General features: G+C 40.4%; 4 protein-coding genes across 7 annotated transcripts; 1 reads left to right on the top strand and 3 right to left on the bottom strand.

Annotated features, from left to right (window-relative positions):
* Nucleotides 1–10,828: 10,828 nt before the first annotated feature.
* On the bottom strand, nucleotides 10,829–24,443 carry apbb1 (amyloid beta (A4) precursor protein-binding, family B, member 1 (Fe65)). 3 transcript variants are annotated; one of them, XM_085379820.1, is made up of 15 exons: nucleotides 24,286–24,443; nucleotides 23,048–23,695; nucleotides 22,293–22,498; nucleotides 22,148–22,207; nucleotides 21,179–21,258; nucleotides 21,037–21,103; nucleotides 20,636–20,782; nucleotides 20,213–20,340; nucleotides 17,861–17,975; nucleotides 17,655–17,739; nucleotides 17,490–17,570; nucleotides 17,260–17,375; nucleotides 16,344–16,520; nucleotides 16,043–16,176; nucleotides 10,829–10,883 (listed from the first exon to the last, which is right to left on the bottom strand). In XM_085379820.1, the coding sequence occupies exons 2-15, from the start codon at nucleotides 23,676–23,678 to the stop codon at nucleotides 10,874–10,876; spliced, it is 2,037 nt and encodes a 678-aa protein (XP_085235946.1). In that variant the 5' UTR covers nucleotides 23,679–23,695; nucleotides 24,286–24,443; the 3' UTR covers nucleotides 10,829–10,873. The 3 variants fall into 3 exon arrangements, with proteins under 3 accessions (XP_085235946.1, XP_085235947.1, XP_085235945.1); XM_085379821.1 differs by lacking the exon at nucleotides 10,829–10,883 and adding an exon at nucleotides 13,927–15,409; XM_085379819.1 differs by lacking the exon at nucleotides 10,829–10,883 and having other exon boundaries at nucleotides 13,927–16,176; nucleotides 24,286–24,442.
* Nucleotides 24,444–26,315: 1,872 nt separating this feature from the next.
* Nucleotides 26,316–41,680, bottom strand: LOC146654422 (scaffold protein ILK). Its single transcript, XM_085429440.1, has 13 exons — nucleotides 41,569–41,680; nucleotides 40,354–40,610; nucleotides 34,286–34,451; nucleotides 31,097–31,192; nucleotides 30,912–31,008; nucleotides 30,717–30,800; nucleotides 30,405–30,490; nucleotides 30,203–30,312; nucleotides 29,860–29,987; nucleotides 29,533–29,654; nucleotides 29,349–29,448; nucleotides 27,862–27,992; nucleotides 26,316–27,742 (listed from the first exon to the last, which is right to left on the bottom strand). Exons 2-13 carry the CDS (start codon nucleotides 40,440–40,442, stop codon nucleotides 27,593–27,595), a joined length of 1,359 nt encoding a protein of 452 aa, XP_085285566.1. The 5' UTR covers nucleotides 40,443–40,610; nucleotides 41,569–41,680; the 3' UTR covers nucleotides 26,316–27,592.
* A 1,805-nt stretch (nucleotides 41,681–43,485) lies between these two features.
* On the top strand, nucleotides 43,486–49,536 carry rrp8 (ribosomal RNA processing 8). Of its 2 annotated transcripts, XM_085429439.1 has the most exons (8): nucleotides 43,486–43,671; nucleotides 43,790–43,907; nucleotides 44,034–44,289; nucleotides 45,746–46,550; nucleotides 48,153–48,282; nucleotides 48,368–48,474; nucleotides 48,557–48,653; nucleotides 48,988–49,536. In XM_085429439.1, the coding sequence occupies exons 2-8, from the start codon at nucleotides 43,803–43,805 to the stop codon at nucleotides 49,099–49,101; spliced, it is 1,614 nt and encodes a 537-aa protein (XP_085285565.1). In that variant the 5' UTR covers nucleotides 43,486–43,671; nucleotides 43,790–43,802; the 3' UTR covers nucleotides 49,102–49,536. The 2 variants fall into 2 exon arrangements, with proteins under 2 accessions (XP_085285565.1, XP_085285564.1); XM_085429438.1 differs by having other exon boundaries at nucleotides 43,486–43,907.
* A 125-nt stretch (nucleotides 49,537–49,661) lies between these two features.
* On the bottom strand, nucleotides 49,662–63,296 carry LOC146654420 (uncharacterized). The gene is made up of 14 exons (XM_085429437.1): nucleotides 63,230–63,296; nucleotides 60,621–60,935; nucleotides 60,107–60,415; nucleotides 56,541–56,825; nucleotides 56,319–56,454; nucleotides 55,359–55,522; nucleotides 54,992–55,273; nucleotides 54,561–54,860; nucleotides 54,179–54,463; nucleotides 53,936–54,098; nucleotides 52,871–53,031; nucleotides 52,637–52,712; nucleotides 51,031–51,058; nucleotides 49,662–50,924 (listed from the first exon to the last, which is right to left on the bottom strand). The coding sequence occupies exons 1-14, from the start codon at nucleotides 63,294–63,296 to the stop codon at nucleotides 50,778–50,780; spliced, it is 2,718 nt and encodes a 905-aa protein (XP_085285563.1). The 3' UTR covers nucleotides 49,662–50,777.
* Nucleotides 63,297–70,771: the final 7,475 nt, after the last annotated feature.

The raw sequence follows: 70,771 nt of genomic DNA, 5'->3' as shown, positions 1-70,771 counted from the left end.
AGGAAAGGCATCGGAAAAGTTGTAGATTGCCATGAAAACCCGATCTAATTTCAGATAAACTAATTAATGTCCAATTTTTTTTAAAAATGTCAATTAAATTAAGGACATCCACTCAAAGATATAAATTAAAGATTTATATACATTACATCTAACTTGATGTACTGCATTGCATTGTGAGATATTTATGAAGCTATAGTGTTGAGTCCTTACATAATCTTGTATTTTCTCAGACATTTTTAACACTTTTCTTTTGTGGTTTTAAAAAAAATACACTGAATGATGCCTTGCAGTGCTGGAAGGCAGATTTTATTCCTGTTTACCAGTGTCAGACTGCTTATGCTGTTTAACAGCTACTAAAAGAGTTTAGCAGCATTGTCACTTCACTGATTCATTTATTTATCTGGAACATTTAACTCAGTGGGTGTTTTTTATTATGTGATTTCTGCATTCATATGAGTCCATTTTATTTTCCTTCCTAATAGCGACCCAGATAAACACCACTAATAATAATAAAAATATGTCAACAAATATATTTCATTGTGAATAAATCAGAAGTGAAACATTATTTCTAGCTGTAAGTGAAAAGATACGATTTTATTTGGAATGGGTGAAGTGACCCTTTAAACCAATTAAAGAGAAAACATAAAGAGGTTAAATATAAGCCTAGTTGGGTCTGACGCTCCCTCCTCCATGGCATCATTTAGTGTCTTAAAACAGTATGTGTTTGTGTTTTATGTGACCTCCATTTTCTCATCCTGACCTCGCTAAGCTTGCAAGCGAGTGAGGTCAGGGTGCCCCTCCACTTGGTTAAACGTTTTAATGTTGTACCTGACATCTTTGTGTTTACAAACTAGAGTCATCCCTCTCACGGGGAAGACAGTGATGGAGGACCTAGGGTTAGGGAAAAAAATCCTAAAAATGAAGCCGAGACAGTGGCTTTACCCAGAACAAAGAGAGGGGGAGAAAGGAGGAGGCAGACTAGATCCCTCTGGTTAATGGGAGCGCATGATTTACAGCAGATGTTGGCCAACTCCTGTTCAATCTAGAAACAATACGTGTGACATGGGGTTCATTTCTAGATGGGAAACGAATCGATGACACAGAATGGCGTGGACTTTATGACAACCTGGGTTGGCCAGGCTGTGGGGGTGTGACAGATGCAAGTCATCCAAAACGATTCACAGCACGCATGTGACACCTGGAAGAAAAGTGAAGCAGAAGGCTGCGTTCGATACAGCCACAATCTGTCTCTCATGGATTACCATTAGACTGAAGTATAGGAATTCACAACCTGGAATTCCCGTTTTTTGTTTGTTTTTTCTTCTTTAACCACACTAAAAAATGGAAAGATTTCCTGGAAAAATTAAATATAATCCACTGAGTGTTTAAAAAAATGCATAGGGTCATTTAGAATAGGAGTGTCCAGTTAACACGAAAACATAACCAGACAGCAATGCCAAAAATCAAACATCATATTTTGCGTTTGCTAACATAATTTGAGATACACAGAAGAATAAAAGAAATCAGGAGGGGAAACAGCACTTTATATCAACACATGTATACAGCTTTGGTTTACGTTGCACAAGCTCAAATACGATATACCATTCATAGCCAATGACTGTAGGTGTGGTGAATGGCCATGGATAATTAATGGATCTTGATCATCCTGCACCACTTTTTGGATAAGTTCTTTAACAAATTGTTTAGTTTTGCTTCCATAAGCACAGACATAGAGAGTCTTTTCCACTTCATATCATAATTGCTGCATTAATTTTAGATTCCTCATTGATTTATTGAATTACTTGTTCATGTTTATGACTGCTGTAACACAGGGATTTCCCAGCAGTCGGAATCATCCAAATCAGAATACTTTAATAATCCCTGAGGAAATTATGTATGTATGAATACTTCTGCTGCTGCTGATTTCTTGCTGTTTTTTATGCTTCCAGCTGATGACAGGCATGACTAGAGGTATTGTGTGTTCAGGACATAACTTGGCACAAATGTTCACTTTGGCCCAAGAATGAGCTGAATGAATGAAATAAATATGACAAAAGATTAGATTTTAGGAATAAAGGTGCAAATTAGAAAAGGTTCACATTATTATTATTATTTTTTTGATACAACAGAATAACTATATAGCTTTGACATTAAACCATCAGATCCTCTGTGACTTGAATGTGAAGTAAAACTGAAGGCGAGTTAATCTCTTTAAATGGGGTTGTGTGTTTTTGTGCAGCAGTGTCTTCTGGGGAGTTTTATTCTGTGTTTCAAAGCTGCTTATCAGTTGCAACAGCTGACGAAAGATTGCATTAGTCCTAATTCTCAGCCTTTTCTTAGGTGGAATCAATTTCAATTCGAAGGCTCCCCAGTAAATGCTGCTTTAAAACCTTCTTCTTCTTTTTAAAGTCTATTCACCGGTTGCTATAGGGAACCCAATGAAGGTCAAAAATCTGATTTTGTAGGGATCACAAAAGTCTAAACCATCACTGGAATAAATTCATAATTGTAGAGACCCTTCTTTTACTTATGCAAGCTTTTAAATCACAAAGAGAGTGGTTGACCTGAAAGTTAGAAAAGGGAAAAGAAAAAGGAGTCCTGTGGTTTGATGAATTCAGCCTCTTATATTGAACAAAGTTTATTTTAATGTATTAAATCATCGGTATGCCTCATATAATGAAAGACGATGAATTCACATCTTAGAAATCAAATGCACTGCTGTGATTTTATACTATATTAAAAAAAACAAAAAACAAAGATGTGCAACACAATAGCAGAAGGAGGAAATAATCAAGGCTCATTAGAGCCTGCGATGTTTTAAGAGAGGAGGAAACTGAAGGCTTAAATCAAAAGATGAAATTAAAAACAGTGGGGCGTTCTGTTGACGGTGAACCTGCCCAATTGCTTGAGAAGTTTTGTGGCATGTACCCTGCAGGGCAGCGACATCTTGGCAACAAAAGTTTGATTTTAGAGGAGCACAGGTCTCGGGGAATCACCAGCCAGCAGACAAAGAAAGAAATCAGGAGCGCCATGTTGTCGTCTATTGTTCAAGTGACAACAGGAGCCCAGGCCAAAAGGAGACTGGCTATGCAGCGGGGTATCTTGACCGGTCTGACAGTATGAGCGTTATTCCTCTGCTATCTCTTAATGCCTTATTGAGAGAACCAGCAAGGTGTTTGCATGCATTTCATTTGTTGCGAGTCGCTTGAGAGTCTCCAGTCTGACCTGCGAGCAGGTTTCTCTGCAGCCAGCTTTGCGATGTTGTCGCCTGCCTGCGACAGTGCAGAGCCAAACGTTGGCTGTGTCACGCTCCGATAGCTCAATTTAAATGGAAATTGGATGAACTGCTTGGAAGTGATCCAGCCATCCAGAACAATTAACCCATATTACCGGCAGGCCTTGAAGGAGTAATTTGAATTTGAATGAGAATGGTGAGGATGGCCTGTGGTTTTTAACACAACTGCAAACAAAATAGCCCACAGAAAAGATGACGTTGTCAGATTTTGGTAACGAAACCAGTGTTTATGTCAAACATAAATCCTAGGTATTTAAAGTGACGCCGCAATACATTGTTCAAGCTTCATTTTCACTCCTCACTCCTGAGAGTTCACATCCTTAGCTGCTGAAGCCACTAAGACTGTGTTGTATTAAAGCTGCAATTAAATATTATTCAGCACTAGAAGCTCACCAGCTAACAGAGCTCTCAATGACTAGAATAGAATAGAATAGAATAGAATAGAATAGAATAGAGTCAAATGGTGGACACCAGAGGTGAAGGGAGCCACCAGGCTGAAGAAGGAGTCCTATCGGGCTTGGTTAGCCTGTGGGACTCCGGAGGCAGCCGACAGGTATCGACAGGCCAAGCGGAATGCGGCTCGGGCAGTGGCTGAAGCAAAAACTCGGGTGTGGGAGGAGTTCGGAGAGGCCATGGAAAAAGACTTTCGGACTGTCTCGAAGAGATTCTGGCAAACCGTCAGACGTCTCAGGAGGGGAAAGCGGTGCTCTACCTGCACTGTGTATAGTGCTGGCGGAGCGCTGCTGACGTCGACTGAGAAAATTGTCAGGCGGTGGAAGGAATACTTCGAGGACCTCCTTAATCCCACTGACACGTCTTCCGAGGAGGAAGCAGAGTCTGGGGATGAGGGGAATGGCCCGCCAATTTCCGGGGGCGAGGTCACTGAGGCAGTTAAACAACTCCTTGGTGGCAGAGCCCCTGGTGTTGATGAGGTCCGCCCCGAGTTCCTGAAGGCTCTGGACGTTGTAGGGCTGTCCTGGTTGACACGCCTCTGCAATGTTGCGTGGAGATCAGGGGCAGTACCTGTGGACTGGCAGACCGGGGTGGTGGTCCCCATCTTTAAGAAAGGGGACCGGAGGGTGTGTTCCAACTACAGGGGGATCACACTCCTCAGCCTCCCTGGGAAAGTCTATGCCAGGGTGCTGGAAAGGAGAGTTCGTCCGTTAGTCGAACCTCGGATACAGGAGGAACAATGCGGTTTTCGTCCTGGTCGCGGAACACTGGACCAGCTCTTTATCCTCTCCAGGATACTTGAGGGTGCATGGGAGTTTGCCCAACCAGTCTACATGTGTTTTGTGGACTTGGAGAAGGCATTCGACCGTGTCCCTCGGGGTGTCCTGTGGGAGGTGTTGCGGGAATATGGGGTGTCTGGCCCATTGCTACGGGCCATTCGATCCCTATACAACCGTTGCAAGAGCTTGGTTCGCATTGCCGGCAATAAGTCGGACTCGTTCCTGGTGGGTGATGGGCTCCGCCAGGGCTGCCCTTTGTCTCCGGTTCTGTTCATAATTTTTATGGACAGGATTTCTAGGCGCAGCCAAGTGGCGGAGGGCTTTCGCTTTGGTGGCCTCAGAATCTCATCTCTGATTTTTGCAGATGATGTGGTTCTGTTGGCTTCATCGGGTGAGGGCCTCCAGCTCGCACTGGAACGGTTCGCAGCCGAGTGTGAAGCAGCGGGAATGAGGATCAGCACCTCCAAATCTGAGGCCATGGTTCTCAGCCGGAAAAGGGTGGAGTGCCCACTCCGGGTCGGGGATGAGTTCCTGCCCCAAGTGGAGGAGTTCAAGTATCTCGGGGTCTTGTTCGCGAGTGATGGGAGAAGGGAGCCGGAGATTGACAGACGGATTGGGGCTGCAGCTGCAGTAATGCGGACGCTGCACCGGTCCGTCGTGGTGAAGAGGGAGCTGAGTGTAAAAGCGAAGCTCTCAATTTACCGGTCGATCTACGTCCCTACCCTCACCTATGGCCACGAGCTGTGGGTAGTGACCGAAAGAACGAGATCGCGGATACAAGCGGCAGAAATGAGCTTCCTCCGAAGGGTGGCTGGCCTCTCCCTTAGAGATAGGGTGAGAAGTTCGGCCATCCGGGAGGGGCTCAGAGTAGAGCAGCTGCTGCTCCACATCGAAAGGAGCCAGCTGAGGTGGTTCGGGCATCTGACAAGGATGCCCCCTGGGCGCCTCCTGGGTGAGGTGTTCCAGGCATGTCCCACCGGGAGGAGGCCCCGGGGCAGACCCAGGACACGCTGGAGAGATTATATCTCTCGGCTGGCCTGGGAACGCCTTGGTATTCCCCCGGATAAGCTGGAGGAGGTGGCTGGGGAGAGGGAGGTCTGGGCCTCTTTGCTTAGGCTGCTGCCCCCGCGACCCGGCCCCGGACAAAGTGGATGAAGATGGATAGAATAGAATAGAATAGAATAGAATAGAATAGAATTCAACTTTATTGCCATTGCACATACACAGGTACAGGGCAACGAAATCCAGTTTGCATCTATCCAGAAGTGCTTTAGTGATATAGATATATTACAATATATATTAACAATAATATAGATATGTAAGTATATTACAGAAATGGGTCTATTATGGTATGTTATAATGTACACGGTATGAAGTATGTTGTGAATATTCTATAACTATAAGTATGTACAGGCTGTAGTGAGTACAGACCTTCTCTATACTAGATGTATTAGTTGATCTCCTCTATATACTAAAAAATGTAAGTAGCTGGACACTATAGCCTTTAGAAAAAGATGGATGCTTTTAATTGAGAGTATTTTGTTCTATGATGAAATAAAAATTGAGTGTTATTAAATTATTGTTGGCCCTTTCAAAGAATCAACTAAGATTTATATAGCTTGCTACAGTATGTGTAAGAATTACATGCGCATCTACCTTTAAAAAGTCAAGCAATCAGAAAATCAGTAAATATATTTAAAGAAGGAACATCCAATCAGTACTTTTAGATGCATAGATTAAGAGAGAAGGTTAATACATGGAGGCTAGAGACCGTAATACTACCTCGTCTAGGTGAGAGACTTTAGCAATTGCAGAAGTGTCACCCTTACTTTATTGGGGTGGCAACAGATAACTAAGAGGTTGCCATCTTACAACCCGGCCAAATAAAACTCAAACTGTCTGTGAGACGAGATACCACTAGGAGCGAGCAAGAAAAGATGATTTTTATGGTCTGAGTGGACCTGACCTTTCAACTCTACTAGGAGGAGAAAATAGAGTTGCTCTTAGAAGAAGAAAAAATCTTTCTGCACAAATAATGCTGTACATAAAAACTAAAGCACATCTCCTGCTTTATCCCTTTTATATCCTCATCTTGCCACACGTGGAAAGAAAACATTCATTTTCAATCTGCTAAATTTGGGTCTGCATGACCTTTTCCTTTTTCATTACATTGCATATTTATAAAGCGTGGTCAGGTTGCTTCCAGATTACAAAAAAAAACAAAACAAAAAAAACATTGAAATGTGAGCACGACCATCTGCAGACTGGAAACTAATGTAACATTAGCAACATGTCATTTGTGTAGTCTGACTTTCAGACCATTTGGCATTGAATGGATAATAGCTGTCACGCTAACGCTGTAATTAAAACCAGTGTGGTGAAATTCTCTGATTTAAGAGTAAACGCACAGCCACAGTAAACAGAAGACTTGGCTGGGGGAATAATTATCACACAAAGCACATCTCTGTTTTATAGACAAGTATTTAAAAGTAGAGAGTTACTATGCCCCCCAGTGGTGCTCACTAAAAGAAGTTGGGGCGGGAAGCAAAGGGAGGAGAAAGAATGGTTAAAGCAGCTGAAATCATGGTACTTTGTATGCAGGGGACTGAAGCGTGCTGGACTTTTGAGTCAGTCAGGTAATGGGTGAAATTGTGTCTGCTGCACAGCTTATAAATCGCAGTGCTGGCAGTATTTATCTATGTCTCAGACAATCCTGCTGGGAGATGGGAACGGTGAAATGAGAATCAACAGCCTACTTCTCCTCCCCTCAGCTCCCATCAGGTCATTTCACCCCCACAACCCTCTTCTTGAAAGCAACGTGTGAAGAGAAACTGATAAATATAAAGCAAGCTGGGAGCCGCCTGCATCTGCCCTCTGCCTTTTCGCCACAATTCTTCAGGTCATTTTAATGTATTTTGTCCACTTCTGCAGGGAACCTGACAAAACCGCCTCGCTTACCTAAAATTCCTTGTAAAGTATTAGCTATGATGAAGTATTTATCCCTGTCTACCACTGCCATCATGTCTGGCCTAATGTTGCATTTTCCCTCAAACTTTGCATATTTCATCTCCCAAATCAGAGGGTTTTGCACTTAGACGATACCCACTCTGCTTTGTAATAAAACACGCATCTGGGCTATTTCTAGCTTCCCATCCAAAACAATTGCCCTTTGGCTTTGTCTCTAATAGTCACACACAGTTAGAGAAAGATGCAATGAAAGGGACAGACGTGGGCATGAGAAAAAGGGTGGAGGCAGAGGACAGGACAGGAACACGGGGAGGCAACAATAACACGCAATTTCAGGCCTTGTTGTAATTCCTCTCTCATCTCGGTCCCAAGTGACGAGCAGTGAAGCCGCCCAGGATTCCAATCATTCCTGTTGTCAGATTGGTACCCCAAGTGAGACTGAGTTGATTGCTTGAACAAATTTGCAAACTAACAATGCAATTTGATGTCTTTGGAGGGTTTTAGGCATCAGATTTGTGGCATCAGTGGAGAGAGTCGCGGGAGACCACGCTGGAAAGTTGTTGCCTTCTCAGAGAAAATTGTCGGCAACTAAATTTATCTCACTGTTCATGATTACACCCATAAGGCACCGAGCTGTTTGATATCTGTGTTTGTGTGGTCTGTGTGGGTTTTTCTGGTGCTAAAGGAAGTTTTTTGAGAAATATCCACGTTTGCTTTATTAAGACAGGAAGACCGGATGAATACGATGCTTTAACTCTCTTCTTTTGTACAGTGAACACAAAGCTGAGCGGAGTCAGCAGCAGCAGCAGCAAGCTTGGCTGTATCAAAGGGGAGCAAAACTCACCTGCCTGCACCTTTAATGTTTCATTTATACTTGTGTGTTAAAACTTGACTGTGGCAGTTATGTGTTCAGCTTCTGTGCACCTCCTCACAAATGTAATACTTGTGTGAAGGCTGAAAAATGTTTCTTATCTTCTCTTTAATACAAAACTTGAAAAGCCATTTGCACTGCAAACTTTCTGCAGAGTGCAACCCCTGCAGTGAATGGAAGAACGGAAATGTGCCAGCTGCAAGTTTTGTATTCGGTAAAGCGATAAGGGAGGCCATCCAATTGGATCTTTATAGTACGCATGAGATCGGTTCAAAAACTAAAGAGATGACATTTCAACATAATGTTTGCTTTTGTAATTTAGTGTTTTATGTATCAAAGCACGTATTATTTGGTGAGATTTATGGGGTGGAAGCTTTGGTTTGTGAGTCGTTTTGGCCTCTTTTAGCCCTCTCAGTTCTTGGAAACCAGATGTCAAGAGCAAAGGCTAGTATGTCATGCTTTATCATCTATTTAACTCTAAATGAAGCCATCATTTAGCAAATTAATATCATGCTGTTAACTAAGACTCGGGACTAGCTATTGAGACCACAAACACATAAGGAAATTAGTTATTGAGGGCATAAATCAAGTGAACAGCAGAGTAATTTTTTCATAGACATCTGGACTCTGGACCTCTTTTATTCCAGAGAAGTTGCCCCCTGCTGGTCAGTAGAGAAAATGCAGGTTTAACACACTTCCACAATGGCTGTGTGATCATAGGCATTTTTCAAAAATTAAAAAAAGGACCACACTAGTTCCTCCCGCTCATTTCGGGTCCTTATCCTAAGCTCAACCAATCAGCTTCTCACTGTAGCTTCAAACAGTATTTATGAGAAATCTGATATAAGATCAATATTGATTTTCTCATTTAATTCTTATTAAGGAAGCAAATAATCGGGAAATGAGGAAGCATTCAAACCATTGTGTCCTCTAACACATCAGGGATGTTTCATCCTTATGTATAATGAGACATGTCATTTTCCACTATCTTCGATCAATGGACGTCACAGCCTGAGGAACCCCAATCATAGACAATATGAATATGAATTGGTTGCTGTTACAGATCATTACAGATTCCACCGACATGTTAGTGCACCAAATATAAAGACCGTTCATTTCCAGTGTGACACTCTTCATGGCAATTACTCTTTTATGAAGTTTGACATATTTTAATAGATATGACAGATCGGTGGACCAAGGTGTGCCAGAAAAGTATATTTGTCTTGGAATGAAATGATTTGTCAGTGAGATCTTGGTGAAAGATTTAAAGGCAATTTCATGTATGTAGTCCTATGCAAATGAAGAAACCGATGGAAAGATCAGCCAAATATTTGCTTATGAAAAATCGCATGACAGATATAAAACTAAATAAAGATCTGTATGTCAAAAAGAAATGGGGTTGCTAAACTATATAACTTCAACTGTTTAGATCTCAAGAGTGTAATAAACTCACATTCCAGTATTTCCAGCATCAAAAAGTTCATCTTAAGTCTCAAATCAAGAGTTACATTTCCCATTTAAAAATCACATTAATCTGATAGTCGGGGCTTTTACACAGACATGTTTCCTGCTGGGTTTTTAACTAGCAACCAGCATTACGTTAGATATTTTAGTGTCTGTGTACAATTTATAAACTGCAGCAGAATCTTACTGAAATATATAATGAAGTAATTTTTTTATTTAAATACCTAGTTGTCTGTTAAGTGACAACCACTTAACCAGACTCAGATTAATACATCAATATCAGTCATTTGTTAGCTCTCAGACTTTTTGTTTATGATCGTCCATAATTTTGACCTTATTGCTTAAACTGTTTATTCTGACTCTGTCTCGTGTACAGGAGCAAAAACGTCTACTTTTACTCATGTAGGCTTTGATGGTGACATTTGTCAATCTCAGAAACTAGGTACATTTTGAGCCCTACTCGTTGGCTTAGTCCAGGTTAACATTGTCATGCAACATGTGCTGCACAGCCAGTAAAGGCAGTGGTTCCTGTTAGATTGCTGTGTAGTGAACTGTTACTGAGCGACCACTGAGCTGCTGGAATCGCTGGAGGACCACTGGAAAAACGATTATCCAGACACCAATGGGCGCCTGGCTGCTCCCACTGGCAAAGCAATCACTGTGTTATTTGGTAGAGAATGAATTACTGAACATTTTGAGATTTGATGCTTAATCCCCAAATGAATGGCTCAGAGTATTAACGTGCTGCACTACTGTTTGTGTGTTGCACCTTTTTTGTCTGTCATTTATTCTCCCCAACCTCCCATTCTGTGTTTTTTTAATCTTATATTATATGGATTTTATAGGTACAAGCAGGAACTGTTTGTTATAACAGTCCCTACAGTGGTGGCATCAAAGGATTGTCGTCTCCTTGGCTTTGTTCTTTGTAGTTGATCCAACTCTATGCTTTTACTCATCTCCTGTGGCCATGTTTGATTTGCTGTAGCCTTGACCAAGGCTCGGTACTCAGCATTGTCACCCCAGATTACCAAGAAGCACAGATCTCTACAGAGCCCTGCAGAGGGCAAAAAAAAAAAAAAAAAAAAAAAAAAGCATCAGAGATTGCAATGGGTAATCACGTTTTTTTTTTTAAAAAAAGGGCTGCAAAGGATATGAGAATCTTTGTACAAAGAGGTGTACTCTAGCAATATGAATGAGTTGGAAAGGCTGTGCCCTGCAGGGATTTCTATCATCTCTCTCAGAACTTGATACCAGGTTGAAGACTAAGCTTGCACCAGCTCCTTTTATCTAGCCTGAGATTGGTGATTAGATTGAGGAGCCCGGCAGAGGAGACGCAAGTCCTCTCCTCCACACCAAGAGGAAAAGCAATGTTCCACAAGACTACACATTCATTACTCAAAATAAATCTCCATTAAACAAATGCCACAAGCATAATTAGGCTATAGGAATAATTATAATTGTGATTAGTTTCTCCATGGGCCGACCTATGTAAATTGTGATTGACACTCTGCAAATAGGGAATGCATAAATCTGGCATTGGAGATACACAGACACATATGGCAGCAGAATACTGAGGAGACAAAGGGATTGAGGGCATGGGTGGCTGTAAACATGCCTCCGCTGCAGATTCACAATCCAAGCTTTACAAGGCTACACAACCAGCATGTGTTTTGTATAAGAAATAAATCCTCAAAGAAAGGATTACATGCACTCGGCTGCAAAGGCATCGTACCACAGCAGTCCAGCAACAAATCCAGCCATTATGAGGGTGATAATCTTTACATTTTATTTAGCTGTAGGCCTCTATTGAAATAAACACTCCATTTGAAATGATACAAAACAACAGCACCACAATGTACAGTCCCATATAGCAGTGGCATAATATTCAGATTGTATGCCTGCGTGTGTGTGTGTGTCTGTATTTTTGTTTTTGTCCTCCTTTTTTTTTTTTAGATAAAACAGGAAAAATTATTAGTTTAGTGCAAGTAAATTTGACATATGATGCCGAATAAGTTATTTTGGGTCTATTAGAAAAACAACGTAAGATTAAATTATGAGCTAATTATGGCATACAGTATGTAAGGCATAACCGTGTCCTGTCATTTAATAACAAAGGGACGACTTAATTAAAATGGCGAGATTCAAAACAGACTTGAACTGTGTCTCAGTTCCATAGTGAGACATCATAGGAAGGACTTTGTTTATAACACAAGAAATCAAAAAAATTAAAGGAGAAGTCTGTCACTAAAATAAAAGACATGGATTTGTTTGGGAACAGCACTATCCTATGGCAGTAGTCTCTCCCAGCAGGACAAGATGCCCCAAAAAATGCTCAGAAACTCAAAGTATGAACCCCAAAGTCTGGCCTTCAAGTTTACCAAACCCAGTCAGATCCAGTGTCCACCGAGGGTGACCACGTCGCAAGAAACTAAATGAGAGGCTAAGAGTAAGTTTGTCAACTAGTAAACTCAGTGCATTTTACAAAAATAATAATAATAATAATAATACACATATGCAAAACTACACTGTTCAAAGATTTAGCATTGATCACACAAAGAACCTTAATTGACTAATTAAACTTAACTAATTCAATTAAATACATTACTTGAGCACCATTTCCTGACCAGCTTAAACAGAAGCTTAAATTTATTTATTTTTTATGGTCTGAAGCAAAAGTCTATGTAGACTTGAGTATTTCTATTTCTAGCACAATGTAATATAAACTGTAATTCCACTGCTGCTGTCTGGTAACTGTCTTTGTTTCCCCCCTTGGGATGCGACCATACATTTGCACATTTTGTTTCAAGTTGACCTTTGTAAACTGGAGCCAATCAAAATTTAAGACTTCATCAAAACCCAAACCAAAAGATCTGTTACCAACATTCTGGTGCTAGACAACATTACCCCCAGAGGTCGCACCATTACAAAGTGTTCCCAAGAACTAGGCAGATGGTTCTACTGTCCAGGCTACCTGTGGTTAAATTTTATTTAACAAATTCAGTATAAAACTATTACCTTTATAAAGCCAGACGAGTTTAGAAAGATGGTTCTAGTCCGCATGCACACTGACCATAAAAGCAGCCATCGTTTGTGTTTTTACAGACACGTTTAACACCTGATGCAATAGGACAGAGGATGCCTGTAAACTTTGATATGCTTAATCTCCACAAACAGCAGTCAATCAGTCACATAGCACAGAGTCCCCGTCTAGCTCTTCAAAAGGAAATGATTACAGCCTGGGCCTTGATCCATCCAAACTGCTGCAGGATCCCGCTGGCGGAGCAGTCCAGATATTTGTGTGGAGATAGCAGAGCCTATTATTACCAGGCTGCGGTTGCTGCTGAGGTTCCACTTTATGCGCACCTTTGATCTCCAAAGATATCTTTTAGAGAAACAATACCCAGCCCAACCCATCCTTTTGAACTCACCAGGTGGGGGCAGCAGTGCTGATATCAACTGAACAGGTGACTGGTGGAGGGAGGTGGTGTCTAGTGTTTTGTATCTTATCTGCTAATACACTGTGTGACTGCTTTGTCAATACATATGGTAACACTAGTGTCAGCAGCTTTGCAATATATTCAAAAAAGGGCCACCCAGCTTGCACTTGGCTCTTTCCATTTTAATGGACCAGCTAACAATAGCAGATAAAGGCATTGATAGAGAAAGAAAACCATCCAACGCTTCTACAACCACAAGGAGACATTTTCAGGCTATAGGATCTAATCCTGCCCTTTGGAAACCAATTTCCCCAGAGACACTTGGATTCACACAACCAGAAAAATGACATTAAAAGACCACAAGATAATCAGTTATGATATGTTCACATTTATTGTGCAGTGACTTTTATATACATACATTTTATACACCTAATTTACATGAACAGAAATAAATTAATCTGCTAATGTTCTTTAACTCATCTGGCTTTAGTGTTGCCATTGACTGGACACAGCAATCGTTGAAGGAGAAAAAGCACAATAATTCCAAGTGACACATGAGTGACAAGGCAGTAATATGAGTCAATGTAGTCTAAGTTTCAGTAGTGTTATATTTTTTACGCACATAAAAGAAGCAGTTGGTAAGAGTTTTAGTGTTGTGAGTTTGAACGAATGGAGAGGCCAGCGTGGAGCTTTGCTTCCACAACTGGATGGAGACAAATGAACAGATGTTAAAAAACTTGTTTAAAACGACACTGTCACACTTGTCTGAAGCACCAACATTTGGTTTTATCTTTTAAATATAGATTAAACACTTTCCATAGTGCTGGTCCTCTGATTTTAGCTTTTAACTATATCAAAGTGTTATTTAAGAGACTAAGTCAGAAAACTAATTACGTCAGTCGTTAGCTTAAATCATTTTTTAAAAATGGCTTTATCTTAGAGAAAAGATGTGCATTATTTTGCACCAATGCATTTAAGGGGGTTTAATGTTCCATAAAATATATTTATCTTTTATATATTAATGAATTAAAGATGTTTCAGACACAATTTTAACTCTGGATTCCTTTTACATTATTATGTGTTGTCATTTACTTGTGGCGATGCATTTGATGTGAAACTATTTTTTATACAACATGGTCAAACAGACGCCCCCTAGTGTCCAAAACATCTCACAAACTGCATCTTTAACATTAGATGACTTACTATTGTGCTACATACAGTATTGTTCACTGACAGACACAAAGATAAAATACAACTCGGCTTAGTAGTGTGTTCTTTATAAAAACTAAATCTAAACGAGCTAATGTGAAAATCGTCTTAAATGTGTACACTGTAGTGTGTGAAAACGATAAAAAAATACATTAACTGGAGCGGCCAGGTACCCACACACATTAAAGTCTGGCATAGGAAAAGAATAAAAATGTAAACCACTTAGAGATCATCTCTAGGTTTCCCTGTGACAAACTAAATACAGACATCAATTTGCTCTCAACTTTTCAGTGTTGAAGAACCTGACAGGAAGTCTAACTTTCTACTGCTAGCTTATGATAAACACTGACACTACCTAGAGTGACATGCCTATGTAACACGAAACAACACATCAGCTCCAGCCTCCTCTTTTACCATACAGAAACACAGAAAGAATTTGCAGGATACACTGATGGCTCTTAAGCACTACAATGCTGCAAGCAGCAAAAACTCTAAGCTATCAAAACATGCAGCCTGTGGTGAGTTTCTACAGTACTATTCAGAAGTTGTTGGTGGTAAATGTCTTTGAGTAAACCCAGAGTTTGTAGATTGTTTTTATTACTATTATATCTATCATAATATAATGATTTTAAACATGGCTCTGTTGTTCCATTAGCCTCACTCAAAATCTTTTCAGACTCTCTCAAATAAAGTGAACAAATAATCGCATGGCAACCGCACTGGAACATCTGATTATTGCACACTAGCACTGAACTTGCAAATGTTCATGCAGAATGAATGAGAAACACACTCCACTCAAATCAGTGTTTGCTCACTATGTGACAGATGACCGTAGAGTTCTTTGGAAGACTGAAAATACATTGTTTGAGTCGGGGAGCGGGGTACATGACTACGTGGCACATCACCAAGACATCTAAAACTCTTTTGTTACAACCTAAGGTGAGAGAGAGAGAGAGAGAGAGAGAGAGAGAGAGAGAGAGAGAGAGAGAGAGAGAGATGCTGTGATGTTTTAGAAAATCAGTTTGGGGATCTGACACCAACCGACCACAAGTGGTTTACAGTACGGTCTTTAAAACAGTAGAAAAGGAGGCGTGCCGGAGATGATAATTGCACTGAGGGGTACGAGGGGACGAGAGCATATGTGTGAGGGAATTTATCAACCTCTTTTTCAAGCAAAATCTAGCATTGCATTTAAAATATAATACATCCATATTCAACATTCATGGCATTGTTTCTGTTAAAACACAAAAATATTAAAGACTCACAGGAGGAGTCCCGGCAAAGACAACATTTGATGCCAGGGGCTCATCTGTTTGGAGATGAGAGTTTAAAATTCTTGTATAAAGTAAAAGCCGAAAAAAATATATAAATAAATGCAATCTTTTCAGACACACATTTTCCCCACAAACTACTCTGCACACTGTAAACTAAGTGACGAGACAAGTCGTAAGGCAGAAGGATGAAGAGAAGGACAAGTGAGAGTGAAACGGGGGCTGTTGTGATGGGTCCTGTGTTTAAAGGACAGTGTATCATCTGCACTCGAGCTCACGGGGACTGAGATCCTGACCTGTAGCTCTTGAAGCTGCCGAGCAGACTCTGCATGCCTTTCTTGACGCGGCGAGCCACAGAGTCGGCGGGAGGCGTGGGCAGGCAGGAGGCGAGGCTGGGCGGACGTGCATCCAAACATTTCTGGTAGCGAAGCTTGAAAGAGAACAAAACCACAAACATGGATGTCTAAGGTGACAAAGACAAGACTCAACACTGGATTCCACAACTGTGGCAAATTATCTTCCCACTTAAGGACAAACAGGAACTCTTATTTAGTTTAGTCTCATGCTGACTCATGGTGAGTGTTTCATGTGACTCACCATGCAGGCAGCCTGCACGGCCTCACTCAGACTGGCCGCATTGGGTTCACACCAAAACATGTGACAGGTGAAATCGTGGGGACCTTCCGCCATGATGAACGCAAAGGTGTGGACGTCCTTCCCCACACCCATGAAAGACAGGAAACGCACCCTGCACTCTGACAGCACCTCCTCATCCTAGAGTTTTAAAAAAATAAAAAATACAAAGGTTGTCCAGTCAAAAAAATTTGTTAAAATGTGGAAATCTTCTGCAGTCCACCCTAACCCTCAGACACAACTCTAGATCATCACACGAGGAAAACCAAGTACCTTATAAGTTCTTTTCAACTACCAGCAATATACAAGATGAGTTCAGGAAAACAAATAGGTCAGAAAACAAAGTACCACTTGGTAACACTTGGTATGTGGCTTTGCTTCATCTGTTCAGTTTCTCCTTACAATCTAAATATTTCATGGTAATTTTAGAGTAAATCGCAAAATCCTAGTCATAGAAAAATCATTTGATTTTCAAAGCAATTCCAAAAGAAAAACATTTAAGTTTATCCTCTAGGATGGTTACTGCAAGTGATAAATATCAGAGTCCAGACTATGAGAATCACTGCTATTTCTCACAAAACTTTAAAAAGAAAAAAAGAAAAGCGGACAAAAGCAAAAAGGACTGTTCTTAGAAATGTCTCTTGTGTGTGTAGCTTAATGCCCCCAAATTAATTAAATTACTTTTAATTAAAGTAAAACGTAAATAAAATGACTTATTCCCACAGAATAGAGTTAGGTTTAGGGTTATCACTGATGATGACTTCATCGCACATTTTAAACATACTGATGACAACTCAGAAAAGGACCAGTGAAGATGACAATCAGTCACTGACTTTAATTCCCCATACTGTTCTGTCATGTTCAGACTGTTTTCCAATACCTGTCGTGAAAGTATTGTGAGGGTGGCTGGTGCAACATTCACAAAGACAGGAGTCCAGTCATTTTTATCTCTGCCATTCATTGCTGTCTCTAGTGTTTCATTGACTATGTCCATACCTGAAAAGAACACACACAGAATATATGATCAGCACATCACAAACACGGTCAGCATGACAAAGTACAATAGAAGTATTTAGCACAGCAGTTACACACTTTAAGGCGTTTTCTTACCAACGGGTTTAGCCACAGGCTGATTGCCCAGGTAATAAACACGGAAGCGCTGGAAGAGTTCATTTTTTGGAGCTGGAAACTCTGTTAAGAAGTGAGGAAACATTATGCAACTTGTTCCTATGCTTTCAGAAATTAGGACATTCAAAGTGTCTAACTTTGCTTTACCTTCAACAGGGATGACCACAGGTTTGCCTGGGTCAGAGTTGAGCCTGCTCACCCCTGGCTTGGAGGCCTTTCTCTCCATCATTATCTGAAGTTAAATAAGGGAAAAACTGTGAATTTTAATTAAATTTAAAAAAAAAAAAAAAAAAAAACCTCAAAATCAGCGGAGACTCTTTGAATTCATAATGACAAATCTAATAAGGGCTAACCTTTGAACACATCTCATGTAAGCTGGTGGCAATGTTCTTGGCGGGCGAGTCGCAGCGGAAAACGTGACACTTCAGAACTTGGGTCAGGTTGTCTCGTGCGACATAAGCAAAATCCCTGCAGGAGAAAGATTATATACACATACAGAGTGGCTTATTAAATCTGCAGTTTTTAAAAATACGGTTTTAAAAATACAAGCTTACGAGAACATAAAACACAGACAGACATAGGGCTGGGCCATATCATGCCGGCCACGGTAATACCGGTATAATGTTGGGCAAGGATAAGAAAATGAAATATCGTGATAGAATATGGGTAAAACGTGCATGCGCAGTGCCTTTGTTTTCATACACACATGGCAGAAAAAGCATGCCGGCGGCAGAGAATGAGAAGGGCGAAAGAGGGAACGCTGAATGAAACAGATAAACCAGAATTGGTTTGTAAAGCACAAAGCACTATTTTTGGTAGAGCATGCTACCGTGTTTTTTGGAAAATACGGCACACTTAAAATCAATCCTTTGATTTTTCTGAAAATCTACAGTGCCCCTTATAATCCCGTGTGCCTTATGTATGAATTCTGGTTGTGTTTACTGAGCTCGAAACGATTTTATGCGGCACACGGCGCAAATCTGTCAAATGTTTTAGTACGACTTTGCTAAGCTATGAACCCGCACCGCTTGATGGATTGTCAAAGCATTACGGCTATTGTAGGTAGGAGCCTCACGGAGTGATACGTACTGTGCTTCAACATAATATTACCGTATTGTGTGTTTATAACCTCTTTTTAGGTTTTGTGGATATTATACATGGTTATGCTGAGGATATTTCAGCCAAATGCAAATTCCTTGCTGGAAGGAATTTGCATTAGCACTGTTACATTTTTATATAACTTTAATGCACATAAAAAACAGCTGCTGTTTAAGTGAAAATACATTGATTGTATTTTGTCTAGTGTCAATTATATCACCAGTTATATGGTAAATGGCCTGTATTTGTATAGTGTTTTACTAGTCCCTAAGGACCCCAAAGCGCTTTACACATCCAGTCATCCACCCATTCACACACTGGTGATGGCAAGCTACATTGTAGCCACAGCCACCCTGGGGCGCACTGACAGAGGCGAGGCTGCCGGACACTGGCGCCACCGGGCCCTCTGACCACCACCAGTAGGCAACGGGTGAAGTGTCTTGCCCAAGGACACAACGACCGAGACTGTCCAAGCCGGGGCTCGAACGGGCAACCTTCCGATTACAAGGTGAACTCCCAACTCTTGAGCCACGATCGCCCCTATATCGTTATTGCAAATTTTCAAATGTATAGCGTGATAAATATTTTGGGTCACATCGCCCTGCTCTAGACAGACACACACGAAAATAACAACAAAATGGCACACAACAAGAATTATATACAGTTTTTAGAATAGTAATCATTAATGGATACCTTTCCCTGCTCATGATTGAAAATGCAGCATGAAAGAAAAGAAAGAAATACACAATTATTAAGAAATCAGCAACAGGAGGCAATGTTATTAAAAATCCAGCAGAGGGCAGCAGCATGCTGCAAAATAAAGACTAACACAGCCACCATGCCAGATCTCAGAACTGCAGCACATCATTTTAAGTCACTGAGTAAGGACCCAATACAAAAACAGCAAAAAAAAAAAAAACCATTCAAATATGGAAAATAAAGCAGCTTATTCAGTCAGAAGTTATGAAGAATATTCAGGAACTCAACTAAACTAAATTTCACTCAATGCAAAAATTCATCACAGCAAACTTCAGTTAACCTTAAACCGAGTAGGATTTCCGCTCCATTTAAACATTTTGGCATCCATCAGGATAGTTATCAAGATTGTGATATGCAAGATATGATCTGCCCCCCTCCATTTATAAAGTGGAGTTAAATTTACTTAAGCTTAAAATACATTGTGCTTGTCACTATTCAAAGTAACTCAAAAATTGGGAAATGCAAAAAAATTTTTAAAAAAATATTTAAAAAAAAATCCAATCAGGTTTACATGCCCTCCAAAGGTAGATTTTAACCTAGGAAAAAGCCTGGAGATATATTTAATTTGAGATTTAAATAGCCTCATTAGAAACATGCTGTCACTGAGCACCTCAAACAAATTACAAATGCGAGCTACATTTTAATAGAAAGAAGAAAAAAATGCATGTCCAATTAAAAAAAAAAAAAAATTATATGAGCTTAAAGTTAAAAATTATATTTTTTAAGTATCATAAAAAACAGCAGAGCCAATGACATTACATTTGTTTTCAAAACTGACTGAAGAAGGCAGTTAAATACATTTTATAGTTCTGCCATTTTCAATTTGCCCTTGTGCTGTGGATACTGACCTGCCGTTGTCTCTGCCGACACCCCAGACCCGGATGCTGCCAATCGGCTGAGCATGAAGCAAAGTCTGGCCCAGCGGGTCGATCAACTTCATGGTGTCATTCTCCAGGACCATTAGCATGTCTTTACCCTGTCACAACACACGTTTCAGTTTGAGAAGTCAGACTAAGCACACATTTCTACAAAATGTTGTTACCCACGGTACTTTAAGTATTTCTCTTGAATTCAAAACACTATTTTAGAAATGGAAATGGAGCATTATCAATCATTTTCAATCAAATCATCAAAGACGAATTGTGGTTGGAACCAACCACTAAATGAAACATGTTTCTGCCCTGCACATTCAAAGAAATTCTTATTAAAAAGAACATTACATAAAATGTCATGAACATATCTGTGTGCGTGTGTCATTACAATCATCTTACCTCTCCCCAGATCCCAGCGGTGTCATGAAGGTTGTGTTTGTGATAAGAGAGCTGCCTGATGCAGTTGTTGACAGCGACACTACTCTTGCCAGGTGCCATGTCGTCCTCAGACATCTCAACCCAGCCCAGAGAGCGCACTGCGAAACACTGACAGTACAAAAGTGCTGCATATTAGTATAAACTAGGACACAAAAAACTCTTTCATGTGCAGAAAACTATTAATCTTTGGTAGGTAGGTAAATAAATAGATAAATAATCAACGCCCCTACACATTTCATATGTCCTACATCTCTGAGACCCATTCCAATGCCAGTTTTCTGTGACAGCATTTCTAAAATGAAAACTGAGACCCAACTACTCTGAACATATTGAAAAAATCTAAAATTAAGCAGATGATTTACCTTAGTTTCTAAGTCTGTGCAGAGTGGAGCAAGCTTCTCTTCATCCTCAGATTGGGAGCAATTATAACTACAATGACAGAAAATAAAGTTAAACATCTCCAAAATTAACACTGACTAATTAGAAAGTTTTAACACCACATACTTCAGGTTGATAGATGCATAGCGTAAAGTTGCTCCTTCAAACTCCTTCAGACTTTGATCAGATGCAACTTCTCCCTCCTCCTAAAGACAAACATTTATGTGCAGATGGAGCCATTTGATCACAGAGCACATATGCATGAAAGGTATGTAAATTCTGTCATATTGTCCAAAATACTATAAGGCTTAGGGTTGTTCCTGGTGACTAACTTACTAGTCTTAAATGGGAGAATGCAAAAACTTTAGTGAGCTAGTCTTAAAGTTCAGGAAAAAAAATCAAGTTCTAATTCATTCTAATGAATTAGGGTAAATAGTCTCCATCAAAAAAAACTGTCTGTTTGTATTTAGGGTGTTTTTAATCCATGAATCATATTCTTTAATAGTCAGATCTTATTTTAAATGTCTGAAATGTGTGGCATAACACTGCACACCCTCTCTGTGAGAGGCCTGCTGCTACCTAATGTGATTGTTTACACCTGAGTTTACCAAGTGTCTTGGCAACCTGCTGCTTGATTGTTAGATACTGTGTTGTTATTTTTTTTATTGATTATTGCACTGTAGAGGCTGGTGAGAAACAACATTTCAGCCTGTGTATTTCTGCAAATACCATCCAAAATTACAATAAACTATCTTGAATCTAGGAACTACCTAGGTTTGTTAGCAGATTCTGAATAACATTAAATGTGCTAACCAACAGCTTTCATTCTTCAGGGATGTAAGCATCCCACCTAGCGAATGCAGTTAAGCATTGATTTATTTGAGTATTACATACAACTATCCTTGTTCTAGATCAAAGTACTGTAGAACATCTGTCTTACCTTCCACCTTATAGATTGATAAACTGAAAAATTTTTCTAACTAAGCAATGACAGCAACATTTAATCTTCTAGGACTCGTTACGCACAACCCTACTAAATATACTCAAAAGACATTTCAAAGAGGTGAGTTGAATAAAACTCTAGCCATGATTTACCTTCCACAGTTCCCCTTCACCAGCACCTTCATCAGTGCTGGACAGTTGGGCCCAAGATTCCTGGAAAAATGTGACAAGACTTACCGTTAACAACAGTTTTACTTGTCAGTGCCTCTGTCAAATTAGGATGCTGGTTAGACCTCACCTCAGGTTCCTCGCAGGGCGTAGTCTCCAGGGACATCGTGGAGGACATCATGGAGTCCCCAACTTTACCCAGGGGTGAAGGAGGCTCCCACTGAGTGGTGCCTGTGGGAATGTGCCAGTAGTACGTGCCCGATGTATCTCGCACCCTCATCCATCCCGAGGGCAGGTCTGTGTCCGTCTCAAAAGCGCTGGAATCCCAGAAAGACTCTGAAGGGCGGGAAGTAGGAGACCAAGGTTACTATAGGTAACTTCATCTCAACTAAATGCATGGAAATGCATATTAATTATCTAATTAACAAAGTAAAAAAACATTTTACTTTTTTTGATTTGGTCAACACAACCAGCCTTTGGAAGCGTTGGTGAAGATGTAATAGCTGTTCTGCTTTCTAAATTTTGCCCCTGAGAAAAAACACCCCCCTAATATTGCAGTATTTAAAAGGGGGGAAAAAAAGGAAAGGTTTAAACTAATAATAACTAAAAATAATGAGTTATTTAAGTAATAAAGTATAGCATCTGGCAATCAAACTGTAATTTAAATAAAGAGATGATAATTCACTATTTCCAGGAGTCTCTTTTTTACTGATATGTTTAGCAGCCAAATCATCCTGTGTTGCTTCTATTTTGACCGTTTTGGCTTTTCTTGTTAGCTGCAGTATGATGCTAATAAACAGAGTGTATTCTTCAGATTTTTTAATATCTGCACAAGCTACAACATAAAGTTGTCTAAACACCTTGTATGTTTTGTTTAGTTTTTACCTCTGTTGCCATTTGGAGAGCTGTCAGCTGTGTTGTCCTGAGACAGAGCAGGCCAGCTGGACTCTTCATCACTTGGTGTCCCGTTCATGTTGGAAAAAAGCAGGCAAGCGTTCCTCCCCACTCTCTGAGACTCCACATTACTCTCTTCTTCTGCCAGTTTCTCTCCTCTGGTGTCACCTGATGTTTCTTCATCGTCTTCCAATTTACTTTCCTTCTCTTTATCATCCTCTTCTCTCTCTTTATCTTTCTCTTCTGTGGATTCCAGGGTGTCAATGAGAAGCGGCTCATTAAGGATGTTCTTTGACTCCTCCTGACTGAGACCAGGGGTCATTGCGATTTTGGGAGACTTGGTCTGCTCCTCGTTACCCTGTTGATCTTCCTGAGTGGTGTTCTGGTGAGGGAAGTCTTCCCTGTTCCCATTCTGATTGATATTGCAGTTGTGGTCTTGGTCCTGCTGGTTCTCCGCTACTTTCCGCAGCTGGTTTTGGCCTTCCTTGACCCACTTGGCATTGTTGCCGGTGGACTCCTGGTCGCACCAGTGGCTGCCGTCATTCAGTTTGTTCTTTAGCTCTTCGTCTTGCTTCTGTTTATTCACAACATATGTCATATCTTCATCATCATGACCACCCATGGTAACTGTCCATGTAGCTGCTCCGACAGAGAGAGGAAAAAATACATTAGCATTGCCTTTAGCATACTAGTTAGCAGTGATTTTAGCAAAGATTCTCATCAAGGTTTCTCAAATATAGAACGACCACTTGATACAAATACATTCAAATATTTCACAGTGGCCGTTAAATGTTGAATCAGCGAAGTAATAATGTTTAAAAATATGAAGGATGAAGTCCGTTTCTTGTTCGTGTATTCCGGGTTGGTCATTTTACTGGCAACTTTCACTGTTTGGTTTCAGGCGAATACAAAACGCACTTCAGCAGCTTCACCTTCCATTTGCCAACACGACCTTTTTCATTTTTAGATAAACGGGCGCTGTAAAGAGCCTGTATAAACCTGGGTCATTATTTAGGTTCACTCACATGATTGTTTAATAAAACCTAGGTAAATACCGTGGTTTTACTTGTTAGATAACATCGCCGCAATTGGAAATAACGGGCACCGTCCGCCATCACCGACATCTTTGCTAGGCTAATGTTAGCTTCTCGGTTGGCTAGCTAACATTTCCAAACTGCAGAAGCAAAGTGACTGCAGCAGCACTGTTTTTATTAAAAATTTTGACTCACCAGCTCACCAAACTCCTTTGTCGTCGAAATGCGCTAAAATGTGTAGCGTAACTACATATTTCCAAAGATCGTGAGGGCTCTCGCTCGGTTTCTAGGTGGTGTTTTCTGTCTGTGGGCTCGGCTAGTGATGGAGGGCGAACCTGCGTCACGGATTAACGTCACGGCCAGAGCCCACTGCTGCCACTCAGGCACAGAGCAGGAGGCAGACCCAATGAAGGAAAACCGGTCCTTCACACTTCACACACAAATATTGATTAGACGCTGAGCGGGAGGGGGCATACAGGTCGCAGGGTAAGCAGCTCCCGGTCTAACCAAGAAAGAAACCATAACGAGTAAAATAACAAAAGAAGGCATGCAAAATAATCACAGGGAGATGAAGATGACATCAAAAAGAAGCAAAAGTTGGCCAAAAACAGGCTCAAATTGAATTTAACAACCACAGAGAGATGCAAAAGTGACCACAAAACACCTGAAATTAATAAAAATGACCAATGTTAGACGCAATAAAAGAATCAATAAAGAGCTGCAAAATCGCACCACAAGGAGACGGAAGGGTTCCAAAAAGGTGGAAAAATACAAAAAAAAGAAGAGGTTTTTTTTTTTTTTTGGGGGGGGGGGGTTGCATCTGTGTGTGTTGATTCTTGGGGCCTTTTACATTTTTGTTGTCTCTGCATTATATGGGTTGATCCCAAATGCGTTAAATGTTCATATTCATATTAGCAGACCACTTTTTAATAAGCCCAGCTTTTATCTATACTAACGTCTTTGGCCAAAAAAGTGCTAATGCAACACTATAAAATACTTTGCTGAGTAGTAGCAGTAGTAAAAGCTTGAAACATATATTTAAAAAAAAAAAAAGTCAATTGTATTTCGGTGCCTCAACTCCACTTATATCATTGAAACTAATAATGTACTGCTACATGTCACTGGACACGTTTGGAAGAAAAACTGCCCTTAAATGAAGAAAGTACTGAAAACATTTCTCAGTGATTTTGGTCCATACTGACATCACACTGACATCACACACTTGTTGCAGGTTTGTCAGTTGCACATCCATGATGCAAATCTCCTTCCACCACATTCAAAAGGTGCTCTTTTCCACTGACATCTGGTGACTGTGGAGGACATTTTGAGAACTCATTGTTGCATTCAAGAAACCAGTTTGAGCGTTTGTGACATGACATTCTATCCTGCTAGATGCACTGCGGTGATAAAGGGATGAACATGGTCAGTAACAAGACTCAGGCAGGTAGTAATTGGCTTGAATATTGCAACAGAAATCAAGACTCATCAGAACTGTTATTGTCTAATTTTGGTTAGCCCAAACCCCCCGTTGCTTGTTCTTAGCTGACAATAGTGGCACCAGATACGATCTTCTGCTGCTTTAGCCCATCTACTTCAAGGTTTGCTGTGCAATCACAAACCCTCTTCTGCACAATCACAAACCCTCTTCTGCACATCTTGCAGTGAATGGTTATTTCAGTTACTACTGCCTCCCTATCAGCTCCAAGCCATTGTCGTCTGACCTCATCAACAAGGCATTCTTGCCCAGAGAACTGCTGCTCTTTTTTTTCCAGACCATGCACAACTACACCAAATTCAAAGCGACTTAAATCATTTTTCTCCTGCATTCTGATGCTCAGGTTTATCTAAGCAACATGTTCATATGCCTAAATGCACTGGATGATAGCAGATATATGCATTAGCAAGCAGTTAACCTGGAGAGTATGTCCGATATTGGGAAAGTATGCTTTCTAAAATAGTGATAAACCCATAACTCTATTATTGTCTCATACTACTCAATCATGTTTTACATTTCTGATCAAATTTGTATGTCAACACTGACTGAGATAATGAGACTCAATACTACAGAAAGCCCTGTTCCTCATAAGATAAATGTTACGTTTAAATGTCAATACAATGACACTTATGTCGCCTCTCTTGAAGAGATCTGCAATCTTTATGCATTTCCCACAACAATCCTGTCATGTCCAGTTCCCTCCAGAAAACGCACACATTCAAGTTGTCCATATGTTTTATTTTTTAATATACTCATATATAAATACATACATTTGCATATGTCATTCTTGATTTTGGCTTCAGCACAAACAAGCAAGCTGGTGGAGGCACAGAAAAGACAAAAAAACCTTGAGTGGGATATAAAGCAAGAAGTAATCCAGTGGATCAAATAATAAATGAGAGAACACAAACACATGTTAAGTCAAACCCTTGATGAAAACCAAAGAACTGGGTGAAGTGTCCCTGACAACACCTAATTTTGACTGCATCCATCTTATGCTTTAATAAATTACATAATAGGGTGCAGCTTTCATGTTGGTTCACAAAGAAATGATGCCAGCATTGAGCTGACATCATTTCTTTGTGAACATTTTTCATATTTCATCATTTCTTTCATACATGATGACACAGGCTGACTGACGTTTTTGTTCAACAGTAGAGCAAACAGGATTCAAATAATGTATCAGGGGGAAAAATAATTACTGAAAGATTAAGCAAATAAGTAATGCCGATTACATTAACACAATTACCAAGAATTCCATTCCATTCTGGGTGAATTTTTCCCAAAAACTCCAAGCTTTTATGGCCAGTTTTAAATCATTGTGAGGTTGCACAAGATATAGTCGGTCCACGAAAAGGCCAAGCTCATCATTACCACTATGCAGCCCAGCTAAAAGGCACAACGCTGCTTTTTGTACATGCGCTCAAGGGCACTGCTCATTCATATTGTTTTATTATCTAATACGTTTAAATGTTCAGCTTCAAACATTTGATGATATTAATACAACATATTCCCACAAGCTTTTGGTTAATATGTTATCCATTTGTTATGGACCATCATTGCAAAAGGAGCAGTCACCTTAGAGGGAGACTTTTTAATACAGCGAGGATCAGCATGGCAGGCCCACCACTGAAGGAATTCAACAGAATGTCATGCTGACCTCCACGGGTTATTTTGTCACTTGAGATTTTACTCAGTTCAATATGATTGCAGTTTATACAGTGAACAGTAAATACTATGCTTCTGCAGACAGTGTCAGCAGATCAGTAACAAAACTTTGATATCACTTTAACAGAAGAGGAAAAAAAAACAGAATATAAAAAGGAGTGATTTCTGCTGAATTCATCTCACAAGCAGAAGGTACAGTGGTGTTGAAAACAGCGGTAGAGTGTGAGAATGAGACTTTAAGGCAATATTGGTAAGCACCACACCAACATCTCAGAGTCAAATCTGGGTTAAGATATCCTGTTGTTCATCAGTTAGGTAAAGAAGGTCAGAAGACGTTTTTCACTTGTCCTGCATTTTTTCCAGAATTGGCACAATCATGTCAAATTTAGGCCTCTTTGCTGGATCTTCGTTCATGCATATCTTCATGAGCTTGCAAATGTGGGGAGAGATGCCAGGGGGGATAGTGGGCCTCAACCCCTCCAAAGAAACCTATAAACCAGAACATACAGACACCTTAAATCCATTAAACTAACAGGTAATAACTGTGAGGTCTGTCTGCAAGCTGCTGATATCCATTTGTTAATCTAATAAGCAACAGTGCTGCTAACCTTCATGCCTATCTCCATGTTGGACAGGTCAGCAAATGGCACTTCCCTGGTTACCAACTCCCACAACAGGATAGCAAAGCTCCACATGTCTGCTGACCGGCGGTTGATCTCTTCTGGCTTCTTCTGAAGGGCTGAGCAATGCCAAGAAAAATAAAGAAGGTTATAGAGTAACGTAACGACATGCCACATCCTCAGACTACTGTGGAGAAATGAAAAGTTATTGCAACGAGTGAGGCTGTTCCTTCCTTAGGATGTGCCTAATTTGATAACATCATGAATAGCTGATCAAAATCACCACCTTGTGTCACTTGCGGTGTATTGTCAATGAGTCTGCAGAACTCAGGTACAAAATATAGTAGTCAATGGTCTACTAATCTGCAGCAAATAACATCCAAAAAAACCCCTGCATTATAAAACAAAATTGAGGCAATTTCTGTTTCCATTCTTGCAAACTAGTGTCTGCCTGCAAACAGCAGCAGACAAGCAGAAATATATACAGTATAAAGTGGGGAATCCCAAGGAATGCATTTTGCACGACAGTTCAGTATTTATCTTAAAAAAAAAGCTTGAACAACATGGAGCTCTGTGGGCTTTTTGCCTGTGATCTAGCATCGTATAGTATATGTTGCTATGGAAACCAAATCTTGTAGATGAAGAGAAACTGAAGACATTTGAGCAGCCGATTTCACAAAGGAAGGTAGCAGGTTACAGATACAAAGCGCAGCACAAACCTAATGTCAGATTAAATACATTTACTTCAACAACAGTGTGTTGTGCCATCTGTTTAGTCTCACTGTAAGGTTAGTACATGTACATCAGCTTGGATTCCAGGCTAAAGTAAAATCTAACTAAACTAATGCCTCTGTAAGTGGCCATGTTTCTTTGAAGATTAAACAGCCTGTTTAAAACCAATTGCCAACCAGCCATTAAACCAAATTCCATAATCCTTTAGAAATTACTGAAATGTAAATATCATCATGTTGCAAAAGCAGTAGAAACATATTGTTGCAATTCTTCTACAAAATGATACAATAAGCAAACTTGCTAATATAAGGAAAATTCGAAGCAGTAGTGCATTTCTATTATTACATATTACAAACAATTCTTGAATATAAGGCATATTATTAAAATCTGTTACCATGCCAACTATGTGAATTTGTTTTAAACACAAGAAACACTCCCTTGCATATCACAGCATACATACATGTTGTTTCTATGTAACTGGTGGTGATAAATCCCCTTCATCCCATCCCCCACACGCTGTTTCTGTTTGCTTCTCTGTTGCAAATGTTCCCTGGTTATTTTCACATTTTGTAATCAGTTTACGTTTCGAGCTAACTTTGATTTCAATCTATCTCCTGGGGAAATCAGCTGCAAATTACATTTGGCTCAGAGACAGTCTAGAGTTTCCTGCATCCATCATTCAAGTGCAAGCTTGTGTGGCTTCAGCTGTCACTTTGGATCTGTGCTGTATGACTGATGCCTACCCTCAGGGGCTACCCATGCTGGCGAGTACATCCTGCCAGGACACTGGAAGGAAAACTTGACGTCTGCCATGCTGATCCTTGCCGTCATGTCCTCATCTATCTGTGAAAACGGAAAACAGAGTTGACTTAGACGCCTCAAAAAACTGTACCACACATCTCTTATTCATAGTTTTCTTCTTCTTACCATTACACTCTTGCTGTTGAGGTAATGGCGAGGGATCATGGGTTCAAGTGTGTGTAGGAACGCCATTCCATTAGCAATGTCAAGGGCAAACTTGACCGCCTGTGTCTGATCCACCACAAAATCTGACAGCATGATGAAGAACAAGTAATAACAGGTTTAAGCCATGTCTTTCACTACATTACTGGATGACAGTGAAATCACTACTGTAGAAAAAGTGATGACAACTTAATGACCAAAACAAATACTTAACTCCAATAAATCACAAATCCCTACAAATCACCCAAACTGGTCACAAGTATGGCCTGTGACCAGAGTAGAGGTACTCACTGGTGCCTTCATGCAGCACGTTGTAGAGGGAGCCATAAGGCATCCAGTGTGCGATGATGATGGGGTGAGGGGCGGGAGGAGACTGACATGCTCCCAACATGGGTAGGACATTCGGATGGGAAAATATCCTGGGATTCAGCCCAAGAGGGAAGGACAGGGGAGACAGACAGACAAAAACAGGCAAATCCACAAAGGATTTGACATAAAAAGTATGAGATGCACCTCCCCACGAAATAAAATTATACACAGAATTTGGCTCAAGACAGTGCAAACAGACAAATGAGTGACTGTGAAGGCAAAAAACGAAAAAGTCTGCAGAGAAAAGTCAGGATTATATAAGAACCTGAGTTTGGGATACTCCTCATTGAAGTCTCTGCCTTTCCTAGTGGTCCAGTCACGAACTTTTAGCAGTTTAATGGCAATTTCATTTCCCTGCCAGCGCCCTTGCCAGAGCTATAGAAGAGAAACAAAAAAAGTGAATCTTTAATTCATCATTAGCAGCTCTGCATTAACATTGAGCACAATGAAAAACAAGAAGAAATTACCTCTCCAGACTGGTTCTCGTTTACTTTATGGGCTAGAGAAAGCTGTCTGTAGTCAATGCCTGCCTGTTTATTCAATGTTCCATTGCCTAAAAACACAAGACAGAGACATAACTCAGGACGCGAGTTAAAGCTCAGACAAAAAGCTCATTATTTATATGAAATCTGAAAAATCTGTGGAAATTTCAAAAGCCACATTAAGATTAATCTGGAGACTAGCACAGAACATTTTTCCATTTCATGCAGCACTCTGTGCAAAACTGTGGGTGGAAAGTGGTCAGCTAATAAATTGGTTTTTGGGTTGCTGGGACTCACGGGGACGGGTTCTGGTGGTGCCTTTCCAGAAACTGTCCTTGAAGGGAATTTTAGTCAAGTTCTGTCCCATTTTCTCAGCCTTTTCTGTATTGATAGTAAAATGAGAAAGTCAGTACAGAGCAACAAATCTGAAAGATGTATGACTGACGCTGACATTTTTTTTAAAAAAACCAAACAGTCAAACCACAGGCATACCTCTGAGGAGTTCACGGAGGTGAGGTTTCCCTTTGTCCAATGGAGTTTCCCCATACTTGTTACAGATGCTCACTAGAGCTCCATTAGTCACAAGGTCCTGAGAAAAAACAAACGTTATCAACACTTTAAAAATACTTTAAAACACACAGGTTTTTAGCTTCATCGCCACCAGGAGGCACACTAACCTCAGCTACTTGGTCTTGTCCCCAGAAGCAAGCATAATGCAGTGGTGTGTTCCCATGTTCATTGACGGCATTGGTGTCTGCTTTGCACTGGATCAGCTAAAAGAAGGAAAAACAACGGATTACATGCAGAGAAAGGCTGGTCAGATCTTGTTTAGGCTGTACACAGAGATGATCCCAATGCTGCCAAGAAAAATCATGCACGGTTGTTTTGCCTGTAGACACATACCAGAGGTATTGAGACGTGTCTAATATTAAACTCAGTAGCTGCTTTACAGCCATTTTAAAATCGACATCGTGGAGCAGAAGCCCGCCATTATATCAACAGGACTGTGTACAGGATAATACAAAATACCTTTCTTTCTTTTATGGACAAACATCAACAACTTACAGCAAATACACTTACTGCCACAATGTGTTTGCTGCACTTTGAAAACCCAGCTGTGTTTCCTATAAAGAAAAACACTGCAGGTTTAATATGCTGCATTGAAGTCCCTGCCGTTTGCTTTGCAGCTCCAATTTTGTCTGTGCATTTATATGTAGCAGTAAGCACATTTTATATTCATGCTTCAGTTTTGTCTGTTACAAAAGGTGCAAGTACAAGAACAGACAAGACATGTTTCAGCTGTTCAGATGATATCATTTTAGCTTTCACAATATCCTGTGCTAATGAACCAAACTTGCAGGGAGAGCATCATTTTGAAACTTGTATATTAAGATCTTGCATTTGCTCGCTCTCACTGCTCCGTCTCCAACCGATAACACAACCAATTTGTATAGAAAACCATTTTGATCCCCACTGCTCATTTCAAACTAACAACTGCAGGGATGATATTTTTGTTTTGTTCTTTTATATATAATCAGCTCATATAGAGAATAAGGCTTAAAGTTAGGTGCGTGACTGCTTTGCTACACAGATGTGCAGACACAGACAACTGTATCCAGAAGTTATCTGCTAGGCTTCACTTCTGCAAACTAGGGCTGCTCAATTAATCGAATTTTAATCACGATTACGATCTGGGCTTTCAACGATCATTAAAAATGACTGAGCCGATTATTAGCCCCTCCCTCATGCTTTACTCTCGCGCTGCTCCATGTGGCAAATCAAGCGCACTGCTCTGCATTTCGAACACGCGTCACAACAATTAAGAGGACCCGAGGGAAGCTCGGAAAGCTAAGCAGAAGTTATTTGGAGAGGAGTGGACTGCCGTTGGTTGAAAAGAGAGGTAAAAAAAAAAAACTTAAGTGGTGTGGAAACATTATGGCTTCGCGGAGTCAGACGTGGATCAAGTAGACACAGTGTGTAAACTTTGCTATGGTGTCGTAGCTGCACCACAGAGCAACACTGCAAAGTTCACATTTTTCATTTATTTCTTATATTGCAAACATTTGCACTGTTATCAGTATTTGCACACTATTTTATATTATTTTTTAAAGTCATTATTCAATACATTGTTATTGTTAAACCTTTAAAGCCGGTCAGAGCAGCATGCTCGTTCTGTGTAACTATTTTTAAATCCCTGTAGAACCTGAACGCTAAGCTAGCACAATCAATTTTTTTCCATATGAAACCAGAGGAGTTGTACTTACATCTTATGCCATCAGCTTGTCCTCGGTCACGGTTTCGTTCCACATATAGCTTTGCAAAAATTGCATAAAAAGCGCTTGCAGGAACAAAAACATAATATTCCAGAAACACGCTTTGCCGATCCGATCAGCTGTTCTTAACACTTCCCACATTGAAAAAGACGTCAACGTGAACTATCGCAAGTGACGTCATTTTTGCGGAAAATGTAGTTTTTTACTTGTAGGCCTTAGAACTCGAATTGCACTGCTGGAAATAGTTTATTTTGATGCACATGCACATTCTTTGCAAATTTGCATCATAGGATTGTTTTTTTGTTTTTCCTGCAGTATATACAAATTGCTGTATCTCCAAAAATAAAACTATGAAGACACTCAAAATAAATTTCCTGTTGTTGTAAACTATTTTTTGCAACTTTTTTGTATTTAAAGTTTTGAGGGATAAACCTCTTCAATTTCTCCAAGTAGAAATATATGTAAAAACAAAAACGATTTTCAATTTTTTTGTAGTTTATTGCACTTTTTTGCAATTAATGTAGTTACTATGGACTTAATGCATACACATTTTTAAAATATGGGCTATAACAGTTGTATTGATGTATAGCAACTTGAAATGCTCCCACAAATGGCACTACAGCATGTAAAAAAATAATATAAGCTCTGGCGGACGAAATAAATATCGTCAAATAATCGTGATCTCAATTTCAGTGAAAATAATCGTGATTATCATTTTTGCCATAATCGAGCAGCCCTACTGCAAACTCTAGTCTGGTCCTCTTGACCATGTTTGTATTGCTGATACATAATGAGCCTGAAGTTTATGCTGGCTACAGTTCTAGTATTTAATAATCTGTTAATTACCACTCTTAAACAGACCTATAGACAGTATTAAACACAGATATTGCTTTTGAGTCAGAAAAAGAAAGCCAATGCCTTAAACCTGTAATCTATGTGAAAGCTGCCAGATGGCTTATGACCCTATAGAAGTCTGTGGGAAAATGGCTTTCTGTCTTCACCTCTGCAAACATTTTCCTGCTAAGTTTATGGTCTCAGTCACTCAGTTTGGGCCATACTGAATTTAAAAAAAAAATGAGTCTAATTTGGAAATCTCAGTCATATTATGTTTCAACATAGAGGATTATCTGTGGTATAAAACTGCACGCTCAACGGCAAATGACTTGTCAATCATGATTCATTAACCAATTAGCATGTAGTTTCAGTAGAGTCAGGTCTGCCCAGCCTCTGGGGTTTTTTTGCAACCAAGACAGCAACAACAGAAACAGTCAGCTCATGGCTTCAAAACAGGAAGCCAGAAACCAGTGGGTGATGAGGGCACAACAGTTGCATCCATCTTTTATACCACCTATTGTTACGTCCATTCAATCTATGAATGCAGCTTGCTCACCAAGCACTACTATCACTCCATACATAAAGAAAGCGGCAGTAGCCAGAAAGCCAAGGGTGAGTCCATAAACTAATGGGTGATGTCTGTCTTTTATACACAATCCATGACACGTTTATGATACATTTTATGTTATAGCCACAGTGGAATTCATCCAAGAGACTCTAGACAGAGTTACTGTGCTCCAGTGTTTACAAGAACTCTACCTTTCCCACAATGTCGCGATGTCCATGGCTGGCAGCCAGGTGCAGGGGTGTGTCGTCTCCCCGGTTCATGACATTAATGCGCGCTCCTCGCATGATGAGCATGTCCACCACATTGGAGCGACCCTCTCTGCAAGCCCAGTGGAGAGGGCTGAAGCCATGGTCATCTCTACAGGGGCAGAAGCAATACAAGCTGAGCATGTTTTTTTATACAAAAACCTGCTTAGCATAACCTGAGGGACAAAACATCAGCAATTTTCCACACAAACACCTCTGTGGTATAAATGGTAAAAACTACAGCTGTTTTGGGAAATGGGTTTTTGGTTTGACAAGAAAACTTCATAAAAAAAAGAAAAACCCAGATCCTCAATGTAAAGATATACATGTTAAGTGAGATTACCAGTGCCTCCGTTCATGCTTAATTACCAGTGCAATGAGAAAACTGAGCTAAAAAATCTAATAAAATACATTTACACAACTGTTGCTTTAATGTAGATAACACAGCTCCAAAGCAATGCTATGAGTGAGTTCTATGAAAAAAATTGAATGATTAATCCTTCACAAAGCCTGAATTTACTGCAAAAATACTTATTATATTTGTTCCTAATAATCTGTTATGCCAGTGATGTGAAGCTGAGTTATGTATGCATGATAAGTTTATTCATTTTTACAGTCATTTTCTGCTTCTGTAAAAAAGGAAGCTCATGCGACTCAGTGACAAAAGCTAATAAGCCTCTGGCACTCATCATTCCTGTCTCGGTGACAGCAGCAATGCCACATGTCGCACAGTGGCCTCGATTATATGACAGACACACTGATGGAGTGTCTTCACTGTGAAACACAGTAAAACAGAGATTAAGACACAGGAAGAGCGCAGTGACAGAGTCGATCACGAAAAAGACTGGACAAAAAAACAGCAGCGCTGAAGTCCTTAAAAGGCTCAGTGAGCCGCGAGTATGACTCTGTCTCATCACTCCACTCACTTCTACCAGATCATCTGGACTACTATGATGGATTTTACTTTCCATGAGCACAGTGCTCTTTTTAATATCTTTTTCACTTCTTCCAAAATTATAAGTAGACAGACAGCATAATAATAAGATCTGAGAACTGAGGGAGTATTATGATTCTGCAGGAATTTGAACCGTCTGCCCCAGCACTCAATTCACTGGCTTGTATTCACACAAAACAGCATCAAGAGTCCCACAGAGACCCTCAGTCCCACAACACACATCTAACTGTGTGACCTGCTGTGGATCAACTCAGAGAGTAATTTCCTCTCAGACCAAAAGGCCAAATCCTGAAAACTAATTAGCTTCAGTTTAGGAGAGAAAAACTACCCACACACTTTTCTAATCTGATTAGCTTTCAGTGCCAAGCAAGTCTGTTTGGGGGAGGAAGTGGAGCATCAAGGTTCATGTACATCTTCTGTAAAATCAAGAAATTACAAAATAAGCAAAATTGTGCTCTGTATGGGCTTAAATGTTCTGTTTAACAACAGCTGCCATGGATGGATTAGCTTTAAAACATATTACTCCTCATCTGTCCTGAGAGTTTTACATTTGAATTCTCTTACAAATCAAAAGCTTCTCCAATGATACAATGTGCTGCTTTTTTCAGTTTTATGTCACTGAACAACTTTGAGTTGTGGCTTTAAATAAGAAAAATAATAATAATTCCCTATAGCTTTTGACAGTGTGATTTTCTTTTAGAGTTTCCTGAGTTGATGCACAACTTGTTCAAATATGACTTGTGCAAAACATTTTAACAAAATAAAGATTTTAGATGAAGTTATTTCCCTTTATTTTTCAAGATATATCTTGAAAAATCTAAGTTCAGTTAACTCATTTTTATTCAAATATTTATATAAAGCAATTTTATTCTAAAAAAAAGTACACAATAATAGCTCAGGTCCACATATAAATGCTGAAAATGTACTGTGGTTACATCAAGTAAGCCTCAACACTGGTCTCTGTGTGTATTTTTGTTACAGGATGGATTTTCCCTTTAAGCTACCTTCATCCCACAAACCCATGAGGACTTGAGTGCCAGGGTTTCCTCTTGCTCACTCCCTCCTCACTGACTGCAGTAATTTATTTCAGGCACTTTCACCTGCCAGCAGAACTCATCCGGGCAGACTGAAGAGCCAGAGGAAGCGTCCCTGTCTGCACCTTGTATGTCTGCACTGACATCTCCACTGGCTCATATAACAAGCCTCGGCTAAAGAAAAACAAATCCACTGAAATATCTAAAAAGCAGCTACGGGAATAGTAAATTAGTGTTTTTACTCTTGAAAAACTCATTTTTCTAGTATTCATTTTATTCATTCAAATATCCAATGACAAGAAGGATCATTCTAAAATAAAAGGTACATAAACTACAGTAGAACTACCACAGCCAAATCACAGTGCATTTCTACCTAATACTTTATATTCTGATAGATGGGAAATTTTATCTCTTAGTGTTACAATTAACCTGATCATGTTAAATCCCTTTTGCAGTAGCTGCATACAAGAATAACAACCTGATACTAGCTACACTAAAAACAGCTAATCCGGGACTACAGCTACATATTTTTATTCAAATGTGCAGAGCATTTTCAAATTGATTGTTTAACATATCATACAATGTATTCTCTACCATTAAAAGTTAGAGAGGGGAATTTAAAAGAAAGTATAATTTATTGTTTCTTTACTCAATTAATTTGTGTTTGTTTTACTTCAGTTCAGACACATGGAGCAGAGCACAGGAGACACAGTGAAAGTAAAGATCACATTACTTGAGTTAAAGCTTCTCTTCACTGCAGAATTGATCTTTAAATCCTCCTTCTCGTCCACAGTCCTGAATAAGCAAGCTCCATCACATCTTAAAGACCTCAGTCTCACATTGACCCAACAGAGCACTTTGCTCTCAGACTGCAGGTTTTGAGCCTTCAGCTATGAGGCTGCTCTTCTGCAGAACCAGCCTCCAGTTTGGGTTCAGGAGCCAGACATCATCTCTACTTTTAAAATTAAACTAAAAAAAAATCTGTTTTGATGAAGCTTACAGTTAAGGCTAGATCAGGTGCCTCTGAACACTCCCTTAATTATACTGCTATATGCTTGGGCTGCTGGAGGACGTTCCATGATGCACAGAGCGTTTCTTCTCCACAATCCTATTTTCCCTCCTGTTGAACTGACATACAGCTGTTTACTGTCATTAACTTCTTTCCACTCACTCCCACAGTCTGTTTTGTTCTTGGATTTCTATGCTCCTTTTTTCTTTTCGTCTTCCTGTTAACCTAACAACCAGTTGCAGCAGATGGCAGCCCCTCTTTTTTTAGATGGAAATAATAATAATAGTAATTATTATTATAATAATAACCCAATAACATAAGACCTGAATCAAACCTTATGATCTCTGTCAATGCTTAGCACTGCTTGTTCTGAATCCATTACTACCCATTTGAACAAGAATTTAGACCACTGTGTTTCCAATTACCCACCATCAATCAACCACAGCAGTCATACTGGTCAATGGAGCTCTATGTTAGAGGTAAAAAATGCTTGGACATGGTACAGATACCTTACTAGGAGTCAAACCAAAGAGCAAAACTAAATATTATTATAGTACTATCACTTAATCTGTCAACGGTCTGACTTCAAGCTTTCCCAGAAGTTGAAGACACTATGGATTTAGGGAGAATAGGGAATAGGGAGAAAACACACATGTGAAAAAGTCTTTGCCTCCTTCCTGTTTTCCTAGTGTTTTTCATATTTGTCACACTTACATGTTTCAGATTATCAAACAAATTTTAATATTAGACACAGATAACCCAATTAAATACAAAATGCAGTTTTCAAATGATGATTTCATTGATTAAGGGAGCAAAGTTATTTAAACCTACCTGGTTCTGTGTGAAAAAGTAATTGCCCCTCTTGTTAAATCTTGAATTAGCTGTGATTAACCCCCTTTTTTTGGAGAGCTAAGCTTAAAAAAGGCGGTTCTGAAAAGACGAGGAGGTCAGATTTCCTCCACAGTACTGTGAAAGACTCATTACCAGTTATCGCAAAGTTATCGCAGTTGTTGATGCTCAGGCTGGCCCAACCAGTTATTAGGTTTACAGGGAATTTACTTTTTCACACAAGGCCATGTAGGTCTTTAATAATAAACACCTGCATTTTGTGTTAATAATAATGATCCACCAACCAGTAAAATGGTACTGTAAAAAATACTGAGAGACAACATCAGAACATAATGACCACATTACAAATATTTAGGAGAATATGTTTTAAACTTTGCAATTAGAGTCTTCTAAACTTGGCGGCAGCAGTAAGGGGAAATGAGTGGAGCTATCTAATACCACAGGGAGACATACAGGAAACATATCAGTAGAGAAGGGGGAAGGTGATGTGGGCTGCTATGGCTTAACTATGCATTCCTCTTTTGAAAAATTCACTATACAGCCCCACATACACAAAGATTTTCTGTCTGTCTTTTCAGCCCTGCCCACAATAATAAACTCCTCCCCTTAGCCCTCAGTTCTGGTAGGTGGTAAAAGCTTCCCTTGAGGCCCATGTGTTGCTCCTTGTAAGGAGATTCTGCATTCCACTACTACTGTTCATGTGGGAGTTACATCAGTGTAAACACATCGTCATTGTAGAGCATAGAAAATATCTCAGGGAGGGTTCTGTCAGGCAAGAGCACAGTAAGTTTACTAAAACACAGAAAAGGAAGGCTTGAGGCTCTGTAGTGTCTTATACACTGGAGGACACACATCAGCCGGAAAAGGGAACTAGACGTGTAATCAACTAATGGGCGAGTCGCATGCATGAATCCACACTGGCTCAATGCAATCAGATAGACTCACAAGAAGTGGAAAAAACAAAGCAAACAGGAAGCCAAAGAAAAGGAAAAAAATATAACTTTCTGAATAAAGTGTATGTATAGACAGACATATCTTGTTTGCATCTATTTTTAGAATACAGCTATATTTTCAAGTTATGATGTATATTCTCAAGTTCCTCTTTTATATTTAGAGCAAACACGTCCCAAATAAGAAAAAAAAAAGATGCTGACCAAATAGCAATTTTAACAACATTAAAATATTTCTTGAAACATCCCTGTGCCTCTGACGTTACCAGTTATCTTTTCTGTCAGTTAACAAATGTTTTCTTGGTTACAACCATGTCAAAAAAAAAAGAGGACGACCACTAATCCAAAAAAAGCTCTTTCGTTTTCATAGTACTAGCAACATAATGAAAGCTTGACAACTATGTCATTTGCAAATGAATAACTGTCAGTAAAAAAAACCCTACCACAAGTCCACTAAAACAGAGAGAAATGGAGAAGGAAAGAGAACAGCTACCACTTACACAAGGAACATAATTAAATTGACTCATTTATTATTTCTTTGTTTGCTTTGAACACAAACACCGGTAGTCTAAATCTTAAACAGAGCTCTCTAAAAAGACAAGATTCGTGGGTGGCCATCCAGACTGGACTGCCAAGTTTTTCCCAATGTAGCCAGCTTAGGATAAAAACAGCAGCCCAGGACTCTTAATCTGGAACTATTAGACAGAAAATGCTGTGTACTAAATGTGTCATGTCAGAAGTAAAGTACAATATTTTCTGCATCCAAATCCATCCAAAACCAAGTTGTATCCAGAGCATGCAGAGCCTGATTTTGACTGCTGTGACTAACTATACCATCACAGCATGCTTCCTGTCCAACATCATGCTTTTGATTTACTGTGCTGGCATTCTAAACATAAACATGCGCACACAAGGAAATGGGTTCAACGGCAGTCCACAATCTCACAGGGGATTGAAAAGGCGGGCTTTCAGACTGCACCAGAGAAGAACTTTAAGAATAAAACATTTTAAATAAAACACAAGATCACATTTGAAATTTTGAGCCACGCTATTTGGAATCACAAATTCATGTTTTAGCAAGTCACAAGCAAGCAGGCACAGCTGCTTGGGGATATAAATGAAATTCTTAATTAGGATTCCAGTATCCAACTTTCATTTGAAATAATATGGACAGAAGTGACTGATAAATTCTGGCTATGAAAAAAACTGCAGCTCACCCTTGATTGAGATCATTCTCTGTGTTGTCCAGCCATAAACGAACTGCCACTGCATTGCCTTCCCGGCACTGAGTGAATATATCATCCATTTTGGCTGGTGTATTGTTTTTCTTCTAGGACGCACCCGTGGGAGCAGATGCAGAACTAAACTGGGACAGACAAGAGTTGCAACCCAATGGGTTCAGGCACGTCCTGGCCAGCATCAGTCCCTCATTTGGGACAGTATGAACCACAATCAGAGCAGCACCAACACGACCCTAAAGAAATTGATTTAAAGAAAAATGGTCACTCAGTTAAAATTATTTCTTAAAAAACAAAAACAAAAACAAACAAACAAACTGCTGTACAAACCTAAAAAGGAGAAAGCCTACAGACAAGACAACCTAGTGTTGAGTAATCTCCAACTGAGTAATACAGGGTGGGTATGCCGTTTACAACACAGTGACTCACAAAATGTAGCTGTATGAAAAAATAGCCCTGGACACCATGGACACCAGAATAGATAAATATAATCATCCAGAGTCAAACTGAAGTCTGTATTCCTTTAATACACCGGCAACAGACTAATATATTATACTGATTATACTAATATATTGATAATAAATCAATCACTTCATGGCCCTATCAAGTTTACAGTCTGGATTTGCTGCTCTTCTTTGTAGAAAGAAAGTGGTTGATTTTTTATTATCTTCGTATTGGTTTTGCAGCTCTAATTGATTGTGAGACTGGTATTAGCCAATAAGTGGGACGGTATAATATGATAATACAATATTTTTTTAATTTTTTTTTCAGTATGGTCACAACCTAAGTTTCACGCGCCATTGATCCACGCAGTTTATACCATTTACACTCCCAACAATGTTGTCACTGCCTGACTAGCTGCTTTGCTATCCGGCTAACACAGTGAGGGGAAAGCTCACTTAAGTCAGCCGCCTAGTTCTTCTACTCGTGGCAGCACCACCGACTGCTTTTACTCCACCATATGGAAGATATATATCTTGGTTAGCTCCTCACTATAAACTTGCATCTTCTACGTCGTGAAATAAAATCCATTTGGGTCTGTGCTAACAAGCTAACTATCTATCCTGCCGCGGGGGCTGTCCGTGTTTCTCTCATTTAACGGTGACCGACTGAGGATTTCACTCGAACCATCATTTAATAGTTTAAACAGGTCAAATTAAAAAAAATTATTTACCTCCATGCCTTTAAACTTACCGGATATATTAGCTTGTTGCGGTGTATTGTAGCTGTACAGAGGAAAAGTTACAAGCCTTGCTTACCTTCAGCATTCAGAGAGCTGTGCGTCCACACCCGTACGTACGTGGAGGAAGAAGAGAGAGAGAGCCGCCTATAGGTTGCAAGGAGAATTGCAACGATTTCAAATTCACCCCCTGAGGTCATGATTTTTTTTCTTGAAATAATTACATTTTATGTGTACAAAAATCTAAAATACGAAGCTCAGCTCAGAATTACAATAAATGCCACCATGTCACTACATGTAGTCTATAACATGTTGCTCTGAGACCTAATGTTACACACTACAGACTCAGACAGCTGATGTCAGACCTCCAACTAGAGCATATATTGAATTAAAATCAAATTCAAATTTTATTTGTCACACACTTAAGGGAGCGGAAGCGCTTCCCAGACCTCAACAGTGGGAAGAGTCCATTGTTGGGATGGGAAAGGTCCATCATAATCTTCCTAGCTTTAGTCTTGCACCGCTTGGTTTAGATGAACAGCAGGTCAGGAAGCTCTGATCGAATGATGCGTTCGGCCGAGCGCACCACTCTTTGCAGATCTTGTCTGTCCTGCTTGGTGCTGTTACCAAACCAGGTGCAGTTTCCCTTCAGGACGCTCTCGATGGTGCAGGAATAAAAGTTCTTGAGCACCCTCAGTGGCAGATGGAAATCTCTAAGCCTTCTGAGGAAGAAGAGACACTGTCGGGTTTTCTTAACCAGGGTTCTAATGTGGCAGGACCATGACAGGTCCTGAGTGATGTGGACATCCAGGTACCGGAAACTGTCCACTCTCTCCGCTGGCATGCCATTGATGATCACGGGCTCATAATTCCTCACCTGCTTTTTAGTGAAGTCCACGATCAGCTCCTTAGTCTTGCTGACATTTAGGAGGAGGTTGTTCTCCTGGCACCAGGTCTCCAGGTTCCTAATCTCCTCCAGGTAGGCCTTCATGAAGGACACACACACACACACGCACCGTTTTGAACCTTGTAAAGGATCTGAGTTTTACAGAGGGTCAGTTTAAATTGTCATATCTTCCTTCTGAAGTGACATAGGGCTTTCTACTTATTTCATTTAAAAGCAAACAAATGAACAAGGAAGGAGCTTTCCTAGTGGGTCCACTTAAGCGGTAAACATGTAAATAAAACTGTCTGCTGTTTGTAGTGTCTGCAGATTAAGTTTAAATTCTCCATTCTTCTGTCTCTAATCATAAGCACAAAGACATGTTACAGACACATTTTGGGGTCTGTAAAGGGGAAAATCCATCCTTAAACACAACATTTCTTGTCATATTGCATGGTATGTAATATGATGTTTAAGAAAGTTTTTTTTATTACAGGTGATTAAGAACATACATATGGCCTCAGTGGTCTGGAAATCATTCCCTCCGTCTAATTTACTAGTTTTAAGTAAACAAATAATTTCAAGTAAAGTATGTTTCAAATTTCAAGTAAAAAGGAAAAATGTTTTTTTTAATTTTATTTATTAAACCCAGTGTGTCCTTTTGCGTGTCCCTAATTACAGAATATAACAATTATGCAACAAATATATTGTGTATTTGATATGTAGGTTTACTTAAGTCAGTCCGTCTGTTTATTGTTGTTTAGATTGGATCTTACAAATATCTATAAGATCCTAACAAAAACACTGTTAATTTTGATTATTCAGAGACATGTTTGGTGAGAGAAATCTTTGTAAAACTATATTTTCTTGAAAATCGTTGGAGCCACTGAAGAGTTGCATTTTTATTTTAACTATTTTTAAGTTGTTTTTATTAATACAACTTAAAATCCTTAAAATTAAGAGAAGCTGAATGTTTATCCACGTCATCACGGAAAACGCCATTTCCCAGATATCTCCGGTGTGCTTACGTCAGTTATGTGCGCCCGTAACTCTGTTTTGCTCCCCTGACGCGCATGACACTGAACCAACGTGGCTTTTGCTTGAGAATAACTTTATTTCTTTTAGGTATTACGTGTAGTTACACGTTCATTAGATAAAAAGGTTTCATGCAAACAGCGGGAAGAGTTCCTCTGACACGTAAATCAACTCGTTTTGCTGCCTGAGAAACAAACTCGTGAGTAGTTCAGACATCATATAGGACTATAGGTTAGCTCTCTGATAGCAAAGAAGTGCGCTCGAAAGAGTTTTTCATCTCCAGTAGCGGTTTACAAAGGTGTGCGTTTTTCTAAAAGGACACACAGAAACATGTTTAACGAGGATGAAGACTGGAATGATGAAGAAGAGGGTCAGATCTTGAGTAAACCTGCCCTCAGTAACACCAAGAAGACAAGCAGTGGCATCAATGTGAAGGTACGTGTTTCTTTTGCGCTTACGGAAAACTTTTTATTCTCGCAAAGCATTACTATGTTTCTACTTATGGTAGTCGCTACTCGTTTTAAAAATATATTATTCAACCTGCTGTGATCCTCTGATCAGCCCAGGGTTGTGGGTAAAAGCAGCCTGATGCGGACACTGAAGACTCTGGGGTCAGTACCAGAGTGGAAGAGCGACAACCATAAACAGGACAGTGATGAAGACTCCGAAGAAGCTCCATCAAACATTAGGACAAAGAAGAAGAGAAGAAAAAAGAGAAAACTTGCAGAAAAAACAGAGGAGCAGCAAGAGAACACAGACCAGATCTTAAAGGAGGAGAAACCTGCACCAAAAAAGAGGAAGAAAAACAATAAAGCTGGTGAGTAATTAGCTGGTTATAAGCTTAGAAATCTGACACAGTGGTTTGCCACATTAGAGTTTTTAATCCAGCATCTGTAATTGGAGTGTTTGGATGTACAGTATTGTGCAAAGTCTTGAATCACATCTCATTTCTTTGTATTTTTTTAAGAAAATGAGAAATTAGTTCATCTATTTAGAGGTCGCCACTGCAGGCCATTTGTTTCCATCTCACCCTGTCCCTAGCATCTTCCACTGTCAACCAACCCTCTGCATGTCCTCTGAGTTCTTCCTCTTTTTCTCCTGCCTGGGAGTTCCATCTTCAGCATCATTTGTCCAATATGTCCAGCATCCCTCCTCTGCACATGTCCAAACCATCTCAGCCTTGCCTTGCCTCTCTAACTCTATCTCTAAACTGCTCAGCATGCTCATATCTAATCCTGTCTAACTTTGTCACTCCCAGTGAAAATCTTAGCATCTTCAACTCTGCCACATCCAGGTATGCCTCTTATGTTTTTGTCTTAAAACTCTACATCACAGCAGGTCTCACTACCATCTTAAAAAATTTCCCTTTCACGTTTCAGGCTGTCCTTCTGTCACTCGTCTCTACCCAGCCTGCACTCTCTGCTAATTATCTGTTGTTTTTGATGATCTTGCCCTGGTCTTTTAACTTGTCCACCTTCATGACCTCTATTTCTTGCATCTTCACTGTTACACATGTCCCCCTCTCATTCACACACATGTATTCTGTCCTCCACCTCGCCGGGCTCTCTTCCACACACTCTCACTACAGATCACAGTGTTATCTGAAAACACCATTGTCCATGAGAATCCTGCCTAAACTCATCTTTCACCACTGGAAACAAAAAGGGAGTCAGATGTAATCCAGTCACCACATTAAACCTATCTGTGCCTCTTACCGCACACCCCACCACAGTCTCTGTGTCCTCATTCATGTCCTGGACATCTTCATATACTTCTGTCCATATGTCCATACTATATGCTTTCTCTAGAGCCAAATAGACACAGTGCAACACCTTCTGACCTTCTCAATGCTTCTCCATTGTGGTGCAAAAATACTATTTTATATCTGTCAATCTGTGTTATCTTTGGCATTTCTTTGTAGATTCAATTCAATAAATGGGGATAAATTATGCTCTTGCAACAGGCTGCAAGTAACAATTCAAAATTAGTTGTATTAGATGTCTTTCTTTGCCCTGAAAAAGGTCAGGTGGAAGGATAGAAATGAGTGAAGAAGCAGCCAATGTCCAAAGAAAAACTTAAGACTTAAGTCTTTCAGAAAGCCTGGAGAACTATTGCTCAAGATCACTACATCATTGCAAAAGTCTGGCTCCTTGGAAGAAAAACTTAAAGAAATTAGGGGTCACTGAAGACTTTTGCATAGTACGTAGTACCAGCCTCAATCTTTCCTGAGTGTAAAATATTGACTAAACTGTTTTTTTGTTTTCTTCCAAAAGGATCTTCAAAGGCAAATGGCACATCTTCAGGGGAGGAGAAGAATAAAGAAATGACTGAATTGCTGATGAATGTAAACAATCCACAGAACACAGAAAAGATTGGCAGAAAACAGTGGAAAAACAAAATGAAGAACAAGAGGAAATGTAAAAATAAATACCGCCAGAAACAGCCTGAGGAGGAAGTAAATAAAGTAAAGTCTGTGGGTAAACATGAACTAAAGGAAGTAGTTAAACCTGATTCACATAGCAACAGCAACACTGGCAAAAACAATCAAAAAAAGAAAAATGAGAAACACCCTGAGGAGGCGAGTAATGAGAAGGAAACAAAGTGTGTCCCAGTTCAGAAATGTGTGCCTGAATCTTCTGCTGATGGATCAGAACAGAAAACACGTGAACCTGCAGTGGAGATTAAAGTTAATCAGCAGCAGTTCCCCATGAAAAGACTGAAACCTGAGCAGAGCAAAGCTCAGAGTCTGAAAAGACAGAAGCTGCAGAGGATGCTGCACAGCGAGGAGACAGAGCACCACGAGACTCCTGCAGAGCAGGAAGATAAGCCAGCAGAGTCAGAGGAAGAGGTGAAACAAGACCGCTCTGCCTCCCTCAGGTCCCGGATGGAGCAGCGGTTGGAGGCCGCTCGTTTCCGCTACATTAACGAAGTTTTGTACAGCACGTCCAGCGGCGAGGCGAAGCGTATGTTCAAGCAGGACCCACAGGCTTTCTGGATCTACCACAAAGGTTACACGGCTCAGGTTCAGAGGTGGCCCGCCAATCCAGTGGACGCCATCATCTCTTATATTCAGAAAAAGTGAGAAGCCTTCAATTTTCTGTGATGTTAATGCATGAAATAGAATTTTGCCCACAACCAAGGAATCTTCATGATTACAAATTTATAAAATTGTGCCAAATTTTTCAAATGTGTATGCCTATAGCTGGCATACACATTTACACCAGCAACACAAACAAGCACATTGTGTTCTTTACTCCCACCCTTTTAACCTTTGGGCCAGTAGAAGCTGTGATATGACTGTGAAACAATCAGGTAATATATCCATGAAGTATAAACACTGAAATGTTTTAGAATACAAATAGTTCCAAAGAGCACAGCTGGGAATATCCATTTATTTAAACTGCTTTAGCATTAATTGAATTGGGGGTTGGAGCACAGACCACTTAAAGTGCTCTCTGGTCAAGAAAGTGTGAGACCGCCTGATAATGGCTTTGCTATAACAATCCTTGGGCAGCGTTTCAAACAGAAACAATTAACCTGATGATAACAAAGCCCACCTCTTTAAGACAAGTTCATGTGATGAAAAAGTCCCTTGGAGGCAGGGAAAAGCTCCAGAAAGCTGAACAGGACCTCTGAGCACAAAAGGTTTAAAATTAAATCTTAAATGTCTGCACTGCAGTGTGTTGTCTGACCGAATAGGTTGGTTTGTCAAACTGTGCACTGATGGAATTGTGCTTTAAGATCTTTTCATCACAGGATGATCTTTAAAGTGGGTCTTTGATGCTCATTTCCACCTCCATACTTTTTCTTGGACTTTACTAGAGTTGCTTTGCCTGATTCACCCTTCAAAATAATACTTTTGATTTAAGCCCCTCTGTTCGTCACCTGTCTAAACAAACTATTTTATCTCCTTTCCCTTTAAAACATCTTTCTTCTGAATTGCAAACCATCTTAAGCACAAGGACTGGACAGCAAGGCTGCGATTTTCACAGAGCTGTGTGCCATTAAACAATGTGACATTGTGCATATATAAAAAAGAGAATAGGGAGGGGTTTCTGTCATTATTAGGCATCATATTCACACTAATGGAAATCCTCAGTTGGGTTCCTGTCTGCATAGAGCATGCAGTGGGGTTGGGACACCCACTGGCTCACCATAAATTCACCTGCAACAGAGATCACATCTGCTTCATTTGCTTCAAACGTTTGTGTTCTCACACGCACTTGTGTTTGGTAATGTCTGGAAAAAGTTCAATGTTTGCAGTGCATGTGTAAAACTGCTTAAGACAGGAGATTCTTAATCACCTCAGCTCAACATCTGAACGATTCATCATATTTTGAGCAGAAAGCACGGTGTGCTGTGTACACTGTTACTTTCAGACTTTTCCCAAAACATTTCCAGACCGTCTCTGCTCATCTCAAGAGTAAGAAGGAATTCTTCATGTAGAACTCCGGATGCTGACATCATTTATCTGCTGTAAACGGTAAACAGAAGACATTACTCTGCTGCACACTCTCGACAGCGAGGACTCACGCAGCTGATAATTTTGCACTGTGGGTGTTTAATCGATGCCTGGTTTTGCTGCTGTGAGAAGTTTGCCTCGTTAACATCAGCGGTTTGTCAGAAGACAACAGTTCTAACTAAAAGAAACACATCTACTGTACTGTTTTCTTTTTGCAGACCTTCCTCTCTCGTGGTTGCCGACTTTGGTTGTGGTGACTGTAAAATAGCGCGCAGCGTGAAGAACAAAGTTCATAGCTTTGACCTGGCAGCCACCTGTGAGCTGGTTACGGTCTGTGACATGGCCCACGTGAGTGTCTTTCTGCAAAATACAGACACAATTGCACTGCGATTGTCGTAAAATGGAACTAAAATGAAACGCCCCGTGTCTGCAGGTGCCTCTTAATGACGCCTCTGTGGACCTCGCTGTGTTTTGCCTGTCCCTCATGGGGACCAATCTGGCGGACTTTTTAGCAGAGGCCAATCGAGTGCTAAAAAAGAGGTGTGACAAGGATTCTGCATATGCATGTGTTTAATGTCGTGCACACACTGTTTCTCATTATTTTTTGGCACCTTTGTTGCAGAGGAGTCCTTAAAATAGCAGAAGTGGCAAGCAGATTCGACAACGTGCGAAACTTCATCACTGCACTGTCAAGTCTTGGATTCAAGATGGTGTCGAAGGTGAGAAAAAGGGGTGATGCTTGGGACCATGTTTACAGGAAAACAAGTACTTCTTCCTTCTTTAAAAAATTCATGTCACAGTTATAAGATGAAAGTCTGAATTAAACATGTAAATATATAATATTTACTGTGTTCAGGTGTATTTTCTTTCTTTTGTTGTTGTCCTTTTTAAGAGCCTGTTGCTGAAAAATGCTTAATAAATTTGTCACAAGTAGATCAATGTCGTCTAAACAACTGAGTCTGAAGAACACTTGGACCACGTGATGAGTAATAGCTTAAACATTCATGTTTGTCTGCTAGAATTACTGTTATTTTGTCTTTTTCTTCCTTTCAGGACACAGAAAATAGTCATTTCTACTCCTTTGAATTTGCGAAGACGGGAAAGGCTCCAGAAAATCTGAAGAAAGTTGGACTACAGTTGAAGCCTTGTCTTTACAAGAAGAGATGAAGATGTAATAGGAATTCATAAACTTCTCTGTGCATCAGTACATAACTGGACAATGCTTCACGGGGTCACAGTTAATATACACTTAAATGTATCATATTTTTTGGTATATTTTTGATTATTCCTTTTGCATTTTGTTATAGATACGTGATTTTTTTTTCATGTAACAGAGGTCTGTTAGTCTTTATCATCAGTATCAACATGGACGCACATTTTCTCATCACACAATGCACAGATCATTGATTGTATTGTTTACTCAAATACTGTAAATAAGAAATGTTTTTACAGTCCTGGAGTAAGTCACTGCGTTGGGTACAGAATCAAAAATGAAACTCGAGGCTGCTTGGTGACAGAATTTTCTAAGACAACTCTGTAAGTGCTACAATTGCTGTGGGAAAACCTTTAAAAGTCTTTAAAAATATAAACTTTTAAAAATAACTGTGTGATGTCTGTGATGCTTCAGACCCAACATGTCGTTCCCTAACCCTATTACAATTACTCTATATGAACAAACAACTGACTCCATAATTATTTTCCACAACAGTGCTGCAGAGAAGCTGCAGTTCAGTCTATTTACATCTGAATCACACATAGTACAGAAATGTATTTATAGCTTCACTCCTTTTGTCGTAGCAGATGGTCCTGACTAATTAAGCATTGCAAAGACACTAGAAGGACTTTTTTCATGTTGGAGCAGTGTGACAGTCATCAGTATGTGGGACTGTTTGCTGTGCTTGTAATGAGTTTGTTAAAACTAAGAAGTTAAAGATGAAAGATATTTACTTTGGAATCACTTTATTGACAGATCAAAAAAAATATAGATCTGAAAAGAAACTGTAATAATGAAAAATTCAAGTAAGATTTAGTTTTTTTCTAAAAGTGCAAATTTTATGCATTTGAATAAAAAAGCCGGCAGGTGCCCCAAACTGCAGTTCCTAAGTGCTTCAAAAGTGAGTGACTCATGTTGAAATATTTACAGGATGGTGAAAAAGAAAAACAGTTTTGATTTCTATGGATGCTTTTCCCTTTCATAACAACTCAAGGGTGGATGCATTTTGTATTTAATTTGGTATTTAATCATTTTAAATAAGTCATCCATCTTATTACGTTGTGTGGGTCTGCAGACATAGTTGTAACCTGTTCTGTCACAGAACTGGACTTTTTGTGCTGTCTAGTATTATGGCCTGATAAAAAGATACTATTAGCTGCCCCCTTGTTCTCTAGGGCAGGTGCTTTAATTTTCCCATAGGGGTTTGTGTCTCCTGCAGGAGTCTAGTATTATGGCCAAATGAGTATTTTATTAGTCTGTGACTTACTGCTAATTACCAGATATATTACAATTTATGAATATGAATAGTTTGTTAGCACTCCACCCTCTAGTACAAATATGTGAGGTCATGGCTCAAAAAGCACAGAGGCTTCAGAATGTGGAGTCTAGTATCAAGGGGTGACTACGTACATCCTTTATACAGTCTTTAGTTTAAACAGTAAAGTCATCAATGCTAATCTGCTCAAAATCTCACATTATTCAGGATATATACATACACAGTTTTTTACTTCAATGCTACAGAAAAACAAAACACTTGGAAAAAAAGAGTGCTACAGTTCCACTAAGATGCCACACCTAGTTTGTGCACAACTGGATGTGGTTTAAAAAGCCCCACAAAGCATTGTTGTCTTCACACTGTACTCTTGACGTCAATGACTATGGAGTAATTGACCATAGGAGTGCCCTCTTTGCTGTCTTTTTCTGTTACTGCTGGCTTTTTCACCTCAGGGGAGCCGGGGTCCTGCATGAGGGATGTCAAGGCTGAGAGATACTCCTCCTGAATTATACGGAGACAGATGGAGATACGGAGGAAAAGAGTTCAATTTAGTTTTGGATTTGAGACACTTAGCAAAGCTGGAGAAAATTATCATATTTAAATGTACCTTGTGCTCTTTCCTGCTGTTTCTTTGACTATAAAACAAAAAACAGAGGTTGATGGTGAATTATCTCAGTCTGGTATGGCAACCTGACTGTGGCAAACAGGAACAAACTGGACAAGATTGTCAGAACAGCTGGAAAAATCTCATTAGATAAACTGTATCACACTACTGCCTTACAGAGAGCTCAGTCTATTGCTGACTAAGAACGCCCTCTTTAATCAGATTTGATCAAATGGCCCCAGGACAACATTATAGGATGCATTTTGTGCCAAATCCAATTAGTATAGTGAATAACAAGATGCTGTGATGTGATTTCTGTAGTTTTGCTAATGTTTTATGTATGTATATGAATGAATGACTCTTGATGACTATCAGTATTTTTTTATATAAATTGATTTGTGACTTGGTGAACCAAAGACAATTATTCAGTTCAATTTAAATAAACCCGTTTTAAATTTTTTTTGAGAGATTTCACCACTAGATGGCACTGTGACATAACTGGCCACACCGAGTCAATTCAAATAAGCAAGCTGCAGAGGTGAATGCATTATATGTGACGGGAATATCAATGAATACGAGTGGTGACCCAAGCCTTCATCATTGATCTCTGGTGTCAAAAGCAGACGCTCACTTTGTACACTGCGACCTCAGTGACACAAACCCAGTGATGTCCTGCTGCTGACAAAAAAAATGTCCTCATGCAGCACTGGAGATGAGGGAAAGAGGAGTGGGGGGTTGACATTAGTCCCAAAATAACTTTCCTCTGTGGGGAGTCATGTTTTCTTGTTGTTCACTGGGTGCCTGACCTTCCCAAATTAACTTGACAGGACCCTCCCACTGGAGCATGCGATAACGTGCCTAGACTCCGTCAGCCAATGGCACCTTCACCAAATGTTCCGGTCAGAGTGACAGGCGTATTGAAATAACCTGTAAACCACTCTTGTGCAGCTCTATTCACAGCGGGGCTTGATCTGATCCTGACAGACATTCTTGTGAGAAGTTAGATTTGGCAGTGAATGTGGAAATGTGGAAGCTTCTGGAGGCAGAAACCATTAACAGTTCTAGGACTGTGAAAGATATCCCACATCAGTACTAAAAGATGTGACTCTTTCTCCAACAGCAACAGGATTAAGAGATGAATTTGTGGATTTTTTTTCCACTGGTGAATGGCAACTTGAATTTTATTATACTAATAACTTCCGAACATGTGGACCTTCTGCACATTTCACCTTCCCTTTTGCAAAGTGTCGGTGATGATAATTGGCCAGCGAACAGCAGTCTGCTGCACAAATTGCCAGAAGTAACACCGCTAAAAGCCAGAACAGGAAACTGGAAAATAAATCTGTTTTTCTGACTGCCTAACAGCCTCTACCTGTCTGCAAGCAGGGCTGTGGTGGCAGAGGCACCTGTCTGCTTCAGCCACATTACTTCCTGTTTGTGAATAACAGCTTGGTACTGGGGTTTTGGTTAGTTGGGTTAACGATCCACACATCCTGTTTGTCTAGTACTCTCTGTACACTCTGTGCCATCGGCAACATTGCCCTCATTTGCCCGTCAGCGCATCACCTGCCGAGTTGCTGTTTGTCACCTGTGGAAGCGCTTAACTCACCAGCACACACAGAGGATGATGACAGAGATAAGAACGAGGGCTAATGCTGAAGAGATGCAAATCATGGATGTGAGAGCTGCAACACAAAGCACACAAAGAAACTGATATCAGCTAAACATCTCAGAAAACCTCACAGTGAAACTGGTTACGCACGTAAGCATGCCGATATTATCAGGAGCTCTCTGTTGTGTCATGTTCCTCTGAGTGCAAAAGCCCATCATGGCAGACACGTACCGAGCTGTTCAAGCCTAGTTGTGACTTCCACCTGAAAGCTGACTGTAGCAGTGTGGTGACAGAAGGATGCCCAGCAGGTGTACAGGCCTTTGTTCAGCTCTGCAAGCTCTGACTGGAAGATCATCGCAGATCCCTCCGTTTGCACAAATGAGCCATCACTCCTGAAATACCAGGGATTTACAACTGAGTTTCTCTTTAAGTGACATTTTTGGGGAAATATAGCCATGTGCTGTATTTCTGAGGGTTAAAAATAAAACTCTAATCACTCTAATGTCTGTACAGTAAATAGGAGGCTGTAGGTAACTGGCTTAACTTTGCTTACAGAGTGGAAGCAGGGAAAGAGCTAAGCTGGCTCTGCACCACTATCCCTAAAGCTCACTTTAACGCTTCACATTGTGCCAAAAACCCCAAAACAAAACCAAAAGTGTAGAAGTTTCCATTATAGACATTACATGCCAGATCATTTCTTAGCTGGTAAAATCATCTGAAAGACTGAAAACAGGTGGAAAGTTGGTTAAGAAATCTCTGCACATTACTCTGCATTACAAAAGTTGTTCACACGTGGTTACAAAAAATCAACAAAAAATGTACAAATGGACAGAACCAGGGTAATTATTTGCCTTTATTTAAACGGTAAAATACCCCCTAATAAATCGTGCTCTATGACAATGTGTTGCTTCTTCTACTTCCTCTACTACTGTGGGAACACTCAATTTTGTGTGTTCACAGGAACTTCCTGATCATGATTAGGTGGTAGATAACAGATATACCTCCTGCCAGCTGAGACTATAATTGGACAGGCTACTGTTTTTTTGACAACAGTAGGAAAGTTAATGCACCTGGTACTAAAGGTGCTGTTTTTAGTTGTTTGCCTGCTCCCAGATAAAGCAAAGTTAAACTGTCTCCTTGCTGTTGTTGGCTATTGCACTAAGCTCTTTATGTAAATAACTCAACTGATATTTTCAGAGAGCTACTTCTTAATTGTGGGAGCACAGATTTTTGTGCAGTGCACTATGTTCAGCTTCCTCATTGTGAACAGGTGGTTTGAAACACCGGATACAGCACCTCTTACAGCTGAGCTCGTACTCTGGCACGTTGCCTTCAATTTCGAGCAGTAGTTTCTGGTTGTGACGATTCTTGTCGAGGGACAGTCTGTATACAACAGGTTGATCGCTGTAGCGGCTTTGCAGAGGAGTCGTGAAGTTCAGGACTCTCAGAGAAGAGATATCTGGCAAAAAAACAGTAGAAATATTTAAGATGAACTTTGTGCGTTAGTGTTCAATCGAGTATTGTTTCTGTTGCTCTTACAGTATCTGGGCATATGAACAGTCCTTCTCTGTGTGACCCCTGGTTCAAAATGGTACACACAAGTCAGGTTTTGCCCCTCATGACGGTTCAGCGGAAATTCATAAGTCGCCCTGAGATTCATTGAGTTTCTTTCATATTCTGAGTGCACAGAGGTTTGCCTTTCGTTTTTTTCGGGAAGGTCCCATGCAAGGTTTGTCTCGAAACACTCCCCTGTGCACTTGCACACTGCCAGCCAGAGATGAGAGTCTTGTTGTCTCACCACAGATGCGCTCAGCAGGGGGGCTTCTGAAAAAGAAAAGGGGGGTGTCAGGAAGGGGATGAGCAACCGCGTGAGGTTGTCTGTGTCATAGAAGGTAATATTTCTAAGAAATGACTAGCGTACTGTGCATGGGGATGTTTATTATTCTTTCCTCTTCTGCCTCCAGGCTCGGATGCTTTACTATGCAAGTCAAATTCTGACCGGCATAGAGAGAGGACAGGAAGTGCACAGAGCTGCGAGCAAATACCAGACCATCAGCCTGCTGTTTGGTCTCCACCAGGCTATCGATGCTGTTGTTGGTGTTCCTTACGTGCCAGGTTATAACTGCTGCCGGAGGGGCGCTGTCCACAGAGCATTGCACCTTTGTGTACTTCAGACCTTGTCTCCACTCAGTGCTGGTGTTGACGGTGATGTTAGGGTGAGCTGTGCAGGAAAGAGAAGTTAAACAACAGGAAGTGGAGGGCTTCCACTTGATGAAAAAAATTTAATCTATGGCCACATATATCCGCTACTGATAAGAAATTAGGGTTGGTTGGTTGATTTGCTGAACATACCACAAAGAGGGAGTGTTATGCTTCTGTTCTCTGGTTTTTCAAATGCTGGGTGATTTATCACACACTCTGCAGTGAGCTCCCAAGGCAAGCAGGGAGGGAGGAGTACAAACCCCCTGACAGAGTGGCTTCCATTATGAGAAGTGGAGTTGAACCAAAAGTCTTCAGACACACCCTCTGGTAGAAGCCAGGACATGTTGGCTGCAGGAACAGCATCATCTGCTGAGCACTCAATCACTCTGTGTCCATCTTCAGTCCGCAAATCAACTCGTATTGTAGGAGGAACTGATGGGAAACGTATAGAGAGAAGAGTTCACATCAATATTTCATAGTCAGATGATAGAGAAGGTCAAAGCAGAGTTTCACCTACCTTGTTGTATAGGTTTAACAGTGACATTGAACCGCAGCACTGCTGTAAGGTGCTGATAAGAGAAGGTGCATTTGTAAAGACCAGCGTGTTGAAGATCCACAGGGCCCTGGAGTCTCAGGCTCTTGTCCACCAGCTTCACACTCTCAGGCAAGGGGCCATCATCTCTGGAGGGCAAATATGCAAAATATGCAGGAATTCAGAAATGTTTTCATTTGTCTTAATATAAGAATACAAAAGGAAAACAAAGCTTGAATAAATAAACATTTGAATCAGAAAATGTATCTAAATATGGTTCCTGCTTACAGTCACTTGTGGTTTTTATGCCACCAAATATGCCACCACTGAAACTACCTACATATCCTGTGGAGGATGTGTATATTCTTTCTCTGTATATATACATGAAAAAAGTGTGACTGAATCTTGTTTTTATTTTTGTAAAAGCATATTATTTTTGCAGGTACTGTTCATTTTTGCTCCTTTTCTTTTGGTTATGTGGTTAGTTTCCCAAATATCTGAACCAGCCCATCCAGCACCAACAAATGTTTCTTTGCAGGTTACTTGACCATGACCTAAATTCACTCAGTTGCTGATTAGATATTTGCACTGATTCACAGTTGAACAACTGCACCTAATACGGTAAAATAGGGAAATCAAACACAGTACGAGCACTTACTGATGAATATACTTTTTATTTTGTCATTAATGGGTAATTTCCCCATACTTTTTTAATAAGTCATTTTTATCTGTCTTGCACATTATTTTCCATTATTTGTGCACAATAATGGAGTGGACCTACTTTGTATCAGATTCTCAACCTTAACCTTCCCTAACATGATGAATTTCATCATCATGCCAGCTCATAACGCAGTCTGTCTGTTATAATTATAATTTTTAGAGTTCGAACGCTTCTATAATATATGAAATTGATGTAGTAGTCCTTTGACACCAAATATTTCCTACTTTTTGCAGGTAACATTGTAGCGTGGCACGTTCCCTTCGACCTCGAGTCCGATAACAGCTTCAGTCTCCTCTTCCTGCAGCTCCACGTCATTGCTGTTCCCTTCCAAGTCTGAGTACAACTGACCTGGAGCCAAATCTGTAGATTTAAAAAAACAAAAACAAACTCTGTTCCTCTGTTACCTCTTGAGCATTAGCAGTTTATTCAACACTGATTGTACTCACAGAAAACTGGCAGTGTTAGGGCTTGTGACTCCTTTTGTGTAAATTTAGGATGGTCAAACACACAAGTGATGTTGTGACCCCCGTATTTTGTTACGGGGAGGCGGACTGAGACTCTCTGTATGTCTGAGTCTGTGTCGTTCTCTCTCGCCAGCTCTTCAGCCATGTTCAAAGCCAAAGAGATGTCAGTGTCAGGTCTCCCTCCAGATGAAATGCAAGAGACCACCCAGAAATCATTTCCGTCTTCTTGGTGTACCATCTCTGCTTTAATAGTCACATTTGGCCTTGCTGCAGAGCAGGAAGAAGGGCGAGAAGAGTTATTTTTCACAAGCTCTAATGTTTTTTCCAGCAAATTAAAAAGTCAGATAGCAAGTAGAGGCTCAGGGTGTTTTGGTTAAATAGGAAGCTGGGGCCGGATGAGCTGAATGTTAGCTAAACACACGCCATGAGGAGCTTCTGCTTGGGTTTGGAGAGTGCTGACTTAGGCTTATCACCTGTCCCATCTGTTGGCTGAGCTGCAGCTGAGAGCAGATGTCTGGCCCAGCTGCTACCCAACCAAAGCTGAGAGAACCGCAGGCTTTAATACGAGGAATCAGCATAGATCAGAGTCTATTATCAAATACGTAAAAGTTTTGGTGTTACGCAACAGTCAAATGCCTCTAATGAGCAAGTGGGTTAACACCTCATAATAAATTGGGTGCTGGACAGGGGTGTGCACACATTTGGAGTGAGTTAATGCTCTTTGGCTTTAAAAAAAGTTCAATCTGTTTACACATAAAGTTATGTCTGCATTTAACCACTGCAGTTTGAAAATTACCTAAGCTGCTGTGCTTCAGTGAAGTGGAAATGTATTATGGACAAATGAACTGGGTGGTGTGGCTTACGTTAATAGGACTGTTACTAGGTCTGCCACTGAAAGAGCAGTAAGAGGCTGTAATGCTGTACATATTAGTATGATTGTATGAAGAGAGCATTTAAAGCTTTATTACCAAACATATACAGTGGTGTAAAAAAGTGCTTGGCCCCTGATTCCCGATCGCCTACTTTTTGTATGTTTTTCACACTTCAATCAGATCATCAAACAAAAATAATACAAGTAAACACAAAATGCAGTTTCTAAATGAAGTTTTTATTATTAAGGGGAAAAACAATCCAGAACTACACGTCCATGTGTGAAAAACTAATTACCCCCTAAACCTAAACCTAACTGATTGGGCCACACTTAACAGCAACAACTAAGATCAAGCATTTGTCATAACTGGCAATGAGTCTTTTACAGCCATGTGCAGGAAATTTGACCCTCCCATCATTGCAAAATTGTTCTAATTCAGCCACGTTGGAGGGTTTTCAAGCATGAACTGCCTTTTTAAGATCATGCCAAGGCATCTCAATCGGATTCAGGTCAGGACTTTGACTAGGCCACTCCAAAGTCTTCATTTTGTTTTTCTTAAGATCTTCAGAGGTGTCCTACTGTCCTACTGCAGAACCCAAGTGCACTTCAGCTTGAGGTCACAAGCAGATGGCCCGACATTCTGTGGTGAATGAATGTGGTCATTTACCACAGCAAGTTCCAGATTCTGACGCAGCAAAACAGCCCCAGATCATCACACTACCACCACCATATTATACTGACTGTTTTCTTGTGTTTTCACTTTAAATTTGTGTGATTCATTTTTGAATTTGCATCTTCGGTGAGTGAAATTCATGGACTACATGGTGTTTTAAATAGCCAGCAAGGGCCACTAATATAGATGCAAAAATATGCTGATCGACATACAGCTTCATTTAGACTTCTGTGTTCATATGTAGTAATCAGAAACTCATTTTATCTCTACACCACAACCTGCTGTGTAATTCAAGTTGTTGTGACGGAGTTCTGGTTATGGGATAAGTTATGAAGTAGGACGTAGTTATGACGTAGTTATGAAGTTATGACGTAGATCTGATTTGGGTGTAAAAGTCAGGCAAAAATGGCCCACAGCTCCCCTGCTCTATGACCACATGAAAATCTGTAATTTTAAGTCTTACTGAATAAAAATTAAATGCATTTAGCTTTTATCTTTCTATGTTAGGATTTGAAGTGGAAAAAGCAGGTTTAGGTTGCTTCGAGCTTGTCATGTCTCTGATCAGTGTGATCACCACCATCATTGTAAACAGATGGATGGCAGATCATCGGATTCAGCAGCTGTTCCTACACTACATATGACGACAGTCCATGTACTAAGGGTATTTATTTGCTGGGAAGAGAGCAAGGAGCTAAGATTTATTAAGTTAGCAATGACATGTACATGACATGGTGAAATTTTTCATCCTGAGTGAAAGAAAACTTTTATAGTATGAGAAATCTTTCCTGCTTTGGTCCAATACCAGTAGAGCTAAAGCATCTAGGTGTAGTTAATGATCCGACGTCCTGCCTTTGCCTGTGAATACTGACAGTGTGAGGGGTCTCGTCATGGTAACCACGCTTTCATGACAGTCAGTGCAAAGTTGCTGAGGTATAATGTTTGTTTGCTTTGTGGTTGCTCATTATCATTACTGACTCTATAACAGTGTCAATGAGGGTTGTGCTAAAGAGTGAGTCTTTGCAGGTGCACTAAATTACAGTGTGGATGGTTTTATATTGATGTTTGCTGTATTAATCTGTCTTTCCTGTGAGCTCGGGGTTTCTGTATGTGTGTTTAGCCTATATTTTCATCAGAAATGTTTTTTTTTATTATTATGCTTTCATAGACCAAGATTATATTATATATATATATATATTTTTAATATATTTTTTAAAGTTTTTAACTTACAATCATGAAAAACTAACTTATCATTTTATCAGCTCTGTAATAACTCAGAGTGCTGCTCTGCTCGTATTGGTCATCCGCACTGCACCCTCTAAATGCAACATGTTCCTGCAGCTCTGCAGTGCTGTGGATAAAACAGAAAGGTGCTGCCCTAAAAAAAACAACAACAAAAAAAACCCCATATCATGACCCAAATGCTAAAATGCTCAGTGGACCTGGGAAGAACTGCAGAGTCAGGTAAAGTACGGACTCGTTACTTTGACCCCCCGTCCTGCGCTTTTTATATCAAGATATTGGTTATAGCAGCTTTAACGATTTGATGAAATCTATGAAACAAAATATCGTGATTAACTGGGATGCTGGATTTTTAGCTTTAATGTTATGCAGTCGGATTTTCATCAGGTCAACAGATGCAGGTGCGCATCTTTTGACCTGCTAGACTTGAGCCATTAAACTGTACACCGCACCATATTACAGTACTGTTATTAATTAGTTACTGGGTCGTTGCTTCATTTTTGCTTCCATATACTCAGCTTCAATGGAAGAGCGCATTCCCACATGAATGCATAGCACTGTGCAACGTGATTTATGGTCTGTCACTGTGCATGTGGAGCAGAGTGAGAAGGAACAGGCTGCGTAAAAACTCAGCAGGAGAAAGTTATTGTGTTGCAAGATGCTGAGTCATGATGCATGATTGCAAACGTATGAGTGGTAATGCAACACAATATGTCACCACCTAGCAACAGGGACATAAAAACACAACAACTCTGATGCTCTTACTGTAGGTTTCCACCCTAACTGTGGTGACCGCGGGCTGTGGGAGGGTCCGGTGTTCAACCACACAGGTCACGTTGTCCTCCTCCTGCAAGTGGGTGGGAAAGCGGAGGACGCTGCTGACGGTGAAGGTGTCATTTGAAGGAAGGGTGTTATTCACAACCTCGATGAAGGGGAAATCTGAAGGAGGATACCCATTCACCAACCAGCTGATCTGGGGCTCAGGCCTGCCATTGATGGCAGAGCATAACACAGACTGATAGTGAGTCCCATTTATGGTCTCTGCATTCAGAGTGATGTTGATTTCTGGTTGAACTGTGAACAAATTGAAAAATAAACACGTTGAGTGACATAGGCATGTCTCAGGATAATAATGCATCTGTTTAATTAAAATCTGGTGGTGCATCAGTTAACACCTTTTAATTTTAGAACTGTTTGTGGCAACTTCATCGGGCTTATTTGTTCTCACAGAGGTGAGTCGATTATAGAAAAGAAATCACATGTTATTGGCGTAGCTTACCTACTACAGTGACGATTACAGTGCCAGTGTAAGTATCTTCAAGTGATTCAAACTCACAGGTGTATTGTCCTTCTACTTCCACACCGGTCACCCTAATCTGAATTGTGAGGTTGGTGAGAGAAACTGGGAGTGAAAAGTTATCTCTTTGAAATGGTCTCCCATTGATAAATCCTGCCAGTCGCTTTTTTTTTTTTGAACTGATCTGTTGTTTCCACTCGCTGCTGTCAACAGGATCGTCACCCAGATAGATACAGCTCAGATACATGTCCTTTCCCAGGACTGCTGTGATGCTCTCAAAAGGCTCTTCACTCGAACCTAATGAGAGATCAGAAAACATTGAGAAAGCAGAAATGCCTTGAGGGGGAATGGGTTTGATGAGAGGACTGGGCACAGGGTGATAGATGCTACTTGTTGTGTTGACTCAGCCTATTGTCTGTCGCTAGTTAAGTAAAACTGTGATCAAAGAGGTAGACTAACTAGGTCAGTAGTGATAAACTCCTCAGTCATTTCTCAATTAAAAAAAGACATAAAATCGTATAAAAATAAGGCTAAAACAGACAAACAGACTATATTTAATTTGTTACAAGTAAAAGTAACTGAAAAGAAAACTGGATGAAAATGAAAAGTTTAAGGCTCAGTTTGAAACAGAGAAGGCAGACTGCGTCGACAACGAGCAAGCTTCCTTTTTTTAATCCACAAAGTAACACAATCCAACAGGAAAATCCAAAAATACAAGGAGTGAGGAAACAGGAGAACACGAAGAGTTTCAGAGGGCAACACACAGGGAAGCATACACAGGGAATGTGACGATGACTACTTATACACCGAGGGCTGACGGCAGAATGAAAAACAGGATGAGAATGAGACACAGGTAAAAGTAATTAACACAGGTGAAGACAGTCAGAGACGGGAAGTGAAACTAATACATCACATGAAAGATAACCAGACCTCAAAGGAAGTAGCCAAAAGAGAAAGAATAACAGGGAGGAGAAGACTCTCAGGCACAGAAAGATGACAGAGGAAACTATAAGTCACCCATAAAATAAACACAGAAATTAAAGACTCATTCATAATAATATCACCAGAAGCAAAGCTCACAGTCTAGAATAATAAAGAAATTAAAACAGTATTCCCAGAATTTAACAGGCCCTAAACTGAAACCCCAAACCCTAGGATCATAATATTTTTTAAAATAAAAGATCAATAAAAGATTAAGCGAATTAATTGTCTTCACTTTGTAAAATTCTGGTAAATTATTTGTTTTTACAGAGAAAAAGCAAAAGACAAGAGGTTAACTTGCACACAGTGACAGTAATAAATAAATGCAGCCTTGTCTCCTGCCTGTGTATCTGATGGAGGACTCCATTATGTTAATGAAATGAAAACCATCCAAAATAAGATCCACACCCAGACAGGGTCCTCTGCACTGTTTAGAAATCAGCCACAGTTAGGGCATTTCACAGGAGAGGGCATTTAATATAGGCTGGCAGGTTTTAGCACTCTCAGAGAGGACAGTGTGCAGACTTTAATGCATACCAAGTCCCCTTCTCTCTCTGCTTCCTCCCCAGACTTCATCAAAGTGCACTTAAGGACACAGCTTGCTCTACCAGTCAGCTGGAGCCAAGAACCTCTATTCAGCTTAAGGTACATGATGAGTAAAATGATGACAGCTTACTGCTGCACTACTTCATTGAAAACCTCTTAATATGCAGCCGGCTGCTGCAGTCTAAACTGTTTGCATCAAGCACTGTTAATGCTGTTGGTCTTACTATACATCACAGCAAATGGAAACAATGTGGAGAGGCTCCAGAGCCTTTTAAGAGGAAGAGAAAGCAAGAAAGAGAAATAAATATGCTATATCAGTTCAATTATGCCTGGTGGGCTTGTAATTCATTTGCCCTTGCAGGTTAGTGCCAAAATAAATGTCAGCCAAGAATGGAGAAGGCACACCTTAAGGATACAAACTAAGTAATAACTGTGAAAGAAAAATCACACATTCTTCTACTGCATCATATTTCCTGAGTCCCAGGGGCTTCTTTTTCTCACCAGACAGCAACAATGCACCAGTGGCACAAAGCACACCTTCCTCTGCAGACTAGGGATGTGGTAAACAAATAAAGACTTTCGACTTTAGAAAATGAAGCTCTTTCACACGTTTAAACTTTCATCTCCAGCTGGAAGTCTCGGTGACTCTGCAGAATGAAGGACTGCACCAAATCAAAGGGAAGAATCTTTAAATAAGTACAGCCAGGAGAGGGTTTTGTTAAATGTTAAAGACCTCATATATTAGTTTTAAAAGCCTGTAAAAAAAATGCAGTGGTCACACCGAGGAAGCGCATATGATTCCTAATAAAGAGTTGCCTGCCAGGTTGACATTACAAACATACAATCAGGAATGTGCTGCTGAAAAATGTATTATTTAGAACTTTGTGATGCATCCAGTGTGTAGTTTTATTGCTCATTTGTAATTATAGTTGGACTAATCAGTAAGGAAAGCCAGTAGCACTGCTGGGTATAAATGCCTCAGGTTAAACAAGAGCTTAAGGTCCAGTAAAATGAACACATAAACAGCTGATTGCAACAGATGGATTGTAACTCTGCAGACTTACCCAGAATTTCCAAAGAATGAGCAACATGTAAGAGAAGACCCAAAATCAACAGCCATGAGCATCCCATGGTGGTGTCATTGACTGAAGCAGAACTATAGACCAGCTGTATGCAGGGCACATGGTATTTAAAGGGTGTGTGTATTATGTGGTCTATGGTTTATGGCACACACCCTCTACAGCTGATATTCAGTTGTGTGAGCCACACACACACACACACACACACACACACACACACACACACACACACACACACTTAAAAGCAACTTCTTCAGTTTGCAACAGTAGGTGTTCTCTTGTGTGTTTTGCACATGTCTTACAGTTCTGTTTTTGTCAGCATCGCTATACAGGATGCATCTGTTCAGTTACTCAGCCACCTCATATAGCACAGTATCTTGGGAAGTGGTAAAGCTATGCATCCCATCCCGCCTGGGGCCTGCAGAGACTGCCTGTCTGCGAAACAGCTCGCTATCATTCATGCCCTGCAGTTTGTGAAATCACTCACTTCTGGTCATTGTTTCGTGGCATAATGCTCCTCTAATTCACTTTGACTCTGTGTGTTTTATGTTTCTTCTTTCTTCTCTTTCTCAGCATAATTTACCACCCTACGAGGAAAAATAAAAACCAAACAATTGTGGTAGAGAACAGCGAATCTTGCAGAGGCTCAGCAGTGCACAGCTTGTCAGAGGTTGCCATCTTTCTCTAAAGTTGATTCACTTTGGCACTGACTCATGTGGACCACAAGAGGAAGACAGTGAATGAAATGACCTAACCGAAAAATTTCTGTCAACACATTTTTTTTTTTTGATCGTGTGGTTTGTAACGGCTGTTTTTGAATTATCCGGTATGAAACTGCCACCCATAGTGAGAGCTTTTGTAGGCTATGAAACTGGCTTTACAACAAAGAAAATGGTAGATATCTCATCCTTTTTCGCTCTCAACCTCACATACTCACACACCCATACAGAGTAGTGTTTCCATTACTTCACAGGACTTTACATTTCCTGAAGACTCCACCATAGCTACTACTTGTCTAACCTGATGCTTACTCTGACCTTAAATCAAGTCCCCACCCTAAAATGGACATATTTACATTATGTAGAGGAGCTTTTAACCCCAAAAGGGAGGCAGCTCCCTGAACTATAACAGTGTAAACAGATTTATGGCAAATGAGTTAAGCTGGTTTTATGGTCCTGACTTTGTGTCTTTTTATGTAGCGCTAAGACTACTCAGAGAGAAAAAATATTGGAAATTAACCAACAGCAAAGTTATGGAGAAGAACGTCCTTGCAGTTCTATAAAGATCCCTTCACGATACGTCTTAGCTCTTAGTATTATTCTAGCTCATACTGTCTCTTAGTATTTAGTTTTGACTCACGTCTCTGTTTGCATTTGAGTCCATTTTCCTGATTCAACCTTTGGCCGTGACAACGAGAAACCCCTTCACAACTGCCAACCAAGTGAACAACACTTTCCAGGATGTAGGCATATCAATATCAGTGTCTACACTAAAGAAGACTGCATTAAAGTAAATACAGGGGGTTTACTGCAAGGTGCAAGCCACACATAAGCCTCAGGAATAAAGAGGTAGTGTCACTACTGTGACACTACTGTTTATTGCCTGGCAGAACATTAAAAATGAGGAAGCCCAGCATCTGGTGACGTTCTTTTTTTTTTTGTTTGCCTGTCCCGTTTGGCTCTTTTGCCATCAGAATTGTTGTCTAAAGGCGAAGAAAGATGCCCAACAGATTTACTTTACCAAATTGACCATCCCAGCCTTGCCATAATGGTCCATTTGATTCACCTTTTATTGTTTATTTTATTTTCACTTACTGAATACGGGACAGACTTGACTGGGGGAAAGAAGGGGAGAAAGAAACAGGGAAAGAAAAACAGCTGAGAAGAGGGACGGGGGAGAAGGACAAAAGACAAAAACCAACAGAATGAGCAGAGAAAAATTAAATGCATATATCGATCACCTGGATCACCTGTTGAGAAAGAAAAAAGAAAACAAGCAGAAGAGAACAAGAGTAATAGAATAAACAGCATCACAATGATATATGGGAATATGACAGTAAATACTAAATATTAAACATAGATCAACAGAACACAGTGTGCTTTGAGGTAGGAGCCAAAAAGGGTGTAGTTTGTGGGTGTGATCACCCGTGTGTACACCTGTGAGCATGGACGTGCTTGTTTTTTTTAAAAGGTTCCTTCATGTAATGATCTGCTAGAGGGTGTGGGGGGGCCACTGCCCCGGCCTCCAGGGCATGAAGCAGGTATGGAGGAGATCAAAACTCCAGACATCCAGAGGCCCCCAGAACACAAGAGACCAAGGAAGACCAACAGAGGGGCAACCGCGCCACTGTCCCAGTAAGAGCTGAGGAGAGTCCCAGATGAGGGCTCACTCAGCAGCCGCGGAGCAGAAGCCAGGGGGGGTTGCAGTGACGCACCCGTGAGCTCCGCCGGCAGCCAGCCGTGCCTGAGTGACCGAGCCCCAGGCCGAGAGGCCGGGGGCACCCCACCTCCGAAGTGGCCCGAGCGAGCCCCAGGCTCCAGGCCCCGATAAGCGGCCGCCAAGGAGTGAGCCGGTGTGTACCTGGTGACGTTCTTGAGTTCAAGGCTCATGGGTTTTCAACAAGGTATGAGAAATGAACATTTTTTTTCAGTTATTTATTTTGTCCAATTAGTTCTGATCCCCTGAAATGAAGGGGTTGTGTTAAAAAATTCTTTAGTTCCTCACACTTTCTTTTTGTTCAACCCACCGAATTAAAGCTGAACATCTGCACTTCAACTGCATTTGAATTGTTTTATTTAAAATTCAGATGCAGACTTTTTTCACTTAATACAAGATATTTTAGCTTGAAATAAGTGAAAAATCTGCCAATGGAACAAGTGAAAGTTTTCTAGTTTCAAGATTCACAGTCTTGAAACAAGTTCATACATCTCATTGACATGTCGCTCTGTAGCTGATTGTGTCTTATTTTAAGTGTAATGAGATAATATTAACTAGAAATATGACAAATATACTTAGTAAGATTTTGAGTTTTTGCAGTGAAATTAGAAAAAAGTTGTCTCTGTCCAGATATTTATGGACTTAACTGTACATGCGATTAAATTCCGATACTCTGATTAGTGATAGAATTGAAATCGGATAATCATAAATAGACATAAAAGCAGAACTGTGAACTTGGATAAAAAGTCATATGCTAAAGTAGAGGTGAATGGTGATTGGTTGAAAAAATGACTTGAACAAATGCTGCAGTACAGTGGCTTGCAAAAGTATTCGGCCCCCTTTTGTCACATTACAGCCACAAACATGAATCAGTTTTATTGGAATTCCACGTGAAAGACCAACACAAAGTGGTGTACATGTGAGAAGTGGAATGGAAATCATACATGATTCCAAACATTTTTACAAATAAATAACTGAAAAGTGGGGTGTGCGTAATTATTCAGACCCCTGACTCAATACTTTGTAGAACCACCTTTTGCTGCAATTACAGCTGCCAGTCTTTTAGGGTATGTCTCTACCAGCTTTGCACATCTAGAGACTGAAATCCTTGCCCATTCTTCTTTGCAAAACAGTTCCACAACTGCTCTGTGACAGCCTCAGAGGTTGTCTAAGAGAATATTGGGAGCAACAACACCATGAAGTCCAAAGAACACACCAGACAGGTCAGGGACAAAGTTATTGAGAAATTTAAAGCAGGCTTAGGCTACAAAAAGATTTCCCAAGCCTTGAACATCCCACGGAGCACTGTTTAAGCGATCATTCAGAAATGGAAGGAGTATGGCACAACTGTAAACCTACCAAGACAAGGCCGTCCACCTAAACTCACAGGTCGAACAAGGAGAGCGCTGATCAGAAATGCAGCCAAGAGGCCCATGGTGACTCTGGACGAGCTGCAGAGATCTACAGCTCAGGTGGGGGAATCTGTCCATAGGACAACTATTAGTCGTGTACTGCACAAAGTTGGCCTTTATGGAAGAGTGGCAAGAAGAAAGCCATTGTTAACAGAAAACCATAAGAAGTCCCATTTGCAGTTTGCCACAAGCCATGTGGGGGACACAGCAAACATGTGGAAGAAGGTGCTCTGGTCAGATGAGACCAAAATGGAACTTTTTGGCCAAAATGCAAAACGCTATGTGTGGCGGAAAACTAACACTGCACATCACTCTGAACACACCATCCCCACTGTCAAATATGGTGGTGGCAGCATCATGCTCTGGGGGTGCTTCTCTTCAGCAGGGACAGGGAAGCTGGTCAGAGTTGATGGGAAGATGGATGGAGCCAAATACAGGGCAATCTTGGAAGAAAACCTCTTGGATTCTGCAAAAGACTTGAGACTGGGGCGGAGGTTCACCTTCCAGCAGGACAACGACCCTAAACATAAAGCCAGGGCAACAATGGAATGGTTTAAAACAAAACATCTCCATATGTTAGAATGGCCCAGTCAAAGTCCAGATCTAAATCCAGTCAAGAATCTGTGGCAAGATCTGAAAACTGCTGTTCACAAACGCTGTCCATCTAATCTGACTGAGCTGGAGCTGTTTTGCAAAGAAGAATGGGCAAGGATTTCAGTCTCTAGATGTGCAAAGCTGGTAGAGACATACCCTAAAAGACTGGCAGCTGTAATTGCAGCAAAAGGTGGTTCTACAAAGTATTGAGTCAGGGGGCCGAATAATTACGCACACCCCACTTTTCAGTTATTTATTTGTAAAAAATGTTTGGAATCATGTATGATTTCCATTCCACTTCTCACATGTACACCACTTTGTGTTGGTCTTTCACGTGGAATTCCAATAAAATTGATTCATGTTTGTGGCTGTAATGTGACAAAATGTGGAAAAGTTCAAGGGGGGCGAATACTTTTGCAAGCCACTGTATACACTTGTTATTATTACACAATTTCATTATAAGCAGAGAAAAGATACCAGCAGCAAAAATAAAAAAATAAATGCTACAACAGTTTTCCTGTTTTTTTGGACACTGCACCCCGGTGTGAGTATGGTGTGAGTATGGTGTGATTATGTAAATACAACTTGTAGACGCAGAGCATTCATTAGGCTCTGGATATGATAAGTATGCATCACTCTCTGGACTATGCATCTTAAAGTATGATCTAGAATCAAGAATCTTTGCAAATATGTGGGGAATATACTGAACCACTGTAGAGGCATAAAGTGAACTTTTGAGGTGGAAAACATCCATTCAAATGCTATTTTATTAAATATTGACATTGTGTGTACTTTGGTTCCAGTTCAAGATCAAATTCACGTGTTTAATCCTTCAAGTGTAACAATCTCATTCACATTTCATGCTAACTGGCAAATTTCAAGCACTGTATCATTTGTTTTTGAATTTCTTTTTAATTATTTTGAACACAGATGAAGGGAAACTGCATTGTGATGTGTAAGATTTACTATCTGTAATCAGGCAAACCAGATTATGAACCACACAGACAGATGAGAGACATTTTGTCAGTGGGATCTAAAGAAGATTACGGCTCTCATTACTTCCAGTTTTGCTCTCTGACTTGATTCTGACTGTGGACGATCATATCTCCGGAAGGTAAAACTCAGTTCAGTCTATTACCTAAATTACATGCAACATTTGGTTTTGAGGGCAAACACTTGACACGAAGTTGAGTTTTTCTCTTAATACCTGCTGGAATCACATGGTCATGGATGCTAATTAAATTACCTGAAGCAGTTTTTCCAGAAAGATGGAAGGAGGCGGAGGGAAATTTGGAGAAGGAGCCTGGAAACCTTCAGTCTTTTGCGGGTGTGCCCTTTGCTGTCTGCGAGCCTATGCATTTTACTGACAATGAATTGTCAACATTTCACTGACGGGGTATTTATTGATTTCACAGCTGTACAGCTGGCATCCTTTTCCAGTGGCTGTCTTTCTCTTTATCGCTTTCTTTATGGACACATATGTGGAAATTCAGCTGGATAAAAGGTAGTTGGTGATCAGCCAGTAATAACGTGTGTGCAGTAAAGCATCAGGAAGCCTGCCTGTGAAGGGCTGCGTGGTAACCCACTTAACTCAGTGGAACCTTATCATCAATTTCTGGAGAGGAGGAAAGTAACTGATCATCTGCAACGTCTCCTCCTGCTGTTCTTCATTTACAGATGAACTATGACCAGGCCCTCCAGCCCTCCCACACACACAAAGGCACTTTAACAGATTCTAGCCTGACATGCAACTTGACTGATATGCCGCTATCAATCCGAGTTGCATACCAGCATTGGCATTCACGTAAAGGAGAAAATTAAAGTCACCCTATATATACGATAAGCATGCATCATTCTCTAGACTATGCATCTTAAAGTATGATCTAGTATCAAGAAGTTTTGCAAACATGTGGAGCATATACAAATAGAAAGTGAGAGGGGAAAAAAGAACTCAAGTCAGTCAAATAAAAAAAGAAAAACTGCGTTTTGCTTCAATGAATATCAGCTTTAAATGTAAATAAACATGGCCTGTTATTAAAAAAATAGGCTAACATTTTGGGTTTTATGCTTACTCATTTCTTTTTCCAAAGAGATAAAGGAGATTACAACCAATTTCTAATAGTAAGGTTAGCTTGACACAGACTGGAACCAGTGGTAACAAAGGCAGCCTACCAGCACTAAACCTCACTAATTGTGTCTTATGCATCCTGACTTTTAGTCCATACAGAAAGAGAATTGCTTGCCGGTAACTAGAACAAGATTAGCCAGATTGCATGTAACACCTTATTAATGCAATGTCTCACTCTTGGCTAGATGAGACATGCATACTTCTCTATTTCCATCACATTTTTGGCTGCCTTGTCTGCTGAACACAAAATAGTGACACACCCTAATCAGCATCTGTTAAGTGTAGGCTGTGTGCAGGCAGGAGTGGTAGTAGGAGGACCCAATGTGCAGACACTCGGAGGCGGAACGTGAACTCAAAACAGCTTTAATGCTGAACTCAAAAGGGACAGAACAGAAAACAAAAGCAGGACACAGGAAACACCAGAGCCCAAGAAAGTATCCCAAACACAGTGCAGTTCAGGGGGCCGACCGTGTGGACGGCAACGAGGTGGAAACAGTTCAGGGGGCCGACTGTGCGCACGGCAACGGCGGCGACCCAGGCGAAGGGGGGTCCGGAGGCCGGCCAAGAAAACAGTTCCGAAAAGGGGGGCCAGCCCAGAGGCTGATAGCCCAAGAGTCCAGAACCAGGCAGTTCAGGGGGCAACAAAACTAGGAATACAAAATAAAATTACACAGACAGAACACACAGCTAGATAAGTGTAGATCGCGACACAGAGAAAAACAGGGCTTAAATACATAGAGGGAGCAATCAGGGAATGAGTAACAGGAGGGAAACACAGCTGGGGCAAATCAGGCCTAACGAGACAAAGGAAGCACAACCAGACGCATTTACATGAGACACGGACTTTCAAAGTAAAACAGGAAACATAACACAGACTGAACTTACAGACTCACAGGGAGGCACTACAGAGGGAACAGAGACGTGGGGCCAGGGCAGACACTGACACAGAGATATAGC

Source organism: Rhamphochromis longiceps, linkage group LG14 (genome assembly GCF_057381845.1).
Source record: "Rhamphochromis longiceps isolate RC_006_pf linkage group LG14, R_longiceps_female_GT1.1, whole genome shotgun sequence".
NCBI lineage: Eukaryota > Metazoa > Chordata > Actinopteri > Cichliformes > Cichlidae > Rhamphochromis > Rhamphochromis longiceps.
Note: the sequence above shows the minus strand (reverse complement) of the source record. Positions and strands in the feature narration are given on the sequence as shown.

What these genes read in the sequence shown, in the direction of transcription:
- LOC146654420 (XM_085429437.1), bottom strand. Translation starts at nt 63,296, where the DNA reads ATGGGATGCTCATGGCTGTTGATTTTGGGTCTTCTCTTACATGTTGCT. An exon ending in AGTTAGGGTGGAAACCTACA is followed by an intron (nt 56,826 to 60,106) that starts GTAAGAGCATCA and finishes CCTGCTCTGCAG; the next exon opens with CAAGGCCAAATGTGACTATT. An exon ending in ATCATCCTCTGTGTGTGCTG is followed by an intron (nt 51,059 to 52,636) that starts GTGAGTTAAGCG and finishes TTTGTTTTATAG; the next exon opens with TCAAAGAAACAGCAGGAAAG.
- rrp8 (XM_085429439.1), top strand. Translation starts at nt 43,803, where the DNA reads ATGTTTAACGAGGATGAAGACTGGAATGATGAAGAAGAGGGTCAGATC. An exon ending in ATCTCTTATATTCAGAAAAA is followed by an intron (nt 46,551 to 48,152) that starts GTGAGAAGCCTT and finishes TTCTTTTTGCAG; the next exon opens with ACCTTCCTCTCTCGTGGTTG. An exon ending in CGGTCTGTGACATGGCCCAC is followed by an intron (nt 48,283 to 48,367) that starts GTGAGTGTCTTT and finishes CCGTGTCTGCAG; the next exon opens with GTGCCTCTTAATGACGCCTC.
- apbb1 (XM_085379819.1), bottom strand. Translation starts at nt 23,678, where the DNA reads ATGGGTGGTCATGATGATGAAGATATGACATATGTTGTGAATAAACAG. An exon ending in CCGCTGGGATCTGGGGAGAG is followed by an intron (nt 20,341 to 20,635) that starts GTAAGATGATTG and finishes GTGTTGTGACAG; the next exon opens with GGTAAAGACATGCTAATGGT. An exon ending in TACATGAGATGTGTTCAAAG is followed by an intron (nt 17,740 to 17,860) that starts GTTAGCCCTTAT and finishes ATTTAACTTCAG; the next exon opens with ATAATGATGGAGAGAAAGGC.
- LOC146654422 (XM_085429440.1), bottom strand. Translation starts at nt 40,442, where the DNA reads ATGGATGATATATTCACTCAGTGCCGGGAAGGCAATGCAGTGGCAGTT. An exon ending in ACGAGAACCAGTCTGGAGAG is followed by an intron (nt 30,313 to 30,404) that starts GTAATTTCTTCT and finishes TCTCTTCTATAG; the next exon opens with CTCTGGCAAGGGCGCTGGCA. An exon ending in TCAACAGCAAGAGTGTAATG is followed by an intron (nt 29,449 to 29,532) that starts GTAAGAAGAAGA and finishes CCGTTTTCACAG; the next exon opens with ATAGATGAGGACATGACGGC.